This window comes from Setaria viridis, chromosome 5, assembly GCF_005286985.2.
Source record: "Setaria viridis chromosome 5, Setaria_viridis_v4.0, whole genome shotgun sequence".
Lineage (NCBI taxonomy): Eukaryota > Viridiplantae > Streptophyta > Magnoliopsida > Poales > Poaceae > Setaria > Setaria viridis.
This window is the reverse complement of record NC_048267.2, coordinates 20,579,492-20,651,580: the sequence shown is the minus strand read 5'-3', so window position 1 is coordinate 20,651,580 and position 72,089 is coordinate 20,579,492. Positions and strand designations below refer to the sequence as shown.

Genomic DNA, 72,089 nt, shown 5'->3' with positions numbered 1-72,089 from the left:
CAGTACCTCGAGGAGGTAGAGCCTATTACAGCCAAGATGTCAGAGTTTGTCTCCTTAGAAGAGCTTTGAGCTTTTGTGTGTACTCTTGTTTTTTGTAGAGTACGTTTGATACTTTTGAATATCAAGCCTTTGGATTTTGAAGTTCATTGTCTTGCGAAGAGAAGTTTTACTTCATTGTGTCCAATCCAGAGTACTGGAGTCGGTTGGGTCTGACCCTCTAGGGGAGAAGCTTCGTCTTGCCCGACCTTGAGTCCTGGGGTCGGAGTAGTCCGAGCCCCCGAGCTGTAGACCACGCTTGGCTTGTAGTAGTCCCGAGTGTCAAGTAGTCGTAATGCTGTTGAGTACTCGTCTTTTGAGGGACACGGGTGTACTGTATTCCTTTGTCCTTTGTGGATGCACGGGTGTACTGTACTCTTTTGTCCGTTGTGACATGAGTGCGGTCACGTGGGCAGAGTCAAGAGGCGTCAGACTCATTGAGCATGGGTGCATAGTAACTCTTGGGCAGGTGGTAGTTGTGGCCTTCGGCTATAAATAGGGCCACCTGGTGAGCGAACCTCAAGCTCCTAAGTAGCGATGGATTGCCTTCGGTTGCTTCTATTTGAGTGTAGAGAGCCATCAAAGAGTGCATCGGTGCTAGAAGATTTCTCATAGATTGAGGCCACCTTCCCTCCACAGACTCCTGCGCTCGTAGGGATAGTCGCGATGCTAGAAGAATCCTCGTAGGAGGTTTCGTCGCACGCCTCATCTTGCAGCTCATGATCCAGTGGGGTACGCGCTGGAACTCGCGAGTAATGGGTGATGAGTGTCGCGGTCTTTATCCCGCTCTGAGAGTGGTGGAGGTGCGGCCGTAGAGTAGATGGGCTCCGCAAGGCTAGCAAAAGAGCAGCCTTGGTTCCCTCTAGGTGCATCGTGCCGGATTTGGCGTTGCCACTGTCAAGGCAGTGGCGATGCTGGAGTTCCTGGCATTGCCTTGGGTAGGGTACCTGGGCATGGCTGCGTTTTGCGCAGCTTCCTTGCGTGTGGGCCCTTCTTGTGGTCGGCAGACCTGAGTGGCCTTGTGATATAGTAAAAGCCTGAGGCTTAAATGCAGCCCGCTAGTAGGCAGTTGCTTGTAGTCTTTGTGTATGCCGAGTACTTGTACTTGTATGTAACTTGATGTACTCTTGTTTCAGTAAAGATATTGATACGAAGATTTTGTATCAGGGCAATGGTCCTTGTTGTGCTGAAAGCTCATGTCGAAGCTGAGACATCCTGAAGTTGGTAGTCGGGCGGTTGGTCCGAGTAGTTGCCTTGAAGCGATTACTCGGGTGCTCCTATGGGTAATACCGACAGAGATGTTCGATGTTCCAGGAATTTGGCACTTGTTCTCCTGAGAGCTCTTGGAATCTGTAAGATCCGGGTCCTGTAACCTTTGATACGATGTAAGGACCTTCCCATGGTGAATTGAGTTTATGCAATCCTAACGTGTCTTGGATACGCTTAAGGACCATATCGCCTGAGTTGAAGGATCTTTCCTTGACGTTGCAGTCGTGATAACGCCTTAAACCGTCAAGGTATTTGGCAGATTGCACTAGTGCTGCGCATCTTATCTCTTCTAAACTGTCTATATCTGTTCGCCGTGTTTCTATTGCAAGTTCTTCGTCGTATTGTTCAATGGATGGTGATTGCCACATGATGTCGGCGGGTAGTATGGCTTCCGAGCCATATACCAGAAAATAGGGTGATAGCCCCGTAGTCTTGCATGGTTGGGTACGTAGGCCCCACAAGGCATTGGGTAACTCTTTGAGCCATCTGCCACCTTTGGAGTTGCCAACGTCATGTAGTCGTTTCTTCAGAGCGTCTAGTATCATGCCATTAGCACGCTCGACTTGTCCGTTGGCTCGCGGATGAGCAACTGAGACGTAGAGGACGTCGATGCCACTGTTCTCGCAATATTCCCAAAAGTCGTGATTATTGAAGTTTGACCCTAGGTCTGTGATAATCCTGTTGGGAAAACCGTAGCGGTGTACGATTTCATCCAAGAAGTCGAGGACTCAGTCTGCCTTGGGGCAAGTGACCGGTTTGACCTCGATCCATTTGGTGAATTTGTCGATTGCCACGAGTACTCTGTTGAATCTTCCTGGCGCAGTTGGTAACGGACCAATCATGTCGAGCCCCCAACAGGCAAATGGCCATGTTGGAGGTATTGTGACTAGCTTGTAGGCCGGTACATGTTGCTGTTTTGTGAAGAATTGACAACCTTTGCATTTCTGAACTAGTTGTTTGGCGTCGGCTAGAGCCATTGGCCAGTAGAAGCCTGCTCTGAAAGCTTTGCCAACTAGTGTCCTTGAAGAGGCGTGGTTGCCGCAGACTCCTCTGTGAATCTCTTCTAGGATTTCTTGGCCATCTTCTCTGGTGACGCACTTCATGAGTACTCCAGATGATGCACCTTTCCTATAGAGCTTGTCTCCGACTAGAACGTAATTCTTTACTCGTCGGGAGATTTGCTCAGCTTTATTCTTGTCGGATGGTAACTGGTGATCTTTGATGTAGTCGATGAAGGGTGTCCTCCAGTCGACTTCTATCATCATGATTTCGCGAGAGACGTCAGTAGCCGAGGCTACTGGTGGTGTGACTTGTTTGGGTATGGACGGCTTGCGTAGTTCATGTACAAAAATTCCTGCTGGAACTTCTGCACGAGTTGAGCCCATTTGGGATAAAACGTCGGCGGCAACGTTGTTGTTGTGGACGATGTGATGAAACTCCAAGCCTGAGAATTTGTTTTCCAGTTTACGAACTTCTTTGCAATAAGCGTCCATGTTGTCCTTGTTTCGGTCCCACTTGTCATTGACCTGGTTTATAACAACTAGGGAGTCGCCGTACACCAGTAGTCGTTTGATGCCGAGGGAGATTGCGAGGCGAAGGTCGTGTAGCAGTGCTTCGTATTTGGCTTCGTTATTAGATGCTTCCTAGAATATCTGCAGCACGTACTTGAGTTTGTCTCCTTTGGGGGAGATGAGTAAGATGCCTGCGTCGGCTCCTTCAAGTTTGAGGGATCCGTCGAAGTACATTACCCAATGTTCTGGTCGTTCGACTGGTGTTGGAACTTGATTTTCAGTCCACTCAGCTATGAAGTCAACCAAACCCTGAGACTTGATGGCTATCCTTGGCTTGAAGTTCAAAGTGAGAGCTCCGAGTTCAACTGCCCATTTGGAGATTCTACCCGTGGCATCTCTGTTATGGAGAATTTCGCCGAGCGGGAAGTTGGAGATGACTGTGATGTTGTGCTCTTGGAAGTAATGGCGGTCAATGGACTTAGGTTTTAATGACTCGAGCCAAGTCAGTGGTGCGGGTTCCATACATATGGGGAAATGAATGACTTTGGTGTCGTTATTGCCCCCGGCTAGTTGGACGGCTAGCGAGTAACAGCGTAGCCATTGAATTGGGTCTTGCTTGCCGTCGTACTTGGTGATTCCGGTTGGCTTGAACTTATCGGGTAATTTTGTTTTCATTACCCGGTTTGTGAAAGTAGGAAAATGGCTGTAGCTGTTGACTTCCCGTTCGCGCCGACTGTTGAGAATTTCTCGCAAATCACTGAAGTTGGATATTTTGTTGTTCTTCCGAGTAGGGCAGATGCTTTTAACCGAGTTGGTGCAGCTAACCTCACCAATATCTTTATGTCGCGCAGGAGCTTTATTCTTGCTTGGACCTTGGCTGTGTTGCCGAGGTTGATTGACTGCATCATCGTTTCGTGGGGCGGCATTTTTGTCTGCAGCTCCCCTGCTACCTTCTTGATGAGATGTGATATGAGGAACAGACGGAATTGGTGATTCTTTGTCGAGTAGCTTGTAGGCTTGCTCCGCGAGTTGTGCGATCAGTCCGTTGCCGCGCTGCACGAGTTGAGCTGTGCCTGCGTTGTCCCTATCCTGAGGCATCAACATAGTTAAAAGGTTGATTGAGGCGATGGCCACGAGTGGAGTATTGTGCTCCTGAGCTTGAACTGCGTTGAAAGCCCTTTCAAGATTCGTAATGGGGATATTTGTAGCCATCAACTGTCGTCGCTTGGCTCGAGTAGCATTGTGCGCCCTTCGTTGGTTGCGCTGCTCGGAAGTTTCATCATGAGGGGCGTCAACAGTAGATTCATTTTCGGAGATGTTGTCGATTTGTGCTAATCGCCTGGGGGTTCTGTCCTGGCTAGTACCCAGGTTGTTATTCTGAGTAATAACAAGTATCTCCTTGTCCGGGTAGCAGCTTTCAGAGCTTAATGTTGCAATTTCTGTGTAACTGTCATCACAGTTGAGTGGAACGCCTTCTTGATATGGTAAGTGTTGGCGCTAGAAATCACTGATCGAATTCCCAACGTCGGACACACGACCCGGGAGAATCTACTTAGCTCCTGTTCAGGTGATCGCCCTGGTGCGGTTCGCGCGGCGTGCCAGCCAATCTGACCTGTTGATTGGCAAGAAAATAAACGTGTCAGTTCCCAGAGGTGGCGATCGGCTAGAGTTCCGATCTTGAGAAATCTTATCAGCGAATCGGCCGATTTGCAGTAATAAGGAAATCGGCTATGATGCAACCGATTACCAAGCAACGTTTATAAAGAAGACTGCTAGAGTAATCTAAACAACGCTACAGTAGCAACACTAGGAACAGATCTAATCGGCTATGCATGAAATAGGTAGATTAATCAGTAAAGTACAGGAAAAGCCGAAAGTATCGATTCCTAGCTGGATAACTGGTGATAAAACTAGAACAACAGGTAAAACCTAGAACTCTAGTAAATATCGATAACTGGTGAATAAATCTAAATGAAACAACAGCGATGCGCCCGAAGTTAAAGCTTAGAAATTACTCGATAAACGGAACTTACAAGATCAGCCGGAGGTCAAGTTGATGCAGCCCCGCCAACCCGTACGAACTTGTGAAAAAGGGGAAAAAGTATTGGCGAAGTCGCCTGCTTGAAAGTAAGTACGAGGAAAAAGTAGTTTGTTGTATTGAGTTGATTGCTTTTACAGATCCATAAGGGTGGCTATTTATAGCCCCGTACAAATGACTTCCTATCCGGTTAGAACTCTATCCCTAAGTTTAAACGGAAAACAAATATTTACAAGTACGATTCGTACTATTTTCACGCGCTTCATGGGCTGACTCCTTCATCTTCATAATCTTTTTAAAGCCCACATCGGCCCATCCATTCTAACCTCTTAATCGGCCGATCACCTCTTTGGCAAAGGGGTAACCGATCAGGACCCACATGTCGAGGGCTCAGACCTATCCCGATCCTGGGGACTAAGGTCAGACGAGGTGGAGATCCTCCTTTAGAGGGTCGGGCGCGTCCGATCCCAAACCCCAGGGGTCGGGCGAGGCGGAGATCCTCCCTTGGAGGGTCGGGCGCGTCCGATCCCAAACCCCAGGGGTCGGGCGAGGCGGAGATCCTCCTTTGGAGGGTCGGGCGCGTCTGATCCCAAACCCTAGGGGTCGGGCGAGGCGGAGATCCTCCCTTGGGGGCCGAGCACGTCCGATCCCAAACCTCAGGGGTTGGGCGAGGTGGAACTCCAAGGATCAATCGGCCAATCCTCGACTGTAACATCATTTGGCTGATCCTTGACTGTAGCACCAATCGGCCGATTTCCAATCATCGCCCTTGTATCTCGCCGCATCTTCCGATCTCTTCTTCTCCTAACGCCGATTTTACACGTGTCAAAATCTGGCGTCAACACATGCCCCCCCAGTTTCGGAGTAAAACATAGTCTTTACTTCGAAATTCTTTTCAACTTCCCATCTGAAACAGACGCCATGAAAATATCCTTCCGTTTCGCGGTCTCCAACCTGATGATTGCAATCTTTTTGAAACGGGCGCCCACGACAACCACTACTCCGAAAAAACTCCAAACGCCGGCGCGGTAAAAGTTCCGCTTTTACCCCATCTCAGACCTTCTTTAAATATCAGCACATCCCGTACTCCTTACGAGCTCACATCCCTCTTCTCCAGCGCACAGACTTTCTTCTTCCTCCAACACTTTCCTCAATCCTCCAATTCTCCAGCGCCTCCTTCCCTTCGTATTCTCTCCTACTTTTCCAATGGCGGCACCCTCAGGCACCTCGCAAACGCGCGAAGCTCCAGAAATGGTGCCTTCGGCGGAGATTCCAGTAGCGACAGCAGCGGCTCCATTGACGGAAGAAGGAGCTCCATCGGCGAAAGCTGAAGCCTCATCCGAGATCCTATTGGCGGCTTCATCATCTGCAGCTGCACCGGCGACTCCGCCGATTACGAGGAGCTTCATCCCGGAGGTTATTACCGAAACCTTCCCTTATTAGTAGTGCATTTACCTTAGATCTATTTCTTACCCTCGCACCCCTTTTTCCCTTTTAGGCAGTTAGGCATCGCATCACCATTCGCCTCACAGAAAGCCTCGGCCTTATCTGCCTCGGGCCCATGGGAAACCCAGATCCAACCGACCTAATCAACTTGGAAACCCATAGGATCCCCTTCAAACAATCAACTATGGACCTAGATCACTGGTCGGGTACCTTTAGGTCTTGGCCGAACGAAACTCCTGGTTGGAAGGAATGGTACCAGCGGATAGCCGCCTCCAAGAAAGTCCATTGGGACGAGCTCAAAATTGGCCAATGCATCGATCTATCCTTATCCCAAATGGAACGAAATGAGCCATTAGTGATGGCAGCTTCTTACTTTTGGTCCGACGCTCTCAACGCATTCCTGTTTGGACACCGGCCCATGACCCCCACATTGGCCGATGTAGTCTTGCTGACCAGCCTGGACATCTCCTCCCCGGACACCCCTTTCCGCCTTATAGCCGCAACATCACATCGGCTGGACACAAGGGGAATCGGGCGGGTGGAAAGGCTTCATTAGATGCAACAAAAGGGCCGGATCTGTCGAGAACAGAGAGTATACAGCCTTCCTGATGATGTGGCTAGAGAAGCACTTCTTCTGTGGGAGAGCATCTGGTCCATCTACCAATACCCAGGCTCTGGCTGAAGCACTGTCAATAGGGACTTCTGTTCCTCTTGGAAAGCACTTACTGGGAGCAGTCTACCACATGCTTCACCAAATCGGCATCAAGCTATCCCAAGGGGAGCCGATTGGAAACCCAGGTGGGCCCTGGTGGTTCATTAACTTATAGCTGAACTTGTATATGAGCGAGATCTCACAGCAGCGAGTGGAAAATATGACATTCCCCAGCGTCGAATCGGAAGAGAATCTTACTGTCCAATGCCGGTGCATGTCTTTCGGCGAAGCGGCATCGGCCTTCTCTGGTTGCTCTTACTCTGCGACCAAGGTGGCCGAATACTTTCGGTGTTTCTATGACGGCTTCAATGAAGATGCAACCGTCTGGTTCCCTTATCGGAGAGATGACCCAATCTTTGAACTTCCTTCTTGGTTTGACTCAACCACCGGCCGATTCGACGACGATCTTACAGATGAGTTAATTAAACCGGGGATCTTACCGGTCAACTTCTTCTCAGGAAAAGATGCCCCTACATATGAATTCTACAACCCCTCTGTTGCAGCGCGGCAATTTAGCATGGGTCAACTGCCGATTCAGGCATACTTTGTCGGCCGAGCAAAGTTCAGAGACGAGCTCACCAAGGGCCTTGACTACAGTCGGCTGCGAGATCGGATACCGGACTCCAGCACCATAGACTTGAATGACTGGATAGTAGCCCCCTTTGCTGTCCAACAATTCAAGCTATGGTGGGCCGAATTGAAACAGTACCTGTTCTGCGCCTCTGCATCGACATACTGCAATCTCTTGGATCCAACAAACATCGATCCGGATGCTGAGGTATTTTTCCCCTAGCCGATCTTCATTCCTTTATTAATGCATTTAAATATGTACACTAACATCTTGCTGTTCTTTCAGTCTGAAAACCACGTTCCCCCAACACATAGTCAGAGTGGCCGGCCGATAGAGGATCATCACCCATACACCATCTTCCCCCATATCGGCTATGATGCCCCTTCTATGGATGTGATTGCCGGCCGATCGAAGCAGGCGCGGAAGAAGGTTACCAAGAAGACCAGTCGCCGAGTACGAACTCGTATAGAACCGGCCGACCCCCCTATGATCACATCGGCAGAAACTTTGGCTGCATCGCCCCTTCCAGCTGCTGGAGAAGTGGATACTCAAGTCATCACGCAAGCTGGGGCGGCCGCTGCATCATTACTGGTGGAGGCTATGCAGGTAAACTTGTTGTCTCATCCTGCCGATGGCTATCCTCATACTGACCCATCTTATTTTAGACTGCACAAATCACTCCTGTGGATTCGCAACAATTGGCAGCAACCCAATCGGTCATCTTTCAGGAAGCCGGCCCGAGCAAAGCACCAATCATGGTGGAATCTTCTACTTATGACGAACCAATGGAACCGGCCCCTGAATCGAGGATAACAACCTCCCGAACGCAGCTTGAAGAAATTCGTTTTAAGGAGGTAAGAGACTTCTCCCCTTTACTTGGCCGATTCGCTATCATCATCGGCTAACTTATTCTTCTTCTTGACTTACTATTTTACAGGAACAGGACACCCCCAATAACAGCCTTTTCTCGTTTGCGGTCACACTATCTGATGATGAGGAAGTCGCCTCTCGCCAGGTCAACTTGAGCTCTGTTCCTGATGACGTCCGTGCCAAACTCGCAAGCATCCGATCCCTTCTTCAAGAGGACATCGGCCAATTAGTAGAAGACGCCTCGCCGATTCGGCAACTCTTTGGTGACGTCAGCGGGCGAGTACCAGAAGAAGCGGAAGAGGCCTTGGCGCCGGCCGCGTACATCGAGTCAATGAGGATTCCGGTCTTTAGGGCCCTGCGCCATATGGCCGACCGCGCTAAGTTGACCAAGACCCGTGAGGAAGAGGACACGTACAAGCGCCAAGCTCAAGAAGTGCATCAACGGATTCACTTTCTGGAGGACTCTCGCCCGGGGATCGTCGGCACGATAGATCGCCTCAAACGCCGAAGGGCAGAGCTTGCCAAGGAGATGGAGCAGGTGACTAAAGCAATAGACGCCGAAGAGAAGAGGCTTCAAGAACTCCCTTCCGTCATCGCCGATCTGAAATGGGAGAGGCAGCACCTGGCTCACGAAGCCCTCAAACTTCACCGCAATATGTCAGAAGTCCCCGGATTGGCAGAAGATGACCAACGCGTCCTTGACTCTGCCGATCAGATCCGGCACCGAGCGATCGCAACTATCGATGCCCTTCTGGGTGACCTGTAAAAGTACTGGCAGTTCTTGTACATACATTTAATGCCTCCTTTGACCGTCCTTCATGGTGCCTCCTTTATTAATTACCTTTTTCACTTCCGATGGGATGCAACTTACCAAACATTCACACCTTCCTTTCTTATAAACGCCGGTCTAGGTCCCTGTTCCGAGAGCACCTATCTAGTTCGGCTTCATTTTCCCAACCTGTTTTCGTCGGTGCGACTTTCAGTCATGTCTTCTTCATCCTCTTTCTCTTCTTTTGTTAATCAGGTGAAAGTTTTGCCTTCATCCTTTTTCTTAGTTTAGATCTTTTGAAGGGAATCACCTTTTTGATCATTGCTTTTCATAGTCACGGTGCCTTAGCCCTGAACTCGAACGAGCCATCGAACTCATGCACTCCGACGGACCGTTGTCGCAAGAAGACAAGGACTTAATTAGGGCTCATCGTGACGAACTCCAAGAGCACGTCCCTGCTGACATCCGACGGATCTGGGATTTTCTGGACGGCAACGCCCACCGGCGACCTCAAGCTGACAGAAGTCATCTGCTTCCTCAACAAATCGTCCTTGACGATGCAGCAGCAGGAACATCACACCCGGCAATGGACCGGAGCCACCCTCTCCCCCGTCAAGTCGAAGCGGAGGCTGCGGTGAAAGAGATAGAAGAAGAGTACATCCGTCTTCTGATAGAACTAGGTCGGGCTGAGAGAGAGCATAAGAAAAAGTGTGATTAATTATTTTTTGTTCTAAGGGCGACTTGTACCTTGTCGGCCGTGTAACCCATCGTTCGTACCGAATGAAATATATCGGCCGATTTGAATGATTACGTGTTTTCTCTAGACGAATACTTTTGTATCGGCTGTATGTTATTCATCGTGGTCGACCCTTATGCTCCGACCCATATACTAGGGTAGTACCTTTTCAAGTATCTTCCGTTCAAAGCCCTAGTAAACTCTTCTCCTTCGATTGTTTCCAGAATATAAGCGTTTCCTAGAGCACATCTGCCGATTTTATACGGCCCTTCCCATGTAGGGGACCACTTACCGAATTTAGGATCTTTCAACCCAATCGGCAATACTAACTTCCAAACCAGATCCCCCGGAGAGAATTGTTTGACTTTGACCTTCTTATCATACCACCTGGCCACTTTCTTCTTGTTTTCTTCGATGCTTATCAAAGCTCTCAATCGTTGGCCAGCCAAGTCATCAAGTTCCCTTTTCATGAGCGAGGAGTAGTCGTCGGCCGTCAACTGGTCCTGGAGCGAAGTGCGTCTCGACCCCGCCCTCAATTCCCATGGTAGTACTGCATCGTGTCCGTACACAAACTGATAAGGGGACAACTTAGTGGCCCCATGGCAAGCCATCCTGTATGCCCATAGGGCTTCAGTCAGACATAGATGCCACTTTTTCGGCTGCTCCTCTATCTTCCTCTTGATTAACTTTATTATCCCTTTGTTGGAGGACTCGGCCTGGCCGTTAGCTTGGGCATAATACGGAGAGGAATTTAACAATTTGATTCCCATATCGGCCGTGAACTCCTCGAATTCTCCTGATGTGAACATTGTCCCTTGATCGGTTGTGATAGTCTGGGGGATGCCGAAACGGTAGACGATATGGTCTCTTACGAAGTCAACCATAGCAGCCGATGTTACGGCCCTTAACGGAATTGCCTCCACCCATTTGGTGAAATAATCAGTGGCCACCAGAATGAACTTGTACCCTTTGCTTGATGGAGGATAAATTTGGCCGATGAGGTCTATTCCCCATCCTCTGAATGGCCATGGTTTGATAATGGGATTCATGGCTGATGCGGGTGCACGTTGGACATTCCCGAATTTCTGACAATCCTGACATCCCTTATAATATTTGAAGCAATCTTCGAGGATCGTCGGCCAGTACTGCCCATTATTCCTGATCATCCATTTCATCTTATGTGCCAACTGGTGGGCTCCACACACTCCTTCATGGATTTCTCCCATCAGAGTCTTAGCCTCCTCCGTTCCTAGACACTTGAGTAGGATGCCATCAATTGTTCGGTAGAACAAGTCGTCTTCCAGTAATACGTATTTGGTAGCACGGAAACGCACCCGCCGATCCACTTTCTTAGATGGATCTTTCAGGTAATCGGCAATATCTTTTCGCCAGTCATCGGCTGCGAGTTCTAGAGCCATAGCGCCTTGAATCGGCCGATTAATTCCGATTTCGAAAAAGAATTACCCAGATGCGTGTTGGGCGAGCTGGTTGGCATCCTCGTTGTGATTCCTTGGGATGTGTTCAATAACTGCCGACTTGAATTCTTTCAGAAGCTGCAGGCAATCTTCATAATAAATCCTCAACACATCGTCCTTACATTCGGACTTCCCTGTCAATTGATCCACAATAAGCATGGAATCTCCAAAAACTTTGACAGAATCGGCCTTGACTTCCCTTAGCAATTGTAACCCCTTCAGTACAGCTCGGTACTCTGCTTGATTGTTAGTGGCGGATGCTTCTATCGGCAGAGAAAAATCATAGCTTGCCCCCCGAGGCGATATGAGGATGATGCCGATTCCTGATCAGACCCCACATGACGATCCATCAAAGTATAAAGTCCAAGGTACTGGCTCCACGAAGGTAGTCTCTGGTCCGTAGTGTTGGGCAACGAAATCGGCCATGACCTGACCCGTAACGGCTTTTGCCGATTCATATCGAAGGTCAAACTCTGACAAAGCTAAGATCCATTTACCGATTTGTCCTTTCAAAATCGGCAGTGACAGCATGTATTTTACAACGTCGTCCTTGCACACGACCACACATTCCGCCGATAGCAAATAGTGCCTGAGTTTGGTACATGAGAAGTAAAGGCATAGGCACAACCGTTCCACTGGAGGATACCTTGTTTCGGCATCCAGAAGTCTTCTACTGACATAATAAATTACCCGTTCCTTTCCTTCGAACTCCTGAACCAGAGCCGACCCAATAGCTCGTTCATCAGCTGATAAATATAGTTTAAACGGCTTACCAGTTTGAGGAGGGACCAATACCGGCGGCGAGACCAAGCACTACTTGATATCTTCTAATGCCTTGCGTTGCTCTTCTCCCCATATGAACTCCTGGTCGGGCTTCAACTTTAATAATGGTGTGAAGGCTTGGATTCGCCCAGACAGATTAGATATGAATCTTCTGATGAAGTTCACTTTGCCGATTAGAGATTGCAGCTCAGTTTTATTCTGCGGGGCCACGACTTTGTTGATGGCTGCTATGGTCTTCCGATTGATCTCTATTCCCCGCTCGTGTACCATGAATCCTAAGAATTGTCCGGCGGATACGCCGAAGGCGCACTTGTTCGGGTTCGTCTTCAGCCCATGTTTCTTAGTGCATTCCAATACTTGTCGTAAATCGGCAAGATGCTCCTGGTGTCCTTTTGACTTGACTACGACGTCGTCAATGTAGATTTCTACTAGTATGCTGATAAGTTTGTGAAATATGTAGTTCATGGCTCTCTGATACGTAGCGCCGGCATTTTTCAAGCCGAAAGTCATTACCACCCACTCGAATAAACCAAGGTGACCTGGGCATCTGAAGGCCGTTTTGGGTATGTCTTCTTCGGCCATAAGTATCTGATTGTACCCAGCGTTTCCATCCATGAAACTAATAATCTTGTGTCCCGCGGCGGCATCTATCAGCACATCGGCCGTCGACATGGGGTATCCATCCATTGGTGTGGCCTGATTAAGGTTCTTGAAATCGACGCATACGCGTAGCTTTCCGTTCTTCTTGTATACTGGTACAATGTTGGAGATCCATTCGGCATAATGGCATTGCCGAATAAATTTTGCTTTGATTAGGCGCGTTATTTTGGCTTTTATATCTGGTACGATTTTAAGATTGCACCGCCGTGCAGGCTGTTGATACGGCCGATACCCTGGTTTTATGGGTAGCCGATGCTCAACGATAGATCGGTCTAATCCGGGCATCTCATGATACTCCCAAGCAAAGCAATCCTTAAATTCTCTTAACAAACTTGTCAGTTTACATTTGTATTCCGGATCTAAATTTGCACTCATATATGTCGGCCTTGGTATGGTGCCATCACCTAAGTCTATCATTTCTAATGAATCGGCCGACGTGAACCCGTGTCCCAGCTTCCCATCTTCTCGGGCGAACTGATCCATTTAATCTGAGTCTTCGGAGCCGACTGCTCGGATTGGCTGTAGGCCAAAATCGGACACCTTCAAGAAGTCAGTATCCCATACTCTCCCGGATATGCACTTGACGGTTTCGCAACTCCACTGCTGCGTGTCGGCTGCCGCGATGCTGTATGCGGAATCGGCGGTGACCACCTCGATGTTGTCGCCAACCCATTGTACGAGACATTGATGCATTGTAGATGGAACACAGCAATTTGCATGTATCCAGTCTCGGCCGAGAAGCATGTTGTAGGACCCCTTGCCATTAATAATAAAGAAAGTAGTAGGGAGGGTCTTACTGCCGATGGTGAGGTCGACGCAGAGAGCGCCACGAGCGGGAGATACGTTGCCCTCGAAGTCCTTGAGCATCATATCTGTCTTGGTCAGGTCATCATCGCTCTTCCCAAGCTTCCGGAGCACGGCGTACGGCATGATGTTGACTGCAGCCCCTCCGTCTACCAGTAATCTGGTGAGGGGTCGGCCGTTGACATGCCCTTTAAGAAACAACGCTTTCAGGTGTTGCCGTTTGTCGTCTTCGGGCTTCTCGAATGTGGCTGTCATTGGCTCCAAAGCCAATTGCGCCATTTGTTCTTCCATTGCCGATATGTCCTGTCGGTTGGCAGGAGTCATGAATTCTATCGGCAGTATGAAAACCATGCCGATGTCGGCTGCCAATTCGTCGCCTCCTCTGTCGTTTCTTTTGGGGCGCCATACCTGAGACCTGCCTTCCCTCTTGTCCATCGTGTACTGTTGTTCTTCCTCTTGCTGTTCCCACTGACGGAGACGTTGGATTCTTCGTTTTTGAGACTTGGTCAATCCATCGGGACACCACCTGGGGTTCACCGGTTTGGTTCGTGGTCTAGCACGTTCCCATTCCGGTCCGCGTCCTAAAGGGTTCTCGTCTGACATCCGAGCATCGGCCATCTCTTCAAGACGACTGTGGACGCTGACCCTGTTTTCTGGCCGGTCATGTCGATCAATTCTACCCCCCGGTCCATCATTGCGCCTGCCTTCCGACCGGTCATATCGGTCACTTCTGCCCCCCAGCCGATCACGTACTGGAGGGCGCCGGTTGTCTTGGTCGTGCCAGTTCCTGCTGATCGGCTCTGGTCTCCCATCTCTGGAGCGAGACCTGCTGAACGGCCGATTGTTACGATACGAGCCGTTGCACTCCGGGCAATTATCGGCCGAAGGCAACCTGAGGTTGCTTTCCCAATAGTGGATGAAGAACGGGCATCTCCAGTGATCTTCATGTCGCCGCATTGCTTCTTCCCAGGATCTTGAGCGTTCATGTTGCCGCTGATATTTGTTGAGCAGGAATTGGGAAGTAATGCGTGGTTCTCCTGATCCGCCGTCATTGTCCTCCATCCGCCGCTTCCCCTTGACGTCTTCAGGCGCCGCTTGATTTCTGGGGTCTACGGCGCCACTCTTTTTAGCCGATTCGGATGTTAGCACCTTGGTTTGGAGCAAGTTCTTTCCCGTGTCAACCATGTTGGTGGGGAAGGGGTGCTGATCGATCTTCATCGGCTTGGTTGGTTTTGTTGGCACTTCAAACTTAAGTCTGCCCTGCTCAATGGCCATCTGTATCTGCTGCCGGAAGATTTTGCACTCATTAGTGTCATGGGAAGTAGCATTGTGCCACTTGCAATATTTCATCTTCTTCAGCTGTTCGGCAGAAGGAATAGTATGGTATGGCGAGAGCTTGATCTGTCCTTCCTGGAGGACGAGGTCGAAGATTTTATCGGCCTTTGATGTGTCAAATCCGAATGTTTCTGTTTCCTTCTTACCGAACGGACATGATATCGGCTTCTTCCCTTTAACCCATTCTGCAAGACCGATTTCTGCATCTTCTTCGGTCTCAACCTCCTCTGAGTATGCCACCTTCTTCTGGAAGTTTCTCCGTGGATCGAAAGAACGTACCTCTTGACCAGACAATCGGTGGACAATTTGGCTCAAGCTCTCAAACTCCTGTGAGGCGTACTTTTCTTTGATGTGAGGCAGGCGACCTTGAAAGGCTATATCAGCCAGTTGTGCATCAGTCAGAGCTAGAGAATAGCATTTGTTCCTGATTTCCTGAAACCTCTGCACATATGAGGATATCGGCTCGTTGCTTCTCTGCCTGAGGCTGGTCAAATCGGACAGCTTCATCTCATGTACCCCGGCGTAGAAGTATTTATGAAACTGCCTCTCCAGATCGGCCCAGGTAATTATCGAGTTGGGCGGTAAGGTTGTGAACCACTGGAAGGCCGACCCAGACAAGGATGATGAGAAAAGTCGCACCCGTAGAGCATCTTGCGCCGCTGCCTCTCCGCATTGGATGATGAATCTGTTCACATGTTCTACGGTTTCTACGGTTGAGGTGTCGTCCAGCCCCAAAAATTTGGTGAAGTCAGGAACTTTATACCGATGGGGAAACGGCAGTAAGTCGTACATAGACGGGTACGGTGTCCTATAGGTGTAGGTCTACACCTTTGGCTTCAAGCCGAATTGTTCCTGAATCACCTCTGCTATACGTGCCGACCAGTCCGGCTGTTGCTGGTAAACAGTCGGCTGAGGGACTGGTACGTGCTGGTATATCGGCGGCGGGATGACTTGATGTTGAGTGAAAGCATGTGGCATTTGATGTGTCACAGCCGGCTGCGTATTCAGGGTCGGCTGTTTGAATGAGCCGCTTGTTTCATCATATAGTACGAGCTCTGCTGCTTTGCTCATCTCTGGTGCGACAGGCTGGTACGGTGGCATGGTTGGTCGAGTGGCTGCCTGGAAAGACGCCTGGAATTGGGGGCTTCCCTGATTGGCCGATTGATCCTGAACGGCCATCGCTGATGGTGCCCCCCAAGGCGCTGGATTAACCGGAGGAAACTGCGCAGAGGACAACTAAACGAGATGTGGTTGAAGATGTTGCGTGCCATTAAACCCCATAGGGATCGATGATGAGGAAGCGCCAGAACCCCCAACTGGAAATTGGGTCGGCTGAGAAGCCGAATTCGGATAACTCTTGTTTGGAACCGTAATCGGCGGAGCATATGCCGGCCCCTTGTACCCTTAAGATACACCGCTAGCCAAGGAGCTGATGACGGCATTGTACACCGTATTAGCAAGCACCGGGGATTGATCGATAAAAGCTTGATAAACGGATTGCTGAACCATCTCGGACATCTTGTCCGAGTCCTCGGTGATTGTGATCTAGCGGGGAGTTGGAAATGGAGTCTTCTTGATAGTCTCCCCGCTCCTGGTGCGACTGAAAGACTGCAGACACGCCTTCCGGTAGTATGCCGTCTGCCTCTCTAGTTCTTCCTTCTGGTCGTCCCTGAGATCTACCTCTGTCACTTCGATAACGTTATCTTCGGAGACTTCAGCAGCTTTCGACATGGTGGCGGTTGTATTTGTCCCACCGGGCATGCCAAAAGTGTGTTGGCGCTAGCAATCACTGATCGAATTCCCAACGTCGGACACACGACCCGGGAGAATCTGCTTAGCTCCTGTTCGGGTGATCGCCCTGGTGCGGTTCGCGCGGCGTGCCAGCCAATCTGACCTGTTGATTGGCAAGGAAATAAACGTGTCAGTTCCCAGAGGTGGCGATCGGCTAGAGTTCCGATCTTGAGAAAGCTTATCAGCAAATCGGCCGATTTGCAGTAATAAGGAAATCGGCTATGATGCAACCGATTACCAAGCAACGTTTATAAAGAAGACTGCTAGAGTAATCTAAACAACTCTACAGTAGCAACACTAGGAACAGATCTAATCAGCTATGCATGAAATAGGTAGATTAATCAGTAAAGTACAGGAAAAGCCGAAAGTATCGATTCCTAGCTGGATAACTGGTGATAAAACTAGAACAACAGGTAAAACCTAGAATTCTAGTAAATATCGATAACTGGTGAATAAATCTAAACGAAACAACAGCGATGCACCCGAAGTTAAAGCTTAGAAATTACTCGATAAACGGAACTTACAAGATCAGCCGGAGGTCAAGTTGTGCAACCCCGCCAACCCGTACGAACTTGTGAAAAAGGGGAAAAAGTATTGGCGAAGTCGCCTGCTTGAAAGTAAGTACGAGGAAAAAGTAGTTTGTTGTATTGAGTTGATTGCTTTTACAGATCCATAAGGGTGGCTATTTATAGCCCCGTACAAATGACTTCCTATCTGACTAGAACTCTATCCCTAAGTTTAAACGGAAAACAAATATTTACAAGTACGATTCATACTATTTTCACGCGCTTCATGGGCTGACTCCTTCTTCATCTTCATAATCTTTTTAAAGCCCACATCGGCCCATCCATTCTAACCTCTTAATCGGCCGATCACCTCTTTGGCAAAGGGGTAACCGATCAGGACCCACACGTCGAGGGCTCAGACTTATCCCGATCCTGGGGACTAAGGTCAGACGAGGCGGAGATCCTCCTTTAGAGGGTCAGGCGCGTCCGATCCCAAACCCCAGGGGTCGGGCGAGGCGGAGATCCTCCCTTGGAGGGTCGGGCGCGTCCGATCCCAAACCCCAGGGGTCGGGTGAGGCGGAGATCCTCTTTTGGAGGGTCGGGCGCGTCCGATCCCAAACCCTAGGGGTCGGGCGAGGCGGAGATCCTCCCTTGGGGGCCGGGCGCGTCCGATCCCAAACCTCAGGGGTCGGGCGAGGCGGAACTCCAAGGATCAATCGGCCGATCCTCGACTGTAACATCATTTGGCCGATCCTTGACTGTAGCACCAATCGGCCGATTTCTAATCATCGCCCTTGTATCTCGCCGCATCTTCCGATCTCTTCTTCTCCTAACGCTGATTTTACACGTGTCAAAATCTGGCGTCAACAGTAAGTTATCTATATGGGCAACTAGGCGCGAGTCGTAGCCACGGTCGAGAAGAGGTGGTCACAATCCCGGCCAGTGGACGAATCTGCCTTGTGATGTCGAAGTTATTACCAACCCTTGGGCTGAACCAGATAATGGTATCTTTGGTGAATAGGACGAGTCGGAGTCGACGTCTTTGTCATGCCCGAGTTCGGATCGGGTTTCAGCAAGAAAGCCTTGGTAGACTTTGGTTGCGTTGCGAAGTCCGTGCGGGAACCGCCTTAAAGTTGAAACTGACTTGGATACCGGCTGAGACTGACGAACTCGAGGCGAATCCGACCCTGAGACCTGGGGTCGGCTGAGCCCGACCCTTTGAGTGTGAAACTCTACCTCGCCCGACCCTGAGTCCCGGGGTCGGATGCGCCCGGCCCCTTGAGGGTGGAACTCCACCTCGCCCGAGCCTGAGTCCTGGGGTCGGGTGTGTCCGACCCCCGAGCGGAGGTTCGGAGTAGTCCGAGGTGAAGTCGAATCCGACGCGTAGTCGAACTCGAACTCGTTGACTTTGAAATCTTGGTTTTTTCTGGTCAGATTTTCTGGTTTCTTCTCCTGAACGTCGACGATCTGGCGCCGGAATGATCCCAAGCCTTCGGCGACGCAAAGCCAGGGTCCAAAAACGAAGGTGGGCCGGCTTCGATGAAGAAGACGGGCCTGATGATGACCTTTGCCATTGAGTTCGCGCTGAGAAACTCGACGAGTTCCCCTACCTGGCGCGCCAGCTGTCAGTGTTTTAGACCAGCAACCCTCCTAGAGAGTACCCTAGGTGGTCTTTTATGCGGTAAGGGTCGTCGAGAATCAAGGAATCAATGGTGACGCAAGGAACACGATTTAGACAGGTTCGGGCCGCTAGATCGCGTAATACCCTACGTCCTGTGTGTTGGTTTGTATGATGTATGTTCTGGTCTTGAGAGAGAGATATGTTGAGGGGGGTCCCTGCCCGGCCTTATATACACGGGAGGGCAGGGTTACAAGTCTGATCCTAGTCGGGTACTATTACAGAGTTCTACTCGGTATTGGCCTGAGTAGTTTTCCATAAACATACAAGATTAATTCGAGAAGGATACGCCCATCCTTGTTCTGATCTTGTCCGAGTACGTCCCTTGGTGGGCCGTCCAAGGCCTACTCGTGGACCTGGGGTGTATGCCCGACATAGATCTCCTCAAGCTATGTAATTTTTCCTGTAAATTTGCCCCAATCAGAGTTCGGATGAGGAAGATATGGCCCGTGCAAGTTTTAGCTCCTCGTACGGGCCTGCAGTTCAATGTTCGTGTTTGGACCTTCAAATATCCAAAGTTCGGGCCCAATTCCAACTTATAGAAAAACCCTTTATTTATGTCATATTTCCTGTGATTTTGCAATATGGTCCAAAACACAATACATATGCAAATATGGGGTTATTTCGGGTGCCAAGTGGCGGGTTAGTATAAGAATATGCTTGGAAACACTAGTTCAATAGCACTCAAAGTGTATCAATAATCAAGTGTCAACGCTAACCCACGAACTAAAATGAAAGGAAAACAAAAAAAAGAATAACCATTTACCAACCGGTACTAAACTGCCATCTGCAACAGCGTGATGTGGCTCGCAGTTTAGTACCGGTTGGTACTACCGACCGGTACTAAGGGCCTGTTTGGCAGAGCTCCACGCAGCTCCAGATCCAAAAAAACAACAGCTCCACCACAGAGCAGCTCCAGCGTGGATCTATGCTCTCACCGTGGAGCTGAGCAAAAGTGTTTGGCTGAGACAACAGCTCCAAATCCAGAAACAGAGTTTTTGGTTGGATTGTCCACTAATGCCCTTGGTGTTTTCCATTTTTTCTTCTCATTTTTTTCTGCTTATAAGAAATAAATGTAAATGTGAGAAAACAGTTATGCGCCAATTAACGATTTGTTGTCAACCGTGTTTTTTAGCTGGTTGCCAGCTTATATAAAGTTTTTGAGTGAATTTATGTTCGGCGTGGTAGCTACCAATTGGGTGTTTTCCCATTTTTTATTCTCATTTTTTCTAATTACAGGGGAGGTACGCAATAGTGATCATCATGTTGTCATATCTGGCCGTTGAATCCATAGACCGATAAAGACTGGACAAAAGCCTAGTCATTTTCCCAAGAAGTTGATTAATTGTTCATACATAAATTAATTGTTCATACATAAATAATTGTCCATACATAGAAAATAAATTTGATAATTCACTACTTCATTACATTCTACCTCCAAGCAAGAGCGAGATTGGTGGCCAGCTCATCGCGAAAAATATCCATTGTAGTGACACTGCCTTCTGAAGTAGATCCATCCGATGGAAACTACAAATCGATTGTACCGTTTGGGTATTGTAGGGACAAAATTAGGATCACGATCAAACCGAGCAAAGTCTAAATCCTCACTATTATGCTCACGAATGAAATTTTGAAGGACCATAAAAGCAATAACTACCATTTTTTGTTTCCACATCGGGTAGTTCGGCATTTTGTATAAAATTTTCCACTTCATTTTCAATACGCCAAAAGATCGCTCAATCACATTTCGAATAGAAGAATGGATGCGATTGAATTTTTCCTTTGGGGTTTTTGGTTCCATACCTCTATGCCACTCAGGCATATGATACCTCTCACCCTTATATGGAGCTAGATAACCTGGACGATTGGGATACCCCGCATCGACAATGTAGTATTTACCTACAAATGATGACAAAAAATAAATTTATTTGTAGTCACATATAATGGTAAAGTAACTATTCCAATAAATTTTACCTTGCAGTGGATGTGGAAAGAATTTCTCGTCCACACTCAATGCATTGTATAACACACTTGTGTCATGCATAGCTTCTAGTTGGCCCGTTGACACATATGTGAACCGCATGTCGAAATCACAGACTGCTAAAACATTTTGGGTGGCTATCCCTGTCTTCCCGATATACCTCACTTGATCATCCGGTGGAAGGGAAACATGAATATGGGTGCCATCAAGTGCTCCAATGCAATCTTTGAAATGTGGATATGCTCGCCTATCATCCCTTATTCTCCTATGAACATTATGAAAATTTGGATCTTTTGGCCTAATGAAATCCTTTGCCATGGCCATCAAACAGTTCAGAACATTCTCAAATTTTTGACTAATAGTTTTACCAGAGTGCTTGAATCGATTTTGACATTTTCTATTAGACTCATTTCCCACACAGATAAATAAGAAAATTCCTAGGCTCTCTTCGGTAGACATGTGCAACGATGGTTTTAGCCCATACCTCTGTACCAATAAGCCATGAAGATCAAAGAAGATTTCTGTGCTCATACGCAACTGGCTATGGCATTCGCCTGGAGTGTGCAAAGTCTCCAAAATAAAACCCATTCCACTGGTGGTAGATGTCCTTGTAGGGTTTTTCGTAAGGAACATATCAACATATATTTGAGCAAGCATAGCACCTCCTAGGATAGTTTTGAAAAATTGCTCATTCTCATCACTAGAATCATCACTAGACAACTGCAAGAATAAAAATAACATGTCCAAATAACAACGTAAGATGAATAAAAGTTGACAACAAATTGACCATCACAAATTATCCACACAAGATAGATGAATAAAAAATGACAACAAATTAAGCATCACAAATTTGTCCATATGACATACATGAATAAAAATGACATGTCTAAAAAAAAGATAGCAAATCACTCGGCCATCACTTTGCAAACATCATATCCAGCCAACTAAACCTAGCCTCATTGGTGGGAATAGTCATGAACATTTCCCTTTGCTCTTTCTTGACAAAAAGCTCAGTTGCCACAAAATGCTCATCACTGCCACACGCAGCCCCACATGCGGCAACATGGTCCATTACTTGTTCAATAGTGATCCCAGCTTGCCTGCTTGCTACAAAAGAGGAAGCATTATCTGATATCTTGGAGATGTGTTCTTGTATAACTAATGCTGTGCTTGCCTTATGTTTCTTGTTAGGTTTATCAAGGATCACATGGATTTTTTTCTTAGCATTGGCAACGGAAGGAGAAACCTCCTAGACCTCATTGCCATTGTCTAAATCATTGTTACCACCCATCTCTAACCCATCCTCGGCATCAATGAAGTTGGAACTCATAGGATTGGGTGCTTCTTGGCTTGGGGGTATGATGGGGTTGGAACTCATAGGATTCCAATGATCTTGCTCTTCATTAATGATGTTTCCAAACATCACCTTCAACTCATCTTCATTTTGGAGAGGCCTATTCTTAAATTTCCCCACGCCAGGAATGTCCTAAAAGTGTTTGACAAAGGTATTAAATTGAAATTATATAAGACTAATATAATCTATATATGAACAAAATACCATGCGAGAAGTGCTCACTTTTTTTGTTTTTTTCCACCACTCGGCATCCATATTGATAGTTCCCTTCTCCCAGTTCCAACCAATACCAGTTTGCTTTCTCATTAATTTGTTCCATGCAGACAAATCACCCCTCAACTTATCCCACTTGTTCTTAAGTTGACTTTTTTTCAACATGATACCAGTACTCTGAAAAAACCTTTCTTTCACCTCGGAATATCCCACATTGTTCAAATGAGTGTTTGGTCGATTTCCTTTTCTAACTTGTTCAGCAAACAACTTGCAAACAATGGTGGTATAGCCATCATTCCAATCCATATGATCACCCTATTAATGATTTCCCCAAAATATTGTTCAAATTCCAACTCTATTATACAACAGCTCCACTACAATGGAAGAAAAATATACCTCATCATCCCTTGCCCTTTTGTTAGCTGATGCAGCACGCCTCCTAGCTTGCGCAACCGGTGTAGAAGATGCCTGCGACGCCATCAAGAACTCATCACCGATCACCGTGTCCTACATGCCATTTGCCAATAATCCAATTAGTATAGCCCATCAGAAGATGTTGTCACAATATTAACAGAGTTAAGATTTATGATCTTTTATAATCTTGAAGTCCTGAACAATGAATGAATTAGCTCAGATTTGATAGCTGTCAACTAGGCGAGTAATTCTGTAAACTGATTTGCCACTTGCTTGCGTTGGACAGTTTCATCTATATTATATCTGTTAGGTGCAAGTTTCAATAGCCTCATGATCAGAAATAAAATCTTCCTTTCACCACTAAATACCAAAGAATAAACATGAACTCGTTTTGCAGAAAAGTGGTATCTATTACAATTATATAGTCTGTGCAATAGTAGATAGAACAAATAAAATGAAACTATGCTCCACAGCCTGCATTCGTCAGTATTCATTTCCAAGATGAGTTTGCTTAATGCCCTTTTACCAGCAAGGCAGCAAATGTGCACTTGGTGTTAAATGCTAGTTTCCCCCAACATATGGTATTTTTCTCTTGCATCAGACTATGGGCGAGTTACAATTGCCAGGCAAAACAAGATGGCCCTCGACTCCAACTTCAGAGTCTAGGGCCACCTTGTTTACTCATAAGCAACGATAAGATTTATTTTCTGCCCTAAAAAAATGATAAGATTTATTTTCAGAAGAACAATGGGCACGCAATTTTAGTTCTAATTACGAATGATGAAAAATTGCCAATTGTGAGCAACTAAAAAGTCAGTTTGTATTAATATGTCAGAAAGGTTGCACACCATATTCTATACGGGAAGCTCGAGCAAGAGAGAACCAGTATAACATTCATCGATGGTACAATGTGGTGAACCAGTATAACAAATACAATGCATATAACGTTCGGTCATTTTTCCCTCGGGTGCAAATGCAATTATCGCTATCATGCTGAACAGCCTGCCTTCAGGTTGCGTTCAGCACGAATTAGCTAGTCTCCGCAATGTGAGCAAATGAAATGAAACTAAGCCCCCAACACCAAATGACGTTATGATCTGCAACTCAGATCTCCACATAATCATTATAACATGATAATCATGAAGCCAGGGGTAACCCAGAGTGGTTTGCAAGGGGGCAATTTCACGCAACTGTCTTTCATGAGTTGATTAACAATATCAGAGACAATATCAGTTGAGGCATTACTCACCAAGCCATCCGCGGCCACGCTACCACTGCCGGCCGCGCCACCCAGGCCCGCCGCGGCCCGGCTTGCGCCGCCCAGGCCACCCGCGGCCAGGCTTACGCCGCCCAGGCCAGCTGGGGCCACGCTTGCGCCGCCCAGGCCACCCGCGGCCAGGCTTGCGCTGCCCTGGCCGGGCCGCCCAGGTCAGCGCAGCCATGCTCCCACCACCGCCCATGGCCGGAGATCCAGTGACGCCGCCAGGACGGGGAAGTCCAACCCTAGGGGCCGGATTGGAAGACGAAGGAGGCGGAGGAGGTGGAGGAGGCGCTGATCTCCTCATTCCCGGTGGCGGTCCGACCACCGACGGTGATGAAGGGGGCGCTGGAGGCGGCGGCCGGCGCTGGATGCGGCGGCATGCACTAGTCGTGGGAGGAAAAAAGAAAGCAACGTCGGAGGAGAAAAGAGAGGCGGCGCGGAGAAAAGAATACGCGAACCGGTACGAGGATGTGTAAACGATGGTATTGGTGGGTAATTCCCACCAACTCCATGAGGGGTTACAAAACCAGCGTTTTGAGAGCACCCCCTGGGGTGCTCCGTGGATTTGGTGGATCTGGGAGCTGGATCCAATTTTTTTGCGGATCTAGATGTGTGCATATATAGTCACATGTATGCGGTATGCCACATAGATGTACTCCCTCCCTCCTGTAATATAAGGCATCCAAATGTTCAAAATTTATCCTCAAATACAAGGCATTATTGCAGGTATATTTGGATGATTTCTCATTTAATTCTTCCTGGAATTGACAAGATAAGGGTGGCTAAATTCCTTGTTATCTGCAACTACCATTAATTCAGAGGTATATGTGTTTTTTTGCTACTTTTACTACTATGTTCTAAAATATCTAGGATGTCTTATATTTCAGGCTGGAGGGAGTATTTAGTCACGCACCGTGGCAGGTGGAGGGTTTACGCATATAATCCTTTATCTCTGTTCCCCTTCTCATCTAGGTTCAAAATAAATGTGGATATTGGTACAAGATAGAGAAACTTTTGGATATCCATCGTATTTCCACGGGTAGTTCAATGCAAGGGATGTATTCACTCGTAAACAATTCATGCCGGCGTAGGTCTTGTCCGTCAGAATGAATTGAGTCAAACAACACCACGGCATTCGCATAGGATGGATGGTCTTTAGGTGCAACATTGAGGTATATGGCGGCGGCATCATTTGAGGGCCATGTCCAGGTCAAGGGATCGCCACCATGACAAGTTTTACAACAGCATCCCTACGGGCTAGGCTGTGTCGACCTCTACGCCAATTACGTTGGGCCTAGATCGATTACTATGGCGGCGGCGTTCGTGCTCGTTGGATTGGCATGGTAGTTGGGAACTGACCGAGCATTCACGGGTGATGCTGAGCTCATGGCTTCTCCTCCTGCCACTTCGGTGCTCGACGTCGTCATGCGCTTGCGAAGGACCCAATCTTCCTTTCTCTTTCCCAAGGCGTCGGCAACTCGGCATTGCGTCCATCGAACAAAACCAAAGGAAGATGAAACTAGAGCAAGTTAGAAGAGATTAGATATTTGGACAGATTTTGAAATATTTTTAGTGTTGGATTTGAGTTAGATTGGATTTTCCACGATCTAAAATCAATTGGGTGGACATGGACCTAATAATATTCAGATTTGCTTTGGACTGTTGTGTTTGAATACGGATTTCCATCCATTCCCACGTCTAATGATGGGCAGTGGCAAAAAAGAAGCGATGGCAAAACATGTATGGGGTTACATGAGGGGATGTTTGGTTCCGTTTGCTTATTTTTAGCACGTGTCACATCGAATGTTTAGATACTAATTAGGAGTATTAAACGTAGACTATTTACAAAACCCATTACATAAGTGGAGGCTAAACGGCGAGACGAATCTATTAAGCCTAATTAAGCCTAATTAATCTATCATTAGCAAATATTTACTATAGCAACACATTGTCAAATTATGGACTAATTAGACTTAATAGATTCGTCTCGCCGTTTAGCCTCGGCTTATGTAGTGAGTTTGGTAAATAGTCTACGTTTAATACTTCTAATTAGTATCTAAACATCGATATGACGGGTGCTTAAAAATAAGCAGCATAAACCAAACCAGGCCTGAATAAAACCGTCTACGTCAACTATTACGGTGGCAAAACATATATACATGGAATGTAGTCGTGCATTTACTTGCACGTTTTACTAAGTGTCGGATCAAAGTGATACGAACATACAAGTTGGTGTATGCATGTTAATTGCAATTTACTCTTAAATTTATGATCCTCCCACAAATGAATAAAATAATACAGGGCATCACCTCTTTGATACGGTCAATTTGTGAGCGGCAACGACACCTTGAGTTGAACGGTGGCGCTGTATAATTAGCTTCCAAAAAGTGAACAAGACTAACTCGACGCGACAAATGCTTTCTACGGGAACTGACAATACTGATTCCGAGTCAGTTTACGCAAGATCTTCTCAGATTCTTTATAAATATAGAACCATTTCTATACTACACTCTACTCCTCTAGTTATGAATAGAGACAATGTAAAGGTTTAATTTAGAAGCTACACATCCATTTCTAACGGTCCCCATTGAGCTAGTTATACACTAGACTGAGATTGTCCTTCAGTGTGCAAAATTGTCAGAGCGGTTCTGCAAGGACGTTGGTTTACTTCCCAAGTTGGGAGTTGCAAAATTAGCATTTTGCTATAAATGCAACACTGTAGCGTTTCGTTTATATTTGTGAATTATTATCCAAATATTGACTAAATAGGCTCAAAAGATTCGTCTCGCAAAGTACAACAAAACTGTGCAATTAGTTTTTGATTTCATCTACATTTAGTACTCCATGCATGTACCGCAAGTTTGATGTGATGGGGAATCTTCTTTTTGCATAGTGTCAAAGTTGGGAGTTTGGAGGGAAGTAAACAAGGGCTAACTTATTTTTGGGGATAACACAACAAATTAAATCTGAGGTCGAGCTATCTTTTTTTTTTTGGCCAATTCTCCCAGAACTTACGTGTACTCAATACGCACGTTCGAAGTTTGTCAATTTCCTTCAACCACAGTCCACATATCACGTCGTCTGGATTCACAGCACATAACATCCACTCGATATTTGAATTCTGGATAGCATCAAATACTAGAAGCTTCTAACCTGACACATCCATCGAATTAAACACCTCAATGCATCCTGATATGGAGTATTTGTTTACTTTGCAGTTTTAGAGTTAGCCATAGTTTACCGTGGACTTTGCATTCTAAACTACCAATAGTCAAATGGTATTCCATTGATTATAAGGAATCAGGTCGTGCCTACTTCAGAAATCAAGCTAGAGAATGACCAAATTACAGCCCGTGTTATAATAACACTACACCATAAGTAACAAGTTCTGAAGTAACCATTATCATACAGGCTACTTTGACTTGAAAATACAGCCACCACTAGTACTACTTCAAGACCTTACTTCGTCCTGCATTTTTTTAGAGTTTTAGGGCCTTGACCCCGTCTTAAGCAAAAGCAAAAGACCGTCTGATCGGTTTACAGTACAGTTTTACCATGGACCGAGCCATCGGTTTACAAAGAACAACCCAAAAAACTAGCTCTCACACTCCCATTGCAAGTAACTTTCTCAGGGACACACTTGGTACTACTAAGACAGTTTGCAACGGCGGGCTTCCTCCTCCCCCAGACCCCCACACAGCTCCTCTTTTGCCTGAGCTGGTAGGTCTTCTGCAAAAAACCAGAGGGAAAAAACCTGAGCAGAAAAAACCCTCATCTTACAAAAGAACTAATCACCTGTTACCAGAGGGAAATACCAGACCCTAACTAGCACTAAGATAAGATGCCAGGGCGAGGAGATGAGAAACTCCTCTAGCTCCAGCAAAAGTCAACAGATGCATCTCTTCTCTGACAATTGACAGAACTCCATTTAGGCTTGGATAAATCCCGTCAAAAACACATCGATTTCAATGGTTCCAAATTGACCAAGCACCAAGAATGATGATGGAGTTCAGGCCATTACAAGCACTTTGGTATATAACAAGCTCATTACACATTACTCCAAAAAAAAATTTGCAATTTTGAAACAAAAGTATTCAACCTTGAACAAACGCAAACAACAAAGAGGGTAGAGGGCAGATACAGCAAGACTTACATGAAGTCAGTCATATTCCAAGTTTGTTAACTTCCTTCTTCAACCACAAACCACGAAGTCTTGATTCATAGCTCATAAATATCTCTCGATTTGTTGCATCCTTGAGAACATGATAGGCAAGATGCTTGATCTCATCTGACATATCATCCATGTCATGTAAAACTTTTAAGCATTTTGATATTGAGTATTCATTTCCTTGTTTTGTAGTTAGAGGCTGCAAAATGAATGGTTTTAGATCAGACAAAAGAAAAATAGACCGAGGCAATAGTTTAAGGTGCACTTTTCCATACAAAATGACCAAGAGTCAAACGTTATAAAATACAATTGCTAAATAAGAAAATGTAACAGAACAAATAATAGAGGCAAACTACCTCCTGACTCCTGTGGTTGCAAAATGCACAGCTGCATTGTTTTAAACAGAAATAAAAATTGGGAAAAATCTTAAATACCTCAGTCAGAATGTCTATGTTCCCCAGATACGATGTATTACTGTTTTGATTAAATGCATCGTTTCCAGGGCCAGCATATAAGCATAGCCTCTTGGAAGGTTTCTCCACAGCACCGCTGCCATGATTTCCTGTCCTTCCTGATAAAGGAAGCACTTGACCTTTCATCACAGGACACGAACCCAGGGTAATGTGCCTTTTTAGATGGCTAGTGCCTGCTGTTTTGGAGCAGGCAAAGATTCTCTTGCAATAATTACAGCATGCTCGTGTGCATCCATCAGAATCAGTTTCAGTAGTGAAATGCTCCCAGATGATGGAGTTCTTTCTCCGACGTCTTGCTGTGGTTGGTGGTGCGTCTGGTGCTGCCTCCGCAGTGTCATTACCATGAGGCATCTCAATACCTTGAGCCATCTGCCTGTCATGGATGGCCATTTGGTTACAGCGGATAACTGAGCAACCATGATCCATCCTGCTACCAGGGACTATTTCGCAGCCATGTCTTGATGAGGTAGGCGCTGCCTCAACAGTGTAAGTACCATGAGTAGCTTCAATACCTTGAACCATCTCACGGCCCTCAATAACCATTTGGTTGCAGTGGATCATCTGATCACTGTGATCCATCTCATTGCTGCATCTTGATGGGGTAGGTGGTGTCATCTCAGCAGTGCCATTATCATGATTCCTCTCAATACCTTGAACCATCTCACTATCATAGATGACAGTTTGATTACAGTTGATCATCTGACCACCATGATCACTAGAAGCCATCTCGCTACCACATCTTGATTTAGTTCGTATCACCGACTCAGTAGTGTCATTACCATGAGTCTTCTGAATACCTTGAACCATCTCACAGCCATGGATGACCATTTGATTATAGTGGATGATGTCACCAACATGACCTAGCTTGCTAATAGGAATTTTCTTGCTTCTGCGAACCATCTTGTCACATTGCACACCAACCATCATATTCATCTAACAAATAAATAAGGAACAATTGTAAGAATTATTAAAAACAAAGTTTTGCAAGAATGGATGCAGCAGCATTTAATCTTAGTGGCCAAGAATTGATAAATTTAAATGGCAATACAAAGTACAATGCTATATAACGAATTTGACTGAACAAAGGTGCCCAGGGAATATTCATGTACGGCTGGGACACAACAAGTTGGAATATCTTTTGATAGAAATGGAAGTTTGTTAAAAATTCATAAATACCTCAGTTTCCTCGATTACCAAAAGATTTTGTGTTACAACATCCACAAGATAATTAATAGTCTCTGCAGAAAAGTTACCACAATTGACCAGTGTAAGTAGTAACCAAAAGGTGTAGTTCACTCATACTTTTCTGTTGAAGATCTATCTAAAGCGTCAAGTGTGGATCACTTACCACTACCAGTTTCCACCAACACAGCAGGTGGCCATGGCATTTGCAAAGGATAACCAAGAGCACTGCACTCAAATTCAGCATTGATACACATTTTCCTCAGATTGATGGCGAATTGGTGGCACCGATCCCAGCATAGAAGAGCTAGTCCATTGGTTACGACATGGACTTGATGCAATTGGGCATCCCTGCCAAGCACTTGGCTCACTGGAACTTTCTTCTCTGGCTCCCACGTCTTGACAGCACCATCCTCCTTTAGCAGCCACACTTGCAAATGGAGGTTGTTAATGCTGCCAACAAGGCCCACAAGGCAGCACACACCATCGTCGGTGTCTCCTATGGCATACATTGACGGTTGGAAGAAGGTGAAGGGGAGTCCAAGGATGGAGAATTCCACAGTTGCCATGTCAAGCAAGAGCAATGAAGCGTCTTCATATCTCCAAAAGATGAGCCTATCAGAGTGCATCGCCTGGTCATGTTGAGGTCTTTTGATGTTCTTCACCCACTGATGGCGATGCCACTGGCGAGTACATGAGTCGTACTCGGCAGCTCGCACCATCTGGTCACGGCCACGATGCTGCAGGGAGACCACACGGAACGATGTCGCATCGTCGCTATGGCCTTGCAACAAACATTCAGAAATGAAGGTGCCTTCGAGGGGGCTATTTTGCGGAAGCCATAGTGGCTCACGGCCAGACACGGGGTCGTACACGGCGCGTGATTCGCCTCTGGAGAGGAGGAGGCGGTTGCTGTGGCAGTCAAGGAGGCGCCACTCCGGATGGCTCCCGAGGCCGGTGAGATTGAAATCGCCCGCGCGCACAAATTTGGCGAGGGCGCGGTCAGATCGGACCGAATCCGCAAGCTGGAAAGAGGGGAGCCCAGCGTGCGCGCGGGGGACGTAGAGGCCAAGCAGGGGCGACGAGGCGTGGCGGGAGCGGTACCTGCGGAGGAACCCCGGGGAGGAGGCGACCTGGCGCCAACGCCTCGAGGCGAGCGCGGCGCGTACGAGGGCGGCCGGCGATGGGAGGCGGAGCAGGATCTCGGCTACGGCGTGGAGGTCGTCGGCGAGGGAAGTGGTGGTGGTGGGGCCGCCACCACCATTGGTGAGCTGTGCCGCCATCGACCTGGAGAGGCGTCGGTGGTGGGTGGATCCGTGGATGGGCGGGTCGAGGCGTAGCGCCAGACCACCGGGAAGGAGCAGCGGACGTGCGAGGCTTCCTCCCGTCGCTCTACCACCGGATGAACAAAAGAAACGGATCGAAGTCCAGATGCGAATGGAGATTTCGAGTCGGAGAGATGTTCGCTTGTCGACAGATTTTTTTTTTAACTCAGCGCGATGCACCACGTATTTAAAAAAAAACAGTAAAAATTGCATTCCAATAATTACTATTTATAGCAAATATGTATATGTACCCGGAACACTCGTACTTTTAAAAATATAATAATTTTAGATTAAGGTCCTGTTTAACTAAAAAATAATCCAATGTTGGGATGTTAATTAGGAAGACTAAATATAGACTCATTGCAAAACTAATTGTATAAGTCAGCTAATTCACGAGGTAGAATCTATTGATTCTAACTAGTCCAAAATTAGCTCATATTTACTATAGCATCACATAAGCTGATCATGTTTACTCATTAATCAGCCATGACATCACATGAGTTGATCACGTTTACTCATTAATTAACCATTAACTTATATAATTAATTCATATTTAGTTCTATCAAACGATCAAACTAATTTTTATTTCTGAGGTTTACTGAATAACCAAAACATATATAAATAAGAATTTTATATAACTTCATATTGAGATTAAAGAAATTTAAAACCAACAGCTTAACATCACACATAAAAGGTAAAACATAGTGTGCCAAATAAAATAAGTGAAGGTACATCTGCCATTGATGTAGATACCATATTTAGTGATATTTACTGTTGTACGATAAAAAATTACCCATAATGAAAAATTTAAAATACATACATCATAGGTAGGTTGCCACTGGGAGGGTACCGGTAAACCCACTCTTATTCACACTCAAATTTAAATAATAATTATCCACTCCTTACATGTAATACCCCGTCCTCCAAAGACGCATTACGTCCTCTAAAGCCGCATTGTCCAGCCCTTCCGAGGGTGGGCACACATACACATAGCATCATGCTTATACTTTCGTCCTTACTTCGTGTAAAAGGATTAACCCGAAGGTATTACGGCTGGTAGATAAAGTCTTATAAGTTGATTTCGCCCTTGCTCAACATGGTACTAAACATGCGCACCTGCGCTCATGGGCCACTACCGGTCCATATCCAAATTGGATCGGGTGTCACGTAACCCTCCCAAATTCCACCCGTATCCAATGGATAATTAAATTTATATTATATATATATATATATCCAATTGATTAATTGTAACCTCCCCATGCCATACCCTCCCAATTTTTAATGGGTATATAATTTTCAGCCATACTCCCCCCTTGAAATTTGTGTGGATTTAGGAAGAGGGTATGGATACCCAGTGGCAGACCCAAGTACATCATCATAGTTATCTCATTCAACCCATTTACGATTGCACCACATGAATTATACGGGAGGACGAACGTGATGATAAAATGTTTTGGATCTTAACAGACGCTCGTATGGTATTGTATTTTTAAAAAATTTAGCAAATAAGGATATTAGCGCTAAACTATATGTGCCAAAAAAAACATTGTTGTGACAAGACGTACTTTAATTTCTTAGATGCTATTTCACCTGTCATGGCCATGTACTTCAAATAATTATTGTTGTCCCAAATTGCAGCTTGATTCCTTGCATGCTCTTGTTCACGTATGCGCGGGTGTACATTATAACTAAACAAGAAAGCATCTAATTTCTGATCAAATTTCTTATTATCAACTAAACAAGCAGGCATGTAAGTTCTTATTAAATTTGAAATTTACTCCTCAAATTTGAAAAAAATACTCCTTCTGTCAGTTGGAAAGCACTCTTATTCTCAATTAGAAAATACTCCTAAGGTCAATTAAATACTACTCTCACTTGTAGAAATAGTAGCATCCATAACGTTCCGCGTGACGTCTTAGAATTTCGTCATTGAACATACCTTATCTATGATAGAAAAAAATCTATGATTCATCATAGATTATAGGCGGCAGCCCTCAGCCACTACGAAAATTATGAGGAATAGTACGTGCGTCAGTGTAAGCAAACTAATTCAGTCATTACCACCATAACTGATAATTCAACATAGCAGGAATATGTTGGAGATATGCCCTAGTGGTAATCATAGAGATAATTATATCTGATTGTATCCATGATTTATATATTGTGCCCCAACCCTAGGATATGTCCCTAATGGACCCAACTTGATACACGGCCCATTGGGCCAAAATAAGGTGACGCAGCACCAGAAAACCTATCGGTAGTAAATTGGTCATTGCGACCGCCTCAGACCAGATATAGACTTGAGTCCAGATCCATATGAAAATAGACTTCATAACGAATCTGTGAAGTACTTACGCCCCAATCCGTGTCCATATGCGACCGTGGTGACCATCACAAGTTGGTACTGTCCTGGAGTCCGAATCCAGCTTGCGCGAGTCTGTTTCCCTTTCGGTCTTCTCCATGATTCCTAACCAAAACAAGAGTGCACGCGTCTCCATGGTCTAAATAGTATGGACAGGAACTCAAGAGTGAACTTACTTGATGATTAAGTTGATGAGCACGGGCGCGAGTTATAGGACCAGAAACTGGTACTTGTGTAGGTGTGGATGTATCGTTGGTGTTGATGTCCTCATCATCCTCCCCTTCTTGCATTTGAGTCGTCCTCGACTCAAGCTCTTCTTCTTCTCCCAAATATGGCTTCAAATCTGCAATGTTAAATGTGGGACTAACCCCAAAATTGGCAGGCAGATCGAGCTTATATGCATTATCATTAACTTTCTCCAACACTTTAAAGGGTCCATCAGCCCGAGGCATCAATTTAGACTTTCGCAATTCAGGAAACCTATCCTTTCTCAAGTGCAACCAAACTAAGTCGCCAAGTTCAAATATTAGTTCCTTTCTACCTTTATCACCGGCAAACTTATATTTAGCATTCATACGCTCTATGTTTTCTTTAGTTGTTTCATGCAGTTTTAACATAAATTCAGCACGCTTAGTAGCATCAAAATTTAATTTTTCAGAAGATGGCAAAGGCATCAAATCAATAGGAGCACGAGGCAAGAAACCATATACAATCTGAAATGGGCACATCTTTGTAGTAGAATGCAGCGAACGATTATAAGCAAATTCAATGTGCAGCAAACAATCTTCCCACATCTTAATGTTCTTCTTTAAAACAGCCCGTAACATAGTAGACAAAGTTCTATTGACAACTTCAGTTTGACCCTCAGTTTGGGGATGACATGTAGTAGAAAATAAAAGCTTAGTTCCTAGTTTTCCCCATAAAGTCTTCCAAAAATGACTAAGAAATTTAGCATCACGATCAGAAACAATGGTGTTGGGCACACCATGCAAACGAACAATTTCTCGAAAGAACAAATCAGCAATATGAGTAGCATCATTAGTTTTATGACATGGTATGAAATGTGCTATTTTAGAAAATCTATCAACAACCACAAACACACTATCACGGCCCTTCCTAGTCCTTGGCAAACCCAACACAAAATCCATAAAAATATCTTCCCAAGGAGCACTAGGAATAGGTAGAGGCAAATACAAACCGTGTGGATTTAATCATGACTTAGCCTTTTGGCAAGTCGTGCAACGAGCAACAAACCTCTCCACATCTCTTCTCATCTTTGGCCAAAAGAAATGACCAGCAAGGATGTCCTCCATTTTCTTCACTCCAAAATACCCCATCAAGCCACCTCCATGCGCTTCCTGTAGCAATAACAAACGAACGGAGTTAGGTGGAATGCATAGCTTGTTAGCTCTAAACACAAACCCATCACTAACGATGAATTTGTTCCATCCTTTTCCATCTTTGCAATGCAGCAACACATCTTTAAAATCAGCATCATTAACATATTGGTCTTTAATTGTTTCTAATCCAAAGATTTTGTAATCAAGTTGATTCAGCAAAGTATATCTCCTAAACAAAGCATCAGCAATAACATCTCTTTCCCTTTCTTGTGCTTAATAACATAAGGAAAAGATTCAATAAATTCAACCTACTTAGCATGTCTACGGTTCAGATGTCCTTGACTACGAATATGTTTCAAAGATTCATGATCAGAATGAATAACAAATTCTTTGGGCCACAAATAATGCTGCCATGTTTCTAATGTGCGAACAAGAGCATACAATTCCTTATCATAAGTAGAATAATTTAGAACAGGCCCGCTCAATTTTTCACTAAAATATGCAACAGGTTTGCCTTCTTATAACAAAACACCACCCAATCCAATTCCACTAGCATCACATTCAAGCTCAAAAGTCTTATTAAAATCAGGGAGTTGGAGGAGGGGTGAATGTGTCAACTTATCTTTCAGCATGTTGAAGGAGTTTTCTTGTACTTTGCCCCAACTAAAAGGCACTCCCTTCTTCGTGAGCTCATTCAATGGTGCAGCAATGGTGCTGAAGTCCTTCACAAAACGGCGATAGAAACCAGCAAGTCCTAGGAAACTTCGCACTTGCGTGATAGTCTTCGGTACAGGCCATCCCTGTATAGCTTCTACCTTAGCTTGATCAACCTCAATTCCCTATGGAGTCACAACATAACCAAGAAAAGACACTCGATCGGTGCAAAAGGTGCACTTCTCAAGGTTACCAAATAAACGCGCATCTCGTAAAGCATTAAAAATAGCACGTAAGTAATCAAGGTGGTCATCCATAGATTTGCTATAAATCAATATATCATCAAAATAGACCACAACAAATTTTCCAATCAAGGCACGAAGAACCTCGTTCATTAATCTCATGAAAGTACTAGGTGCATTTGTTAACCCAAAAGGCATGACTAACCACTCATATAAATCAAATTTAGTTTTAAAAGCAATTTTCCATTCATCTCCTAATTTCATACGAATCTGGTGGTACCCACTACGCAAATCAACTTTGAAAAACACAACAGCACCACTAAGTTCATCAAGGATGTCATCCAATCGTGGAATAGAGTGTCGATATCGAATGGTGATATTATTGATAGCTCTACAGTCAACACACATACGCCATGTTCCATCTTTCTTAGGCACTAAAATAACCGGAACAGCACAAGGACTAAGAGACTCACGCACATAACCTTTGTCGAGTAGTTCTTGCACTTGTCGCTGAATTTCTTTCGTTTCTTCCGGATTTGTCCTGTATGGCGCACGGTTTGGCAAAGATGCACCAGGAATAAGATCAATTTGGTGCTCAATCCCTCGTATCGGTGGCAGCCCCGCGGGGATCTCACTTGGAAACACATCAGCATACTCCTGCAAAATGTTAGCAACAACAGGAGGCAAAGAATGCTGCATGTCGTGAACCGAAATCAAAGCATCCTTGCATACCAAAGCATAGGCAACAGAAGTGGAAGCAACCAATTCATTAATATCAGATTTAGTAGTAAGCAAGCAATGTCCTTTCAATCTGATCTCATCTTTCTTACTACTAATAGATTTGATATTTTTTTCGCTCTCGGTTTTAGTTTTCTTAGCTTTAGCAACATCATCACGTACAATAGCTTCAGGAGACATAGGAAGCAAAACAATTTTCTTATCATGGTGTATGAGAGAATACTGATTTGATCTACCGTGATGCATACAATCCGTATCAAATTGCCATGGTCTACCTAGCAGAATATGACAAGCTTCCATAGGCACAACATCACATTCAACAACGTCATGATATGATCCAATAGCAAAATTAATTTGCACCAGTCTCGTTATCTTAACCTTACCGCTATTGTTGAGCCATCAAATATGATATGGATGTGGGTGCGGTTTGGTTGTAAGTGCAAGCTTCTCCACCATATCGCTTCTAGCCAAGTTGTTGCAGCTACCCCCATCAATTATCAAACGGCACGAACACTCTTTAATGACACACTTTGTTTGGAACAGTGTATGCTGCTGATTTTGCTCCGCCTTCTCCATTTGTGTGCTAAGCACACACTGCACAATGAGGCTCTCATAATGATCTGCATCCTCTGCACCAATCTCTTCTTCTGGTTGTTCCTCACTACCTGCATGGTGAGCAGCAAGTAAACCAAGTGTATCTTCATCAAAATCACTAGCAGAGGAATACCCACCATCTTCTTTGACCACCAAAACACGCTTGCTAGGACAGTCACGCTGCACGTGTCCAAAGCCCTTGCATCGATGGCACTGAACATCTCTTGTTCTACCCGTGGATGCAACTGAAGTGGTACTAGTGGCTGGTTTCTGGGCAGTCTTGGTTGCTGAATTTGTGGGAGGAGCACGTTGCTTGTCGCTGGACAGAGATGGTGGTGCCGGCCGACTCGGAGAGTGAGCGGGTGGAGGTGCACGTCCGGTCAAAGAAGTAGTCGTACGCGGCTGCCATGATGTAGATTTTCCTGCAGAAATATTAGTCTTGGTACTAGCACGTCGCCCTTGCACTTCCCTTTTAGCTTTACAAGCAAGATGAAACAAACGGGTTACGTTAGTATAATCTTTATAAGCAAGGATGTCCTGAATTTCACGGTTTAAACCACCCAAAAATCTAGCCATAGCAGGTTCCTCACCCTCCTCTAAGTTACAACGCAGCATACCCATTTGTAACTCCTGATAATATTCTTGTACACTTTTAGCACCCTGTCTCAATTGTTGCAATCTATTTAAAAGATCACGTGCATAATAAGAAGGAACAAATCTAGCTCGCATGACCCGTTTCAAAGCATCCCATGTTTGTGGCATGTTATTAGGATTTTTCTTGCCATGTTCTATCCACCAAACAGAAGCAAAATCAGTGAACTCACTAGTAGCAGCCCTAACACGTGTATTTTCAGGAAACTCATGACATGCAAACTTTTGATCAACAGCAATTTCCCAAGTAATATACGCATCAGGATCATATTTACCATCAAAAGGAGGTATCTTAAATTTTATCTTACTGAAAGCATCATCATTATTATGTACCTCGCGTCGTCGATAACCACCCATACCTCTGCGATTATTGCGTAGTCGTCGGCGATCATGAGCATCTGGGTCATCTTGTTCAGTATCAGCATCCCAATTGTCCTTGACACGCTCATCCTTGTTGTTATCTCCATCATGTCCATTAGTGGTTTTGGCGTGCATCTCATCAAAGCGCCTCAAAATAGCAGCAAGGCTTTTGTCAATACGAGCGACTGATGTCTCCAGCCCTGTAAGCTTGGTGTTGGTGGCAAGCTGCGTGGCCTCCAACTGCCCAATCTTCTCATTCATCACCTGCAAACCATCATCGAGCCCCTCGACGTGCCCTTCACTAGCTTTTCAAAATGTTGTATGATGCCCTTGGTGCGGGGAGAATGTGGCATATTCTGACTATCCTCTGATCCTGTCATGGTTAGACAAACAAAGGAAACAAGAAAATAGGTGAAGAAATAAAAACCCTACAGCTATTAGGATGTAGCTACTGCAAGGCGCTCACTCTCAACCCGTTACACAAGCTCTTACCAATTCTTACCTTGCTCAACAGGAGGGACGGCTACCAACAAGTCTGCAACCGTGGAATGAAGTGTATCGGTGCCGCAACAACAGGACCTGTCAAGCTGTAGTCGAAATATATGGAGCTATAGGTGGGCTGAAGCAAGGAAGTACTAGAACCACGTTAGTTGCAAGCAAATTGAACAAACGCTCAACGACGTTATTGTGCTGGTCCTAGGCTAGTACATGCTAGAGACGCGAGCCTGGACACAAATGAAGTCACTAAGCTGCAGCAAGGAAGGATCACAAGGAGAGGAAAAACAACAAAAGAAAAACCCTTCTCTTCTTCTTTATCGTTCTTTTCTTTCTTTCTTTCTTTCTGTTTTTCTTTTCTTTCTTTCTTTCTTTCTTTCTTTCTGTTTTTCTTTTCTTTTTTTTTCAAGTAGCACAGAGCTCAAATTTTGCAACAAGAGATAACAAGCTACTTACAGCAATTAAATATTTCCTTGGGAAGGGTGATTCAGTAGCAAAGTCAAACAAGTGGCTGTCTTGCAAATCCAGCAGATACGCAAATCTCCAGGGTGATTCCGAAGTGCTCAAAAAGAATTTGGGACCAAGGACAGATCCGTTGGAAAGAGGATAAGTTCAGGTTTCCAGATTGTATTCAAACTCCCTATTCGGACTCCTGATAATGGAAAAATGGTGCTTTTCTTTCAGGATAAAACAGGACTCCGAATTGAATTCTGATTTGAATTTGTGGGATTTCCTTTTTGGAGATGGAAGTATGGACGTGGATGAAACCTCCAAGGATGTGGTTTGGTTAATAGTGGTAAACAAAACAAAGGAATTTGGAAAATCCAATCTGATTTGTGGAGAGAAACAAATAAACTCAAATCTGCGATGGTGACACAAACGTGACAAGAACTCGAAACTCTAAACGACTAGACGCTAAGACCAGCAACTTGACACGACGATGCAACCGTTAATTCAATAAGCCCTAACTAAGAAATAATAGTAAAAGGCTCAAAGGGTTTTTTGGGATTATGGAGAACTAAGCTACTAATTTTTTTGGCCTTTTCTGGACTATAGGAAATTAAAAACAGCAAAGAACTAGAAGTCTCTCACTGATAAACCTTGCTCTGATTACCAACTGATATGAACCTGCTAGGGTTGATTCCCAATCTTTCGATGAGAGGCGTGGGATAACTCGATTGGTCGATGGAGACGACGTTCACGGCCCGACTACAGCCTTCCAAGCTGCGCCTTAGCAACCGATACACCACCTCCAATGGCTGCCGCGATCTTGTGGAGCGCGTCACCCGGCCACTAGGGCACTCGTCCTGCAAGCAATCGAAGAACTAGCAAGAACAAGTATAACAAGTACTAAATTTACTAGATAAAGATGAAGGTTTCCAACTCAATCTCAATACGGTGGGGTTCCGAAGACAGCAAGACGGGCGGCTGATCCAGCACGCGCGCTTACAAGCAAGGAGCGAGAGCTAAACTTGATCTAAACAAAACTCAATCTGTTTGTGGCGACTCTAATCCTTATTAATGCCTAGGAGGATGACCAGGAGGGTGTTGGGGTCGTGCCCCAACCCTAGGACATGTCCCTAGTGGACCCAACTTGATACACGGCCCATTGGGCCAAAATAAGGTGACGCAGCATAAGAAAACCTATCGGTAGTAAATTGGTCATTGCGACCTCCTCAGACCAGATATAGACTTGAGTCCAGATCCATATGAAAATAGACTTCATAACAAATCTGTGAAGTACTTGAACGCCCCAATCCGTGTTCGTATGCGACCGTGGTGACCATCACAAATTGGTACTGTCGTGGAGTCCGAATCCAGCCTGCGCGAGTCCGTTTCCCTTTCGGTCTTCTCCATGATTCCTAACCAAAACAAGAGTGCACGCGTCTCCATGGTCTAGATAGTATGGATAGGAACTCAAGAGTGAACTTACTTGATGATTAAGTTGATGAGCACAGGCGCGAGTTATAGGACCAGAAACTGGTACTTGTGTAGGTGTGGATGTATCATTGGTGTTGATGTCCTCATCAGTCGGAGTTCATGTGAAGACACATATGAATATTAGACTAGCACACGTATTAGTTGATGACTATGTTTCACAAGTCATGGATATGGAGATGTCAAACTAATAATGTGGGTACATGTAGAGACATGTGCTAGACCCAACACGAGAAGTAGTTCTCTCTTTACACAACATGTACGCTTTGTCCTCATACCTGAGATTGTCGCATGTACTCAAGATGTGGATCGACTTACTTAGGGGCTATCAAACGCTACACCATAACAAGGTAGTTAAAAATGTAGCTTTGGGGTTTGTCAAGAAGCATGCTGTGAGGCATGGTCAATCAAGATGGGATTAGCCCCTCTCTGATTGAGAGAGATATATCTAGGCCCCTCGATTGATCGGATCCGGAAATGCATGGCCATGCTACATAAGGTTAAGAGTTAACCTACAAAGCGATTCCGAATCACAAGATCGAGAAAGAGCGGTCGGCTTGGAGCTAGACCAAATATCATGAGTCAAAGGGAATAGCATGTACGTGATGTTGTGATGGTTCGTTTGATATGATCTTCGTGTGCGTATAGGAGTTGGCACGTCTTGCTAGAGGTCGCTACCAACTATTGGGCTGAGTAGGAATACTCGGGCTATGTTTATACGTATCCGAACCTATAGGGTCACACACTTAAGGGGTTGGAAGCCCAATTCGGATGTGATCCGAATTGGATCAGGTTTAGGAGTACTAATGGGCCTCGGACCCAGAGGCCCGTCAGGAACCTCTATAAATAGAGGGGTGGGGGCGCCCTAGGGTTGACACCTTTTGGCTGAAGCATAGCCGCCGCGCCTCCCACGCTCTCACCCTATTGCAACTCGTGAACTTAGCAGTTCGGCTTGCGATGCTTCCTCTCTGCACGTGTGGATACCTTGGAGGTGTTCCACCTGCAGCACTTGGACGAGCCGCCGATGAGCCACCGACGAGCCGTGGCACGAGGAGGACCTAGTTGTACGTGGACGAGCTGCTGAGGAGCTGCTCGACGTCGACATGTTCGACTATGCTGATCAACTTCGCTGCCCTGATGCGATTCTATAACTTCTGCACCTGTGCGTCTTGTGGTAATCCCGTGATCCATCTACGACAGTTTCCTAGTTTATGCGGTAGAAAACTTTTGTTTTGCGCTAGTGTAGCGTACCTCGTATCCCAACAGTGGTATCAGAGCTGTAGCTATTTTGTTATGGATTCGGGATGTGTGCATATGGAGATATGCGAGTTTTCAGATTGATCTATGACCTGGTTTCGTGTTCTTCCTACAATGGTCGTGTAACAACATACTCGTACCGGTCGGATTTCCGCCATCGGAGTTAAGTGATACATGTAATGATAGTTGCAGTGAGCGAAGATCAATGTGATTGATCAAATCGAAACCCAGGTTCATACGCCAGGTGCATGTGATGCGCAATAGTAGATTGGATCTACTACCGGGTCGGAATTTTTGCCGTATGCGTATGCTTTGGTAAAACAGACATAACTTTTTGGTACAATCTCGGATCGAGGAAAATTTTATATGAAAATTGATCAGAAGAAAAAGTTACACATGAAATTCACTCACTTTGTCAGTTTTAGTGAAATTAGATTTCCCAAATTCGGCTTGAAAGATGGAGTTTTGGGCCTCTAAAGTTTTGAACGTTAGAACGCCTAACTCTATTTTGTAGGATGCTATGATTTTGTGATCGGTATGGCCCCTTGTGTATGTGATGCATGTGTGTAACTCATTCATAACCTGCGTGTCGCACGTATAGCAACATCGCTGGAGCCATATGTGTTGTCACCTTAATGTATTTAATGGTCTGCGTACTAATCTGTGATGATCCAAGCAACTATGTAATCTACATTACTAGCTATTAGGTGTAATTGCATGTTCTAATTCTTGGAGGACTCATCACCAGGAGGATGGTGCACATGGAACATGGAGATGAAGATCACCATGGTGAACATGTTCTATGGAGATGGAGATCATCATAAGAAAACGGGTCATACTATGTCACAACTGTGTGAATGCTATTCTTTATGTTTTACTTCCTACATAATGTGATGTTAGAAGTAGAACGATCCCTCACAAAGTTTAAGTTTGTATGCCCTCCCAACGAAAACTTGCACTATCCTATGTCTTGTACAATTAGTGGTGGGTCTATGAAATTAGGGTGCCACTAGTTTTCCTTGACTAGACGGGTTTATGTCGGACACTTACACGCATAAGGGTTGGTTTACTTAACAAGGTTATCTTAATAGTTAAGGACCTTGGGGCATAAAGGTTAGGCGCCGAAACATGGAGATGTCACCCAACAACAGGAGTCATATGTGATATGATTAGCAAAGAGTTGCTTACCGATCTACCTTGTTTGCTAGGGGTGATGCTAAAACTCACTAGTAGACTTGTTAGTTGTGGATCCTGAATCACTAAGTATCAATAGAGGGATATTGATTTTAGTGGGAGTAGATTCTGGTAAATAGTTTAATGACTTTGCTCTATCACAGATACGTTTGTATTAGTGTATTTTGCATTATTTTTGTTGTAGATTAAATGGCACCTAGCAACACCACACTGTTTGCTTTGCGTTCGGTCCTTGAGAAGGACAAGTTGAATGAAACAAACTATACGGATTGGATCCGTAACCTGAGAATTGTTCTCAGGGCTGCGAAAAAGGAAGATGTTCTAGACACCCCATTACCAGAAGTACCTGCTGATGATGCATCTGCTGCCGTTAAGGCTGCTTACAAGAAAGCATTTGATGCTAATCTTGAGGTAAGCTGCCTTATGCTTGCTTGCATGGAACCCGAGCTGCAGATGCAGTTCGAAACAAATCATGAGGTGCACGATATGATCGTGGTACTCAAGGATATGTTCCAGACACAGGCCAGGACTGAAAAGGTTCAATGTGTCCCAAGCCTTTCTAGAGTGCAAGCTAGAAGAAGGCGCAGTAGTAGGACCACACGTAATCAAGATGGTTGGTTACACTCAGCAATTGAAGAAGCTGGGCTTCCCAATAGGCCAAGAGTTGGCCACTGACTTCATTCTTTCGTCTCTTCCACCTAGCTATAGGAATTTCATCTCGAACTACCATATGCATGGGATGGAGAAGGATCTGAATGAACTGTGTGGCATGCTTAAAACAGTAGAGGTTGATATTAAGAAAAGCGCTAGTAGCAGCCATGTGATGGCTATATAGAACAAGCCTAGCTTTAAGAAGAAGGGCAATTCTTGGAAGAAGAAGGGCAAGGCTGGAATGTCCAAGCCAAACCCAGCGCCCAAGGTTAAAGCTGGACCTGCTCCAGATAAAGAGTGCTTTTATTGTCATGAACCCGGTCACTGGAAGAAAAATTGCAAGCTGTACCTAGCTTCATTGAAGAATGGCAGAAGTAAGAGTACTTCCACCTTAGGTATGCTTGTAATTAATATTATAGACAACATATTTCTCGGTGATAGAATTATTAATTCTTGGGTATTTGATACCGGATCGGTTGCTCATAATTGCAATTTGATGCAAGGAATGATAAGAAGTAGAAGCGTTGAAAGAGGAGAAGTTGATTTCTGTTTGGGCAATAATGCAAGAGTTGCTGCGTTGACCGTCGTGAAGATGCAACTCCACCTCCCGTCAGGATTTATTATGGAATTGAATAATTGTTATTTCATTCCTAGTTTAAGTCAAAACATTTTGTCTCCTTCATGCTTGATGAAGGATGGTTATTCTTTTGCGAGTGAAAACAATGGTTGTGTGATCTCTAAGAATAATATGTTAATGGCTTTTGCACCCATTGTTAATGGATTGTTTGTTTTAAATCTTGATGGTTCACCTGTTTGTAACATAAGTGCTAAAAGATCTCGGCCTAATGATTTGAGTACTACCTACATGTGGCATTGTCGTTTGGGTCATATAAGTGAAAAACGCATGAAGAAGCTCCATACTGATGGACTTTTAACTTCGCTGGATTTTGAATCATACGAGACATGCGAGGCTTGCTTCCTAGGCAAGATGACCAAGGCACCTTTCATAGGTTTTTCTGAGAGAGCATTAGACTTGTTGGAACTCATACATACCAATGTATGCGGACCAATGAGCACGACAGCCAAAGGAGGGTACCAATACTTCATAACTTTTACTGATAATTTCAGTAGATATGGCTATATCTACTTGATGAGGCACAAGTTCGAAACCTTTGAAAAGTTCAAGGAATTTCAGAATGAAGTTGAGAATCAACGTGGCAAGAAAATTAAGGCCTTATGATCTGATCGTGGAGGCGAGTATTTGAGCCACGATTATAGCAATCATTTGAAGAGTTGCAGAATTGTTCCACAGCTTACTCCACCTGGAACACCGCAGAGAAACGGCGTATCGAAGTGACATAATCGAACTTTATTGGACATGGTTCGATCAATGATGAGCCAGCAGACCTACCATTATTATTTTGGGGATTCTCTCTAGAAACAACAGCTTTCACGCTTAATAGGGTACCATCTAAATCCGTAGTTACGACACCATATGAGATGTGGACTAGAATGGTTCCCAGTTTGTCTTTTCTAAAGATTTGGGGATGTGAAGTGTTTGTCAAGCGACTTCAGTCGGACAAAATCACACCCAAGTCGGATAAAGGCATTTTCGTGGGATATCCAAAATGAAACTTTAGGATACTATTTCTACAACGGGCGAGAGGGCAAAGTGTTTATTGCTCGGAATGGGGTTTTCCTAGAGAAAGAGTTTCTCAAAGGGGAAAAGAGTGGAAAGACAGTGCGTCTTGAAGAAGTTCAAGATGAGCCAAACGGGCAAGAATCAACGAGTGATGCTAATGTAGCAGAACAAGTTGAGATACCCACGACAAGAGAAGCACCACCACAACCACGAAGGTTGGCAAGGCTCCGCAAACAGCGGGAAATATTATTGTTGGACAATGATGAGCCTGCGACATATGCAGAAGCGATGATGGACCCAGACTCTGAAAAATGGCAGAGTGCCATGCAATCCGAAATAGAGTCCATCGGAGAAAATCAAGTTTGGAACTTGGTTGACCCGTCTGATGGTGCTAAAGCCATAGAGTGCAAGTGGATCTATAAGAAGAAAAAAGATATAGATGGAAATGTTCACATCTGTAAAGCATGACTTGTCGCAAAAGGTTTTCGACAACTTCAAGGAGTTGACTACGACAAGACCTTCTCGCTTGTAGTGATGCTTAAGTCTATTCGGATTCTCTAGCTATAGCTGCATATTTCGATTATGAGATATAGCAGATGGATGTCAAGATAGCTTTCCAGAATGGAAACCTAACAAAGGACGTGTATATGATATAGCCCGAGGGTTTTGTCGATCCAAACAATGCTGGAAAGGTATGCAAACTTCAGAAATCCATTTATGGGTTGAAGCAAGCATCTAGGAGTTGGAACATTCATTTTAATGGAGTGGTCAAAGGGTTTGGCTTCATCAAGAACGAAGAAGAGTCTTGTGTTTACAAGAAGGAAAGTGGGAGCTCTGTAGTATTTCTAATTTTATATGTGGATGACATATTGCTGATTGGAGATAACATTCCTATGCTTTTGTCCGTAAAGACTTCAATGAAAATGGTTTTTCGATGAAGGACTTAGGGGAAGCAGCATATATTCTGGGCATCAAGATCTATAGAGATAGATCGAGAAGGCTTATAGGATTAAGCTAAGATACTTACATTGACAAAGTGTTGAAGAGGTTCAGCATGGAAGACGCGAAGAAAGGGTTCTTGCCTATGTCACATGGTGTACACCTTAGCAAGACTCAGTGTCCTTCAACTGCTGATGAGCGGGATCATATGAGTAGAGTGTCATATGCTTTGGCTATTGGATCTATCATGTATGCAATGATAAGTACTCGCCCAGATGTTTCATATGTGTTAAGTATGGCAAGCAGATACCAGTCTGATCTAGGTGAGAGTCACTAGATGATGGTGAAAAACATTCTTAAGTACTTTAGAAGGACTAAAGATGTGTTCCTCATCTATGGAGGTAAGGAGGAGCTCGTTGTAACTGGTTAAACTGACGCTAGTTTCCAAACTAACAAAGATGATTCGAAATCACAATTAGGATTTGTGTTTACGATAAATGGTGGTGCTGTTAGTTGGAAGAGTTCCAAGCAGGAGATGGTGGCCGATTCTATAACAGATGCTGAGTATATCGCGGCTTCGGAAGTCGCGAAGGAGGGTGTTTGGATAAGGAACTTCCTTATCGAGCTTGGTGTGTTTCCGAATGCATCCAACCCATTGAATCTCTATTGTGATAACAATGGGGCAATTGCGCAAGCAAAGGAGCCAAGGAACCACCAAAAGAACAACACACATAATGCGGCGATTTTATCTCATTCGAGACTTCATTAATCGCGGTGAGATCAAGATATGCAAAATACACACGGATCTGAATATTTCCGATCCGTTGACAAAACCTCTACCGTAGTCCAAGCATGATGCGCACATAAGAGCTATGGGTATTAGATATCTTCTAAATTGACTCTAGTGCAAGTGGGAGACTGTTGGAGATATGCCCTAGTGGAAATCATAGAGATGATGATATCTGATTGTATCCATGATTTGTATATTGTGTTCATTGAATATCCATTAAAGGCTACTTGAATTGATTTGCAATTATGTGAATTGTATGTGAAACTCTTTACTTGTATGGTTATTCTAAAGTTGTCCCTAGTCGGAGTTCATGTGAGGATACATATCAATATTAGACTAGCACACGTATTAGTTGATGACTATGTTTCACAAGTCATGGATATGGAGATGTCAAACTAATAATGTGGGCACATGTAGAGACATGTGCTAGACCCAACACGAGAAGTAGTTCTCTCTTTACACAACATGTACGCTTTGTCCTCATACCTGAGATTGTCGCATGTACTCAAGATGTGGATCGACTTACTTAGGGGCTATCAAACGCTACACCATAACAAGGTAGTTAAAAATGTAGCTTTGGGGTTTGTCAAGAAGCATGCTGTGAGGCATGGTCAATCAAGATGGGATTAGCCCCTCTCTGATTGAGAGAGATATATCTAGGCCCCTCGATTGATCGGATCCGGAAATGCATGGCCATGCTACATAAGGTTAAGAGTTAACCTACAAAGGGATTCCGAATCACAAGATCGAGAAAGAGCGGTCGGCTTGGAGCTAGACCAAATATCATGAGTCAAAGGGAATAGCATGTACGTGATGTTGTGATGGTTCGTTTGATATGATCTTCGTGTGCGTATAGGAGTTGGCACGTCTTGCTAGAGGTCGCTACCAACTATTGGGCTGAGTAGGAATACTCGGGCTATGTTTATACGTATCCGAACCTATAGGGTCACACACTTAAGGGGTTGGAAGCCCAATTCGGATGTGATCCGAATTGGATCAGGTTTAGGAGTACTAATGGGCCTCGGACCCAGAGGCCCATCAGGAACCTCTATAAATAGAGGGGTGGGGGCGCCCTAGGGTTGACACCTTTTGGCCGAAGCATAACTGTCGCGCCTCCCACGCCCTCACCCTGTTGCAACTCGTGGACCTAGCAGTCTGGCTTGCGACGCTTCCTCCCTGCACGTGTAGATACCTTGGAGGTGTTGCACCTGCAGCACTTGGACGAGCCGCTGACGAGCCACGACGAGCCGCCGACGAGCCGCAGCACGAGGAGGACCTCGCTGTACGTGGACGATCTGCTGAGGAGCTGCTCGACGTCGATGTGTTCGACTACGCTGATCGACTTCGCTGCCTCGACGCGATTCTACAACTTCCATACTTGTGCGTCGACTGGTAATTCCGTGATCCATATACGACAGTTTTGCTAGTTTACGCGGTAGAAAATTTTTATTTTGCGCTTATGTAGCCTACCTCGTATCCCAACAGAATATTTAAAGAAATTTAGTCATCACCACTATAATAGAAATTTCAACACGCAGCAGGCATAATAGAAAATCAGTCAACATCATCATCGTTATAGAAGTTCAGTACAATCAAGATGCACACAGTAGCAGCATCACCATAACTATTAGGATGTCCAATAACAGGCATCAACAACTACACACGGTTAGAGCAATTCCAATAGATCATCATTGTCTTCGCACTCATCATCTATACCATTTCCATTGTCGTCACTGTCACTACAATATTGCAAGTTGGTGTCATCTTCATCCCCACTATTTTCAGACGTGTTAACTTAATTCTTGTTTCTTATAAGGTCTGCTAAATTAGCCTCAATGACTTGTCTTCTCCATCCTGCTCATGTCATGGTGCATGTCATCATCAGCATCACCTTCATGCACTTCATGCTCTGTATCAAAATAGTAATCATCTTGGTGTACGTCAGCATCCTTTTCAGGTAGATTATACATGTCCGTATGTTCAAATTTTTGCACAACTTGCCAACCTTTGCCAAAAAGATTGTCCTGCAAGTAAAATAACTTTCTTGATTGTGTCGCCAAAATGAAAGGGTCAGAGTTCTACCAAAATGATTGAATGTTGATGGACATGAATGTCTGTCATCTCTAATGACATACAGTCACTACAAGAAATCTTCTGGTCTCCGATGAACTCAAAAGTGTCATAAACATGTTTTTTCAATCATAAACCTTAATTTATGATGCTCGAGTGACGAAAACCCTTCATCATTAATCGAGCGTCATAAACCGCGACTAGCGATGTTCCTTATTTCGGTGCATTACTAAGATTATGATGAATGGAAATTCGTCAAGGGAAACGTCATAAACTGGCTCCTGCGTAGCATGCCACATTGGACCACAGTCCAATGTGGCATCACAGTTGTGACGTACTGTTTCATCATAGATTGAATTAGGCCCAATTCTTGTTGGACTGAGCCTAATAATTGCTGTTGTCATAACTTGGTTGAGGCCCAATTCTTGTTGGACTGATCCCAATAATTGTTATCATCATAACTTGGTTTAGATCCAATTCTAGTTGGATCAAGCGCAACATATACTGATGTCATAACTTTGTTTAGGTCCAATTCTTAATGGATTTAGCCAAACATTTGCTGTCGTAATAACTTTGTTTAGGTCCACAAAATAATGGGTCGATGGGGCGAGCCCACAAATTTTTTGGCCTAGTTATTTTCGGGTATAGCCGAGGTAGGGCCTAATTAAAATATAATCTAATTTAATGTTACATACAAATCAATTCCGTAATTGACATCACAAATAATTCGTACATACCACATATACAAATAAATATTTCTCATCATACTTCACACACTATTATTCATGTCCAAAGAACAAGCACTAGCACATTGTCCATAAGAGATCACAAACCGCTACACATGATATCTCTCTGACCAAGAACAAAGTTGACGTAAGCAGCTAGGAGGACTTGAGCAGATGCCTAAAAAACACATCGACCTTACCATCCAAAGTTTAACAGTTGATGGAGGTACTCAGTTTGTCTTACTGCTTTCTTCAAACTCTCAATGTCCTTAGACTTCATTTTCATTCTTACATCTGAAGCTTGTGGCTTCATCTTCAAGTTACTCAACATTTACTCCTATTCAACAACTTTTTATCTTAGTATTGCAGCTTCTTGTAGCCCTCCCAAAGAAACTTTAGATCTTGATCTTGTACCTGAGGCTAGCTGCATGGCCACATAATCAATGAAGGGATTTGAATGCAAATCTTGATGACCAGAATTTGGTACTGCAACCTCAAGGATTGTTTTCAATATTTTAGCCTACAAAAGAAAGGAGCAGAAGTCAAACTTCAATCTTGAACAAAGCAACTGCGCGTGTCTGTGTCCGATGCATTGTATATGCGTGTTGTGACACTTTCGTGTAACAAGATGACTTTATTTGTATCGTCTGGATTAGTGGTTTTAGCCTGTCGGTGCCTGGTGAAAGTGCACCAGTTTAGTATTTAATAAATGTATGGTTTCGTTGTTGTGCGCATGTGTGCCTGTGCCATTGTACGAGTGTGGACCCGTGGGGATGTATCATGTATGTGTACTTAAGAATGCGATCTAATAAGAATGGTCATGGTTTGTTCATTATTTTAGAAAAGAGGAACTTACGTTTTGTATCTTCTTATATAAGCTGATAGTCCTATATACTCTGCTCCCTATTTAAGGCACAAAGGATATCCCCTATTGTTTGTTGCATCTGCTCTCTCTTTCCCGCATCTTTCCACGAGTTGCTCGTCCTTGATGCCCAAATCCACAAGCATGGCTCAGTGCTAGAGAAGCTTCTCAAAGTGCACCAACACACTCTTTTGCATGGCAAAAGACATCTCCAAGGAGTTCGGTGCCCACATCATCATTGTCGTGTTCTCCCCCAGCGGTGAGCCCAAAGCCTTCGGCGCACCCACCGCCGACTCTATCCTCTATACCTACCTCCCCAGGTCCCCAAAAAAATGAGGGAAGACCAGAAATTGGTTTAAAGTCTGAGTAACCATGTCTACACAGGAACCAAGGAAGAGAAAAAGGTTGAGAGAGGAAAGGATAGACACGAGAACCGAAGAAAAAAAGAGTTTATGCAAGATAGTCAATTTATGCACAACTTATTGATATAAAAATAATTCAAAGATGTTATGTGAACTTTTATGCTACCTTAATCCTTTTGTCATCCATGCAAGCAAGATTTGTATGTTCTATTTATGCAATAATCTACCATCATGACTTAGGAAAACTAAAGCACCATGGAAGATGAACTGATTCATGCTGATGTCCCATCCACAACGCAAATAAAGCAAGAAAATAAGGGATTGATCTTTGTACTATAAAACATGGGATTTCCCTACTAGATTGATCTTCCATCCAAAAGGAAACAATGCATTAATCTTACAAACAAAAGAACACCTATGTACATGCAAAAGAAAACCCCAGGTTGGAGTAATCTACGTTGACCCCTCAGAGGAGTTCCCCGGTGACCTTGGCGTGAGTTCGACAATTGCGCGACTGGCGTCAACATCAAAGTCCACCTGCCTCTTCTTCTTGGCTATCTCCGAGTCCACTTCCTCCTTCTCCTCCATTGCCGCCAGAGCCACCTGCCTTCTCTTCTTAGCAGCTCGCTTCTTGGCCCTCTCCGCCACCACCTCCTCATCCGCCATCACCGCAGGCACCAGCACCACCGCCATCGCATCTTTATCCTCCTCCTCCGTTATTACCTCTACCACCACCTCTACCCACACCGCTTTCCACCACCGCCACCGCTAGTGCCCCCTCCTCCTCCTCTTCCGCTGCCGCCATTGTCGGCTAGGCACCTCTGGGCCTACTAGAAGACTTGTATGGACCTACTCAAAGGAACGTACCCGAAACCTACTCGGACATGAAGACTATTTTGCAGGGCGCGTAGGCTTCATGGACTCCCTGAAGACTCGTCGGGTCAAAAGGAAACTACTCTACCAAGTTAGAGTAGGACTCTATAACGTACTCGACTAGGACTTGTACACAATCTGCCCTGTAACCCTGCTCCCCTGACTATATAAGGGCGGGTAGGACCTCCTCCAAACAACAAGTACAACTCGACACAAGATCAATACAATCAACACACAGGACATAGGGTATTACGCGATCTAGCGGCCCGAACCTGTCTATATTGTGTTCCTTGCATCACCATCAACTTCTTGATTCTCGACGAACCCACCGCACAAAAGACCACCTTGGGTACTCCCTAGGCGGGTTGCTGGTCTAAAACACCAACAGTTGGCATGCCAGGTAGGGGCAGTCACTGAGTTTCTCCGCGCGAGATCAATGGCGCCAGTCATCATCAAGCCTGGTTTTGCCTTTGAAGCGGGCACAACCTTCATCTTCGGCTCCTGGTCTTGCATCGCTGACAGCGCCGGATCCTTTCAACGCTGCATCATCGGCAACCAGGAAAAGAAGCGTCTCAACAAAAGCTTTCTTCATCAAGAAGCAGAGAATCTCGTCGAGAAAATTCAAAATTTCAACGTCAACAACACTGAGTTCGACTACGGCTCAAACTCGACTTCGACTCGGACTAGCCCACACAGGCTGATGACCAAGTCATCCCACAAGTCGATTTCAACTCGAAATCGATTCCCACACGGACTCCACAACACAGCCGCGATCAACCAAGAATTCCTTACTCGAGTCCAATCCGGACTAGAGATAGCTAAGGACTGCGACTACGATCCGGACTCCATCCAAGAGATCCCTTTGTCAGGCACAGCTCAAGGCTTGGTAATTACTTCGACTCCACAAGGCAGATTCGTTTATTGGCCTAGGATGAAGCCATCGTTCCTACCCCAAGATTACAAGTCACGCCTTGTTGCTCACATAGAGAACCTCCCGTATCAAGAAGGCATCCCGCTTACCTCAACCCGTGAAGAAGGAAGCACTACAGAGATTGCAACATCAAGCTCTAGAAGGTACTACCTGGACAGAGAAATCTTTGTCATCAGGTCACCAAACAATGATGTAGGAGCCAGCCATCAAAAAACTCCTCGACGACATTTCACAAGATGAATCATTAGCCAACGTCCCGCAAGATGAAACCTCTGAACAGAGAAATCAAAGAAGGGCACCCAATTGTGCCTGAGCAGATCGTCATCAACTAATAGCTACAAACATTCCTATCGTGAACCTCAAAAGAGCATTCGACGCAGTGCAAGCTCAAGAGCATAACACTCCACTCACAGCAATTGCCTCGATCAATCTCATATCAACTCTCATACCTCACGACACAGATAACGAGTTAACAGCACAACTTGCGGAAAGGGGCAACGAGTTAATAGCACAACTCGCAGAACAAGCTTACAAACTACTCGACAAACAATCGCCAATCCCATCTATCCCTCGCAACTCGGCCCACCAAGATGGCAGTAGAGACGTTGCAGTCTACAGTGGTAATCGCGAGGCTCCAAGAAACAGTAACGAAGTACTCAACATAGCCAAAGGCAAAATAGAGATGAACATGAGGCCCCAAGGCGAAACAAAGATGCAAGGGAGGCTAGCTGCACCAATTCTGCAAAGAGCCCTCGCCACCGCAGAATTGATCATGAAGCCTCAATTTTCAGCAACCTAAGAGAGGTAATCAATAACAATCGTCGCCGCGAACATGAATGTGAAGTCGATAACTATAACCATTTCCCCGCCTTCACCACACGGGTAATGAAGACTAAACTACCCGAGAAGTTCAAGCCAACAGGGATCACCAAGTATGATGGCAAGCAAGATCCAGTCCAATGGCTACGATGCTACTCGCTAGTAGTCCAAGCAGCTGGGGCTAATGACGACACAAAGGTCATTCACTTCCCCATATGTATGGAACCCGCGCCATTAACATGGCTCGAGTCGCTCAAACCAAAATCGATCAATGCCTGGGAAGACTTGACGAAGGCTTTCACTAATAACTACACGGGCTCCATGTCTTGCCCAGGCAACAAAATTGACCTAAGCCAATTCAAACAAAAAGAAAGTGAAACACTTCGCGACTACCTATGCCGTTTCTTTGAAAAAAAGGCTCCAACAGTTGACATTTTAGAAGCAGACGTCATCGAGTGCTTTCAAAATGGCCTCTATGATTGTAGAACATACCAAGACTTTGGCAGATGTCGTCCAACCACCATCAAAGATCTCAAAATCATGGTGCAACAATGGGCAGATGAAGAAGACAAAGAGCGTGAGAGATTCGGCTCTCATCGCAACCACGGTCGCGACAACAATAACAACAATCATGAACAAGATAGAAACCGCAACAATGATACTCGAAACAACTACTCGGGTAATCAGAACCGCAAGCGCAAACCCGACAACACTATCGCAGCCATGACCAACTCAGACAATAAAGGGTCACACAAACACAATGACGGGCCTTCCTTCACCGAGTGACTCAAGAAACAATGCCCATGGCATCCAAACAGTAAACACTCGGCGATCGATTGCTGCAGCATGCATCGAGTAATGCAAGAATTACCCGCACCACCCCCTCCTGAAGACATTAGTCAAAAGAAGGACAAGGATAAAGGCAAGGTCAATAAAGATGACGAAGGTGAAGGCGAGTTCCAGACTGCCTCTAAGATGGTCAAGATCATTTTTGGTGGAATTTCGGGTACCGCGTCCAAGCAGTCCAATAAGCTAGTACTTAGAGAGATTATGGCTATCAAGCCAGTAGTTCCCACACCACTCAAATGGTCTGAGGTACCCATAACTTTCAGCAGAAAGGACCAATGGACAAGTTTCTCAAAACCAGGCCGATTCCCTCTAGTACTTGACCCTGTCGTTGCAGGCTCAAGACTTACCAAAATACTCATCGATGGCGGAAGTGGACTCAACGTCATTTTCGCCAAGACACTAAGGAAAATGTGCCTCGACATCACAGACATGCTCACTCCAATGGACTCACCATTTTACGGAATTGTCTCAGGAAATGCTACCATACCTCTAGGACAAGTCGTCCTACTAGTCACTTTGGGCACCAAGGAACATTACCGAACCGAGTACATCAGGTTTGAGGTCGCCGACTTCGAAACTTCTTACTATGCTATACTCGGAAGACCATCCCTAGTCGAGTTTATGGCCATACCACACTATGTGTACCTGGTACTCAAGATGCTAGGACCTAAAGGTGAGTTAACACTACGTGGAGACTTAAGGAGATCATACGAGTGCGACACGGAAGCTGTCGAGATCGCAGCGACTTCTCAAGCAGCTAATCCCATGCAACAAGTCTTCACAGCTTCAAAGAAACTCAGCCCCACAGAACTCGAGATCCCAAAAAACAAGTCGGGATCGAGTAAGGTGAAACCAGCAAGCAAGAAGGAGTTCAAAACCGTCAATCTCTAGACTGGTTACTCATCCAAAACAGCCCTGATTGGAACAGGGCTAGACCCTAAATAGGAAAACGCGCTCGTCAATTTTCTTTGGGCTAACCACGACATCTTTGCTTGGAAGCCAGCTGACATGCCCGGTGTGCCCAAGGAGCTGATTGAGCATTCATTAAACGTCGACCCCAAAGCTACCCCAAAAAGATAACGACTACGAAGGTTCGCCCAAGACAGAAGAGATGCAATAAAAAAAGAGCTGGCCAAACTACTCGCAGTAGGGTTTATCAAAGAGGTTTTGCACCCTGATTGGCTAGCCAACCCTGTACTCATTCACAAGAAGAACAATGAGTGGAGGATGTGCGTCGACTACACAGACCTCAACAAGCATTGCCCAAAGGACCCCTTTGGACTACCCAAGATCGACCAAGTAGTTGACTCCACAGCTGGGTGCGTTTTTCTCTATTTTCTTAACTACTACTTAGGCTATCATCAAATAGCCCTTAAAGAAGAAGATCAAGCCAAAACAGCTTTCATCACCCCATTTGAAGTATTTTGTTACAAAATAATGCCTTTTGGGCTAAAAAATGCAGGTGCAACCTATCAACGTGCCATCTAGATGTGTTTTGAAAAGCAACTACACCGCAACATAGAAGCTTATGTAGACGACGTAGTCGTCAAAATAAGAAATCCGGATGATCTAGTCGTAGATTTAGAAGAAACCTTTGCAAGTCTACGAGCATTCCGGTAGAAACTCAACCCTACAAAATGCATTTTCAGTGTACCTTCGGGAAAATTACTCGGATTCATCATTAGCTACCGTGGCATTGAGGCCAACCCGAAGAAAATCTCTGCCATCACAAATATGCAAGCTCCAGCTGGCATCAAGGATGTGCAGAAGCTTACAGGTTGCATGGCAGCCCTTAATCGATTCATATCAAGACTTGGAGAACGCGGATTACCCTTCTTCAAGCTACTCAAACGACATGATAAGTTTCAATGGACAGGGGAGGTAGACAGAGCCTTGACACAGCTCAAGAACTTCTTGTCAAAACCACCAATCCTCACGGCCCCATCTCCAAATGAGGACTTGCTCCTATACATAGCCGCTACTACTCATGTTGTCAGCACAGCAGTGGTAGTCGAAAGGTCTGAACCAGGCCACGTCTACAAAGTTCAGAGACCCGTCTACTTCATCAGTGAAGTACTCTCCGACTCAAAAACTCGGTACCCACCGGTGCAGAAGCTACTTTATGCAATCTTGCTTACCTCATGGAAGCTGCAACACTACTTTCAAGAACACAACATGTCCATCATCACCGACTTTCCACTCGATGTCATAACAGGGATGCAACGGGTAGAATCTCCAAGTGGGCGGTAGAACTCGGAGCTCTATCTCTAGACTTCAAACCTAGAATAGCTATCAAATCCCAAGCTCTGGCTGACTTCATGGTGGAGTGGAGGGAAAACCAAGTACCAACACCAGTTGAAAGGCCAAAGCATTGGGTTATGTACTTCGATGGTTCCCTCAAGCTTGAAGGCACCGGCGCAGGAATACTCTTGATTTCTCCAAAAGGTGAACAACTCAAATACGTTCTTTAGATCTTTTGGGAAGTCTCGAATAATGAAGCCAAGTACGAAGCACTTCTACATGGCCTTCGTCTCACAATATCACTCGGTATCAAACAACTACTAGTATATGATGACTCGCTAGTCGTCATTAACCAAGTCAATGATGATTGGGATCGCAACAAGGAAAACATGGATGCTTACTGCAAGGAAGTCCGCAAGCTAGAGAACAAGTTCTCAGGCTTGGAGTTTCACCATGTTGTCCTGGACAACAATGTAGCTGCTAATGTGTTATCAAAAATGGGCTCAACTCGTGCAGAAGTTCTAGTAGGTATTTTTGTACACGAGCTTCGCAAGCCCTCCATACCAGAACAAGCTACTCCAGCAACTACCAACACCAAACCTCCACAACCCAACCGAGAGATCATGATGATCAAAGTTGACTGGAGATCACCGTTCATCGACTACATTAAAGAACAAAAATTACCATCTGACAAGAACAAAGCTGAACAAGTCTCGCGATGAGGAAAGAACTATGTTCTAGTCGGAGACAAGCTCTACAGAAGGAGCTCATCTTTAGGAATACTCATTAAATGTGTCACTCGAGAAGAAGGTCAAGAAATCTTGGAAGAAATACACAAAGTAATATGTGGGAATCATGCCTCCTCATGAACGATCGTAGGCAAAGCTTTCAGAGCAGGCTTCTACTAGCCCATGGCACTGGCCGACGCAAAATAGCTAGTCCACAAATGCCAAGGCTGCCAATTCTTCGCCAAGCAACAGCATGTCCCCGCCTACAAGCTCATCACAATACCTCCAACATGGCCCTTTGCATGCTGGGGGCTTGACATGATTGGTCCACTCCCAACTGCGCTAGGAGGATTTAACCGAGTACTCGTAGCCATTGACAAGTTCACCAAGTGGATTGAAGTCAAACCCGTCACTTGCCCCAAGACCGACCGAGTCCTCGACTTCCTGGACGAGATCGTACATCGCTACGGGTTCCCCAACAGGATTATCACTGATTTGGGATCCAACTTCAACAATCACGACTTCTGGGAATACTGCGAGAATAGCAGAATTGACGTATGATACGTCTCTGTCACTCACCCAAGGGCCAACGGCTAAGTCGAGTGTGCCAACGGCATGTTACTCAAAGCTCTCAAGAAAAAGTTGCATGACATCGGCAATACGAAAGGAGGCAAATGGATCAAAGAACTACCCAATGTTCTTTGGGGACTACACACTCAACCGTGCAAACCTACTGGGCACTCTCCCTACTTCCTCGTATATGAGTCAGAGGCCAACCTCCCTGCAGACGTCATGTGGCAATCTCCCGCAGTTGAGTAGTATGACGAAGGAGTATCAGAGGAAACAAGGCGCCTAGACCTCAATAGTCTGGAAGAAACAAGATGTGCAGCACTGGTTCAGTCAGCCAGATATCTTGATGGACTACGATGCTATCATGACCGTAAGGTCAAAGAACGTTCCTTCAACATGGGTGACATGGTCCTCAAATGCATTCAAGACACATCAGGGTTGCACAAACTGAACTCGCCATGGGAAGGTTTTTACGTCATATCCATGGTTACAAGGCCTGGATCGTACTGACTACAGAAACTCTCAAGCAGAGAAGTATCAAACTCTTGGAATATAGAGCATACGTGTCTGTATTACCTGTAGCAGACTATAGGACATGTACTTGGGCCTTCACCCACAGTCTATTAAACAACAAAGCTCTTTGGCAAACACTATCTTTGCCTCCGCTTGGCTTTTCACAGCTACTCGAGGTCTCCAGCTCTGTGAGCCCCAGCTCTCTGCTCTCGACTTGATTCCATCAAGTCTCTTCGAGTTATCACAACTCGTCGGCTATTCATAGCCACTCGAGCTCTTCAGCTCTGCGAGCCCCAGCACTCCGCTCTTGACTTGATTCCATCAAGTCCCTTAGAATTATCACAACTTGTCGGCTATTCACAGCCACTCGAGCTCTTTAGCTCTGCGAGCCCCAGCGCTCCGGTCTTGACTTGATTCCATCAAGTCTCTTCGAGTTATCACAACTCATCGGCTATTCAAAGCCACTCGAGTTCTTCAGCTTTAGCGCTTTGCCCTCAACTTGTTTTCTTCAAGTCTCTTTGAGTTATCACAACTCGTCGGCTATTCACAGCCACTTAAGCTTTTCAGCTCCACGAGTTTCAACACTCTCTCGCCAACTCGTCTCTACAAGACTAAGCGGCTTCACCAAGCCATGACTCGTCATTGCACTTATTGAGCTACAACGCTTATAAAAAGCATCGACTATGGTGCTAGTCACTTGTCCTTCAAAGGCACAAGACTGTTGCAATCATCAGCCAAGGAGTACTCAAACTCACTTCATACTTAGCTCCACAAAGTTACATTCGACTACCCAATGAAGTCAGGGTATACAAAATACAACACAACTGCACAACAACGACTGCAAGCTACTACTGGCAGTTGGAACAGAAGTCCTAGGCTTTCGCTATATCACAAGGATACATGAGCCTGGTGACTGCCCGACTACCAAGGTGCAAGTCGTGTCAAAAGGTAGGACCTGCACACGAGGAAGCTGCGCAATACGTAGCCGTACCCTGACCCTTTCCCCTAACAACAGGAACACCAGGTACTCCTTCGCCGCTCCCTCAACGGTGACAAGATGAATACCCGATGCAGGATCAGGAAGAAAAGCACTAGGAAGATGAAGTGCACTCCCCGAGCTGCTCCTTGGATAGCTTCAGTGCACAGATCCTTACGGTATGCCACACCTCCACCTCTAATCAGGGAGCCGGATAAAGACTGCAGAGCTCATCATCCTTCACCCGCGAGTTCTAGCGCGGACTGCGCTGGATCGCGAGTTGCAAGATGAGGCATGCGGCAAACCCTCCAACGAGGATTCTTCTAGCATCACGGCTATCCCTACGAGCGCAATAGTCTGTGGAGGCAAGGTGGCTCTAATCTATGAGGAATCTTCTAGCATCAGGGCACTCATTGGAAGCTCTCTACTATCAAACAACAACAACCTGAAGCAAGCCATCGCTATACTGAAGGGCATGATCCTGGTTGAGTATCCAGGGGCTCATTAATAGTCAAAGGGCTGCAACTGCCAACTACTTGTAGTTACTGCTTGCTCGTGACGATCAGTCTGAGACACTGTCAAGGGCCAGGCAGACGCTTTAACTCCACGCTCGTGACCGCACTGAGCACAACAGACAAAACTGAACAGTGTACCCGTGCACCCTCTCAAGTACAAGGCAATAATTGCCACAGATCAACAACTCCAATAATTGTAGAACACACCAGATACTACGACTACTCTGTTACTCGGATCTATTTTTCCAACTACAAGGACAATCAACAAAGATCATCGATCATAATCAGAATTTAAATCTCAATAAAGGAAGGTTTACAAGACAATTGTTGGAGTACACCCACAAGTATTCGACCAAAAATGTAACTCGAGTTCAAATGACTAGGGCTCCTCCAAAGATATGAACTTGGCCATCCTTGCCACAATAGGCTCAGCCTCCTCAAGATACTGCGCATAGGCATCCTCTGTGCAGTTCCAAGCAATTCCATCGCCAGCCGCCGACAACTTTGCCCTCGGGCAATACGACTTGACCACTGCAAGGACTTGCTTGTAGACAGTCTTACACAGTCCAGCAACTCTACCCGGGGCAGCTCTTAGTCTCTCGACTAGTGAGCAAGGCTCAGCATCATCTTCGGGTGGAGCAATAGCATTGACTACATCCTGAGCAGCACTAGTCAACTCTTAGAGATCACCTTCCAGCCTCTCCACAGTTCTAGCATGGCCTCTGCAGGACACCATAGCCAATGCCAGCATCACTCCATTCCGATTCTTTCTATCCCTCTCACGCTCATAGGCCGCCTGAGTTTCAACTAATGCTACCCTAAGGCGGGCAGCCTCATCGGCTACCCGGTCATGAGAGCATTTCTCCAATCAAGCAGTTGGCTACTCACAGTGACCTCCTTGCTTTTGAGCTCTGCGCCAAACACCACACAGATTAGAATCTACGACTATGATCAAACATACTCAAAAACTATGAGTACTCACCCTGATATCTCTAGTTCAGAGATCTATAGCGACTCTCCAATCGCTCCTGTAGGACTTCATGATCATTCCTCTCAATTGCAAAAGACTTTGCAGCCTCCTCATGAACTCTCAAGGAACTTGCAAGGCAGCGACTGTCAGTGTTTTAGACCGGCAACCCGCCTAGGGGGTACCCTAGGTGGTCTTTTGTGTAGTGAGTATTGTCAAGAATCAAGGAGTCTATGGTGATGCAAGGGACACAATTTAGATAGGTTCGGGCCGCTAGATCGCATAATACCCTATGTCCTGTGTGTTGATCGTATTGAACTTGGATGAGTCGTTTTGAGGGGGTCCCTGCCTGCCCTTATATGATCGGGGGAGCAAGGTTACGGGCTAGAATCCTAGTCGGGTATGGTTACAGAGTTCTACTCGGTGTAGATAGAGTAGTTTCCATATGTATACCAACTAGTCTTCAGGAATTCGAGTGGGCCACGCTCCTTGGCTGCGTAGCCCCCGAGCCTTGATCACGTCCGAGTACGCCCCTTAGTGGGCCATACAGGGCCTACTCATGGGCCTGGGATGCATGCCCGACAAGCCCCTCGAGTACTTTGTAGTCGAGCGGAACAATTTCGAGTACCTAGATGCCGTTATCCAAGTAAATTCTAGTGTTTAGCGGTTGTGATGTCTTCGAGTACTCAAATACTGTCGTGTGGCTGGAATGTACTCTTCGTTTATTTTTGCTTCGAGTTACTTTTGCCTTGGAGATATTATATGGTAGTGCGATGACAATCGCACTCCATATGGAGTAGCCCCCGAGACTTAGGATGAATCAAAGAATCAGGCTGAGGGTCAATCCTGTGTTTTGGTTTTAGTAGTCTTCGAAAAAAAGAAAACTTTGTCCAGCGGGTATGGTATCCGCAGCCCCCGAGCACTTAGGCGATTATTCGTGGTTGATGAAGTGGTCAAGCCTCTTGATTTGAGTAGCCATTGGTATTATGGTGATAAATCTGATTTATATCTGACCGTTGCTTAATTGACGCTTGGAATCCGGAGGTGATGGAGCTATATAAAGGCGGGCCCGCTGGAGGTTAGCGTTACGCTCTTTTTTAGCATATCTATTTTTTGTGCCTCTTTTTTGTTCATCTTTGAGCCGCCGCCTGGGATCACTTGGCAGCACTCTGTGATGAAGGAACTAGCGGTTCAGGCTTTGGTTGATGCTAAGCTTCTTCAATCAAAGCTTGAACTCCAGTGGAGGCCTGCTTTTGGCAATGCGTGGCAGTCTGAGAAGTACCCAAAGGAGACTGTCATGCTTGCACACTTTGTCGAGAGAGGACTAGCAGTGCCCGCTTCCGACTTCTTCAGAGGTATTCTCGGGTACTACAACCTTCAGTTAGTTCAGTTGAACCCCAATGGCATGCTTCATATGTCTATCTTCGTACACTTGTGTGAAGTATACCTGGGTGTCCCTCCTAGTCTTGAGCTTTTTAGGAAGTTGTTTCGCTGTAAGCTGCAGCCCAGTGCGACTAGGATGGAAGTTTTTGGAGGTGCCGGGTTTCAGCTTAGGAACTTGAGTACTTATCTTGACTATATTTTGCCTGACTCGCATGGTGATTGGAAGAAGAGATGGTTTTATATTGGAAACCATGATCCTGTTTTGGCGGTAGTCACTGGACATGCTCCAAAGCATGCGGAGAATTGGGTGAGCGAGCCTAAGGACACCCCTGAGATTTCCAATCTACTGTCTCAAGTTGTTGAGTTGAAGTCGTTGGGCTTGACTGGCATCAATGTGGCTGCAAGTTTTCTCAAGCAGAGGGTTCAGCCTTTGCAGCAGTGGGCTCACTCAGGCTTGGAGTACTTGGGTTTTGATGACCCGTCACGGATGTCTCCTGATGACATATCTGATGATGATGTGGAAGCGTTGCTGGGGAAGTTCTTCAGGAACTATCAGGGGGTACTAGTTATTCCAGGAGTCCTCCGTCAATTTGACAGTTGGTATGGGCCGAACGAGGTATGTTCTTTTTCTTTACTTGTGTATTTCGAGGTGTGGGAATATCTTCGAGTAACAATTTGTTTGCAGTCTCGGGTTCTTTCTGGTTATCTATTGCAATCTGATGGGGAGGTAGTTGTGGCTGATACTGATGATAAGCCTTCTCCTCCTACGAAGAAACGACGAGTAGTTCAAAAGAAGGCTGGTGTGCAGCCTATTACGTCGTCGAGTTTGACCCCTGAAGGGTCGCAGAGTACCAAGGTACGTAGTCGTTGTACTTGGTAATTTTTATAAAGTCGTCTTGGAATCCTTGATGATTTTAGTTGATTGGGAAGGCCGTTGACTCTGCTCCTAGCAGTGACGAGGCTACTTCTACTGAGGTAGTTGCTATTGCCAAGGATGTTGTTGTCAGTGTCACGACTTTTAAAGAGTTGCCGGTGGGAGTGCCGCTTGTAGACTCGGGAGCAGCCCCCGAGCCTGCTGTTGGGATACGAGGTAGGCTACACTAGCGCAAAATAAAATTTTCTACCACGTAAACCAGGAAAACTGCCATATAAGGATCACGGGATTACCACTCGACGCACTACCGGTGCGGAAGATGTAGATTCGCGTCGATGCAGCGAAGTGGATCAGCGTAGTCGTACGTAGTCGATCACGTCGACGTCCAGCAGCTCCTCAGTAGCTCATCCACGTGCAGCAAGATCTCCCTCGTGCCGCGGCTCGTCGGCGGCTCGTCGTGGCTCGTCGTCGGCTCGTCGTGGCTCGTCGGCGGCTCGTCCAAGTGCTTCAAGCGCAACACCTCCAAGGTATCCACACGTGCAGGGAGGTGTTGGAGGTATGCCCTAGAGGCAATCATAGAGATGATGATATTCCATTTGTATCCATGATTTGTATATTGTGTTCATTGAATATCCATTAAAGGCTACTTGAATTGATTTGCAATTATGTGAATTGTATGTGAAACTCTTTACTTGTATGGTTATTCTAAAGTTGTCCCTAGTCGGAGTTCATGTGAGGACACACATGAATATTAGACTAGCACATGTATTAGTTGATGACTATGTTTCACAAGTCATGGACATGGAGATGTTGAACTAATAATGTGGACACATGTGGAGACATGTGTTAGGACTGACCCAACACGAGAAGTAGTTCTCTCTTTAAACAACATATACGCTTTTTCCTTAGACCTGAGATTGTCGCATGTATTCTGATGTGGATCGACCTACTTAGGGGCTATCAAACGCTACGCCGTAACAGGGTAGTTATAAAGGTAGCTTTCGGGTTTGTCAAGAAGCATGCTATGAGACATGGTCAATCAAAATGGGATTTGCCCCTCTCTGATTGAGAGTGATATCTCTGGGCCCCTCGAGTGATCGGATCCGAAAATGCATGGCCATGCTACGTACGGATAAGAGTTAACCTACAAAGGGATTCCGAATCACAGGATCGAGAAAGAGCGGTCGGCTTGAAGCTAGACCAAATATCGTGAGGCAAAGGGAATAGCATGTATATTATGTTATGATGGTTCGTCTGATATGATCTTCGTGTGCGTATAGGAGTTGGCACGTCTTGCTAGAGGCCGCTACCAACTATTGGGCCGAGTAGGAGTACTCGGGCCATGTCTATACGTATCCGAACCCATGGGGTCACACACTTAAGGGGCTGGAAGCCCAATTCGGATCTGATCCGAGTTGGATTAGGTTTAGGAGTACTAATGGGCCTCGGATCCAGAGGCCCATCAGGAACCTCTATAAATAGAGGGGTGGGGGCGCCCTAGGGTTTACACCTTTTTGGCGAAACACACCTGCCGCGCCTCCCACGCCCTCGCCTGTTGCAACTCGCGGATCTAGCAATCCGGCTTGCGACGCTTCCTCCCTGCACGTGTGGATACCTTGGAGGTGTTGCGCCTGCAGCACTTGGACGAGCCATCGACGAGCCGCCGACGAGCCACGACGAGCCGACGACGAGCCGCGGCACCGGAGGCGATCTTGCTGCACGTGGACGATCTGCTGAGGAGCTGCTGGACGTGATCGACTACGTACGACTACGTTGATCGACTACGTACGACTACGTGATCGTCTTCACTGCATCGACACATATCTACATCTTCCGCACCAGTAGTGCGTCGAGTGGTAATCCCGTGATCCTTATACGGCAGTTATTCCTGGTTTTACGCGGTAGAAATTTTGATTTGCGCTAGTGTAGCCTACCTCGTTACCCTACAGTGGTATCAGAGCCGTAGCTGCTTAGTTTTGGATTCAGGATGTGTGCATATGGAGATATGCGAGTTTTCCGTTTGATCTATGTCCTGGTTTCGTGCCCTTGCTGCAATGGTAGTGTAACGACATACTCCTACCGGTCGGTTTCCGCCATCAGAGTTAAGTGGTACACGTAAATCCAGTTGCAGTGAGCGAAGATCAATATGATTGGTCGAATCGAGATCCAGGGTCATACGCCAGGCGCATTAGATGTGCAATAGTAGATGGGATCTACTGCCGGGGTCGGGATTTTGCCGTATGCGTATGCTTCGGTAAATCAGCCGTAACTTTTCGGTACGATTCGGATCGGGGCGATTTTTATACGAAAATTGATCTACAGAAAAAGTTACACATGAATTTCAACCGCTTTGCCGTTTTCGGCGAAATTAGATTTCCCAAATTCGGCTTGGAAGATGGAGTTTCGGGCCTCCAAAGTTTGGAACGTTAGGACGCCTAACTCTGTTTTGCAGGATGTATGTATGTATCTTGTGATCAGTATGGCCCCCTTGTGTATGTGATGCATGTGTGTAACTCATTCGTGACCTGCGTGTCGCGCGTACGGCAACACGGCAGGAGCCATATGTGTTGTCACTTTATTGTATTTAATGGTCTGCGTACCAATCTGTGATGATCCAAGCAACTATGTAATCTTCATTACTAGATTCTTTACTAGCTATTAGGCGTAATAGCATGCTCTAGTTCTTGGAGGACTCATCACCAGGAGGATGGCGCACATGGAACATGGAGATGGAGATCACCATGGTGAACAGGTTCTATGGAGATGGAGATCACCATATGAAAACGGGCCATACTGTGTCACAACTGTGTGAATGCTATTCTATTTATGTTTTACTTGCTGCATGCTGTGATGTTAGAAGTAGAACGATCCCTCATAAAGTTTAAGTTAGTATGCCCTCCCAACTAAAACTTGCACCGTCCCATGTCTTGTACAATTAGTGGTGGGTCTATGAAATTAGGGTACCACTAGTTTTCCTTGACTAGACGGGTTTGTGTCGGACACTTACACGCATAAGGGTTGGTTTGCTTAACAAGGTTATCTTAATGGTTAAGGACCTTGGGGCATAAATGTTGGGCGCCGAGACATAGAGATGTCACCCAACAACAGGAGTCATATGTGATATGATTAGCAAAAGTTGCTTACCAATCTACCTCGTTTGCTAGCGGTGATGCTAAAGCTCACTAGTAGACTTGTTAGTTGTGGATCCTGAATCACTAAGTTTCAATAGAGGGATATTGATTTTAGTGGGAGTAGATTCTGTTAAAATAGTTTAATGTAATTTGCTCTATCATGGATACGTTTGTCTTAGTGTATTTTGCATTACTTTTGTTGTAGATTAAATGGCACCTAGCAACACCACCGCATCGTTTGCTTTGCGTTCGGTCCTTGAGAAGGACAAGTTGAATGGAACAAACTACTCAGATTGGATCCGTAACCTGAGAATTGTTCTCAGGGCTGAGAAAAAGGAAGATGTTCTAGACACCCCACTACCACCAGTACCTGCTGATGATGCATCTGCTGCCGTTAAGGCTGCTTACAAGAAGGCATTTGATGCTAATCTTGAGGTAAGCTTCCTTATGCTTGCTTGCATGGAACCCGAGCTGCAGATGCAGTTCGAAACAAATCATGAGGCTCACGATATGATCGTGGCGCTCAAGGACATGTTCCAGACACAGGCTAGGACCGAAAGGTTCAATGTGTCCAAAGCCTTTCTGGAGTGCAAGTTAGCAGAAGGCGCAGCAGTAGGACCACATGTAATCAAGATGGTTGGTTACACTCAGCGATTGGAGAAGCTGGGCTTCCCAATGGGCAAAGAGTTGGCCACTGACTTCATTCTCTCATCCCTTCCGCCTAGCTATGGGAACTTCATCTCGAACTACCATATGCATGGGACGGAGAAGGGTCTGAATGAACTGTGTGGTATGCTCAAGACAGCAGAGGTAGACATTAAGAAAAGCGCTAGTACCAGCCATGTGATGGCTGTACAGAACAAACCTACCTTTAAGAAGAAGGGCAATTCTTGGAAGAAGAAGGGCAAGGCTGGAGTGTCCAAGCCAAACCCAGCGCCCAAGGCTAAAGCTGGACCTGCTCCAGATAAAGAGTGCTTTTACTGTCATGAACTTGGTCACTGGAAGAGAAACTGCAAGCAGTACCTAGCTTCCTTGAAGAACGGCGGAAGTAAGAGTACTTCTACCTCAGGTACGCTTGTTGTTAATGTTATAGACAACATATTTCTCGCTAATACAATTATTAATTCTTGGGTATTTGATACCGGATCGGTTGCTCATATTTGCAATTCGATGCAGGGAATGATAAGAAGTAGAAGCGTGGAAAGAGGAGAAGTTGATTTCCGCGTGGGCAATAATGCAAGAGTTGCTGCTTTGACCGTCGGGACGATGCAACTCCACCTCCCGTCAGGATTTATTATGGAGTTGAATAATTGTTATTTTGTTCCTAGTTTAAGTCGAAACATTTTGTCTCCTTCATGCTTGATGAAGGATGGTTATTCATTTGCGAGTGAAAACAATGGTTGTGTGATCTCTAAGAATAATATGATTATGGCTTTTGCACCCATTGTGAATGGATTGTTTGTTTTAAATCTTGATGGTTCACCTATCTGTAATGTAAGTGCTAAAAGGCCTCGGCCTAATGATTTGAGTCCTACCTACTTGTGGCATTGTCGTTTGGGTCATATAAGTGAAAAGCGCATGAAGAAGCTCCATTCTGATGGACTTCTAACTTCGTTTGATTTTGAATCATACGAGACATGTGAGGCTTGCTTGCTAGGCAAGATGACCAAGACGCCTTTCACAGGATTTCCTGAGAGAGCAGTAGACTTGTTGGAACTCGTACATAGTGATGTATGCGGACCAATGAGCACGACGGCTAGAGGAGGATTCCAATACTTCATAACTTTCACTGATGATTTTAGTAGATATGGCTATGTCTACTTGATGAGGCACAAGTCTGAAACCTTTGAAAAGTTCAAGGAATTTCAGAATGAAGTTGAAAATCAGCGTGGCAAGAAAATTAAGGCCTTACGATCTGATTGTGGAGGCGAGTATTTGAGCCACGAGTTTAGCAATCATCTAAAGAGTTGCGGAATTGTTCCACAACTTACGCCGCCTGGAACACCTCAGAGAAACGGTGTGTCCGAGCGATGTAATCGAACTTTGTTAGACATGGTTCGATCAATGATGAGCTAGTCGGACCTACCGTTGTCATTTTGGCGATACGCTCTAGAAACAGCAGCTTTCACACTTAATAGGGTACCATCTAAATCCGTAGTTAAGACACCATATGAGATATGGACTGGAAAGGTTCCTAGTTTGTCTTTTCTAAAGATTTGGGGATGTGAAGTGTTTGTCAAGCGACTTCAGTCAGACAAGATCACACCCAAGTCGGATAAGTGCATTTTCGTGGGATATCCAAAGGAAACTTTGGGATATTATTTCTACAACCGATCAGAAGGCAAAGTGTTTGTCGCTCGGAACGTGGTTTTCCTAGAGAAAGAGTTTCTCAAAGGAGAAAAGAGTGGAAAGACAGTGCATCTTGAAGAAGTTCAAGATGAGCCGATCGGGCAAGAATCAATGAGTGATGCTAACGTAGCAGAACAAGTTGAGATACCCATGGCAAGAGAAGCACCGCCACAACCACGAAGGTCGGCAAGGCTCCGCGAAATGCGGGAAATATTATTGTTGGACAATGATGAGCCTGAGACATATGCAGAAGCAATGATGGACCCAGACTCCGAAAAATGGCAGAGTGCCATGCAATCCGAAATAGAGTCCATGGGAGACAATCAAGTTTGGAACTTGGTTGACCCGCCTGATGGTGTTAAAGCCATAGAGTGCAAGTGGATCTATAAGAAGAAAAAGGACATGGATGGAAATGCTCACATCTATAAAGCACGACTTGTCGCAAAAGGTTTTCGACAAGTTCAAGGAGTTGACTACGATGAGACCTTCTCGCTCGTAGTGATGCTTAAGTCCATTCGGATTATTCTAGCTATAGCTGCATATTTCGATTATGAGATATGGCAGATGGATGTCAAGACAGCTTTCCTGAATGGAAACCTAGCTGAGGACGTGTATATGATACAGCCCGAGGGTTTTGTCGATCCAAAAAATGCTGGAAAGGTATGCAAGCTTCAGAGATCCATTTATGGATTGAAGCAAGCATCTAGGAGTTGGAACATTCGTTTTGATGAAGTGGTCAAAGGGTTTGACTTCACCAAGAACGAAGAAGAGTCTTGTGTTTACAAGAAGGTTAGTGGGAGCTCTGTAGTATTTCTAATCTTATATGTGGATGACATATTACTGATTGGAAATAACATTCCTATGCTTGAGTCCGTAAAGACTTCACTGAAAAATAGTTTTTCGATGAAGGACTTAGGGGAAGCGGCATATATTCTGGGCATTAAGATCTATAGAGATAGGTCGAGAAGGCTTATAGGTTTAAGCCAAGATACTTACATTGACAAAGTGTTGAAGCGGTTCAGCATGGAAGAGGCAAAGAAAGGGTTCTTGCCTATGTCACATGGCATACATCTCAGCAAGACTCAGTGTCCTTCGACTGCTGATGAGCGGGATCGCATGAGTAGAGTGCCATATGCCTCGGCTATTGGATCTATCATGTATGCAATGATAAGTACTCGCCCAGATGTTTCATATGCGCTAAGCATGACAAGCAGACACCAATCTGATCCAGGTGAGAGTCACTGAACAGCGGTGAAAAACGTTCTTAAGTACTTGAGAAGGACTAAAGATATGTTCCTCATCTATGGAGGTGAGGAGGAGCTCGTTGTAATAGGTTACACCGATGCTAGTTTCCAAACCGACAGAGATGATTCAAAGTCACAATCAGGATTTGTGTTCACACTGAATGGTGGTGCTGTTAGTTGGAAGAGTTCCAAGCAGGAGACGGTAGCCGATTCTACGACAGAAGCCGAGTACATCGCGGCTTCGGAAGCCGCGAAGGAAGGTGTTTGGATAAGGAATTTCCTCATTGAGCTTGGTGTGTTCCCGAATGCGTCCAGCCCATTGAATCTCTTCTGTGATAACAATGGGGCAATTGCGCAAGCAAAGGAGCCAAGGAACCACCAGAAGAACAAACACATAATGCGGCGATTTCATCTCATTCGAGACTTCGTTAACCGGGGTGAGATCAAGATATGCAAAATACACACGGATCTGAACATTTCTGATCCGTTGACAAAACCACTCCCGCAGGCTAAGCATGATGCGCATGTAAGAGCTATGGGTATTAGGTACCTTCTAGATTGACTCTAGTGCAAGTGGGAGACTGTTGGAGGTATGCCCTAGAGGCAATCATAAAGATGATGATATTCCATTTGTATCCATGATTTGTATATTGTGTTCATTGAATATCCATTAAAGGCTACTTGAATTGATTTGCAATTATGTGAATTGTATGTGAAACTCTTTACTTGTATGGTTATTCTAAAGTTGTCCCTAGTCGGAGTCATGTGAGGACACACATGAATATTAGACTAGCACATGTATTAGTTGATGACTATGTTTCACAAGTCATGGACATGGAGATGTTGAACTAATAATGTGGACACATGTGGAGACATGTGTTAGGACTGACCCAACACGAGAAGTAGTTCTCTCTTTAAACAACATATACGCTTTGTCCTTAGACCTGAGATTGTCGCATGTATTCTAGATGTGGATCGACCTACTTAGGGGCTATCAAACGCTACGCCGTAACAGGGTAGTTATAAAGGTAGCTTTCGGGTTTGTCAAGAAGCATGCTATGAGACATGGTCAATCAAGATGGGATTTGCCCCTCTCTGATTGAAAGTGATATCTCTGGGCCCCTCGAGTGATCGGATCCAAAAATGCATGGCCATGCTACGTACGGTTAAGAGTTAACCTACAAAGGGATTCCGAATCACAGGATCGAGAAAGAGCGGTCGGCTTGAAGCTAGACCAAATATCGTGAGGCAAAGGGAATAGCATGTATATTATGTTGTGATGGTTCGTCTGATATGATCTTCATGTGCGTATAGGAGTTGGCACGTCTTGCTAGAGGCCGCTACCGACTATTGGGCCGAGTAGGAGTACTCGGGCCATGTCTATACGTATTCGAACCCATGGGGTCACACACTTAAGGGGCTGGAAGCCCAATTCGGATCTGATCCGAGTTGGATTAGGTTTAGGAGTACTAATGGGCCTCGGATCCAGAGGCCCATCAGGAACCTCTATAAATAGAGGGGTGGGGGCGCCCTAGGGTTTACACCTTTTTGGCGAAACACACCTGCCGCGCCTCCCACGCCCTCGCCTGTTGCAACTCGCGGATCTAGCAATCCGGCTTGCGACGCTTCCTCCCTGCACGTGTGGATACCTTGGAGGTGTTGCGCCTGCAGCACTTGGACGAGCCATCGACGAGCCGCCGACGAGCCACGACGAGCCGACGACGAGCCGCGGCACCGGAGGCGATCTTGCTGCACGTGGACGATCTGCTGAGGAGCTGCTGGACGTGATCGACTACGTACGACTACGTTGATCGACTACGTACGACTACGTGATCGTCTTCACTGCATCGACGCATATCTACATCTTCCGCACCAGTAGTGCGTCGAGTGGTAATCCCG

At 45.4% G+C, this 72,089-nt stretch overlaps 1 protein-coding gene and 1 pseudogene across 3 annotated transcripts; both read right to left on the bottom strand.

Moving 5' to 3' along the window:
• Positions 1–27,549: 27,549 nt before the first annotated feature.
• LOC117857588 (uncharacterized) lies at positions 27,550–31,482 on the bottom strand. Of its 3 annotated transcripts, none has more exons than XM_034740338.2 (5): positions 30,203–31,482; positions 30,031–30,092; positions 28,816–29,787; positions 28,367–28,580; positions 27,550–27,967 (listed from the first exon to the last, which is right to left on the bottom strand). In XM_034740338.2, the coding sequence occupies exons 1-4, from the start codon at positions 31,317–31,319 to the stop codon at positions 28,377–28,379; spliced, it is 2,355 nt and encodes a 784-aa protein (XP_034596229.1). In that variant the 5' UTR covers positions 31,320–31,482; the 3' UTR covers positions 27,550–27,967; positions 28,367–28,376. The 3 variants fall into 3 exon arrangements, with proteins under 3 accessions (XP_034596229.1, XP_034596228.1, XP_034596227.1); XM_034740337.2 differs by having other exon boundaries at positions 27,550–27,942; positions 30,203–31,481; XM_034740336.2 differs by having other exon boundaries at positions 27,550–28,580; positions 30,203–31,481.
• Positions 31,483–35,753: 4,271 nt separating this feature from the next.
• LOC140222825 (uncharacterized) lies at positions 35,754–51,920 on the bottom strand (annotated as a pseudogene).
• Between the last annotated feature and the right edge of the window lie 20,169 nt (positions 51,921–72,089).

Coding starts and splice junctions, on each gene's coding strand:
- LOC117857588 (XM_034740338.2), bottom strand. CDS start 31,319: ATGGCGGCACAGCTCACCAATGGTGGTGGCGGCCCCACCACCACCACT. Junction 30,093..30,202: donor GTTGGTGGAAACTGGTAGTG/GTAAGTGATCCA, acceptor ACTTTTCTGCAG/AGACTATTAATTATCTTGTG. Junction 28,581..28,815: donor ACATAGACATTCTGACTGAG/GTATTTAAGATT, acceptor TTCATTTTGCAG/CCTCTAACTACAAAACAAGG.